At 42.2% G+C, this 72,089-nt stretch overlaps 4 protein-coding genes across 4 annotated transcripts; 1 reads left to right on the top strand and 3 right to left on the bottom strand.

Moving 5' to 3' along the window:
* Positions 1–12,830: 12,830 nt before the first annotated feature.
* LOC308085118 (dihydrolipoyllysine-residue acetyltransferase component of pyruvate dehydrogenase complex, mitochondrial-like) lies at positions 12,831–14,498 on the bottom strand (the record flags this gene model as incomplete). Its single annotated transcript, XM_080428200.1, has 1 exon — positions 12,831–14,498. The coding sequence occupies one exon, from the start codon at positions 14,496–14,498 to the stop codon at positions 12,831–12,833; it is 1,668 nt and encodes a 555-aa protein (XP_080284326.1).
* Positions 14,499–15,935: 1,437 nt separating this feature from the next.
* LOC308085179 (N-acetylglucosaminyl-phosphatidylinositol de-N-acetylase-like) lies at positions 15,936–16,673 on the bottom strand (the record flags this gene model as incomplete). Its single annotated transcript, XM_080428264.1, has 1 exon — positions 15,936–16,673. One exon carries the CDS (start codon positions 16,671–16,673, stop codon positions 15,936–15,938), a length of 738 nt encoding a protein of 245 aa, XP_080284390.1.
* A 10,169-nt stretch (positions 16,674–26,842) lies between these two features.
* LOC308085384 (protein O-mannose kinase-like) lies at positions 26,843–39,448 on the top strand. Its single transcript, XM_080428533.1, has 2 exons — positions 26,843–26,910; positions 37,106–39,448. Exon 2 carries the CDS (start codon positions 37,262–37,264, stop codon positions 38,255–38,257), a length of 996 nt encoding a protein of 331 aa, XP_080284659.1. The 5' UTR covers positions 26,843–26,910; positions 37,106–37,261; the 3' UTR covers positions 38,258–39,448.
* Positions 39,449–61,724: 22,276 nt separating this feature from the next.
* On the bottom strand, positions 61,725–62,882 carry LOC308085178 (KH domain-containing, RNA-binding, signal transduction-associated protein 1-like; the record flags this gene model as incomplete). Its single annotated transcript, XM_080428263.1, has 1 exon — positions 61,725–62,882. One exon carries the CDS (start codon positions 62,880–62,882, stop codon positions 61,725–61,727), a length of 1,158 nt encoding a protein of 385 aa, XP_080284389.1.
* Positions 62,883–72,089: the final 9,207 nt, after the last annotated feature.

Here is a 72,089-nt window from a genome sequence, read left to right as displayed (position 1 = left end):
AGCAACGTGTTTCTGAGCTTGTAGATCGGCTGCTTCACTGGTTCACTTTTATCTTCAACAGACAACCTCAGCCTGTACAAAGCTATAGCACTATAGGTAGTGTTGCAGCTTGTCAATCCGAAGGTTCAGGGTTCGATTCCTGTTAATGGCAATAGGTTGAGATGTCAATTCCGCTTCCATCTCTCTTCAATCTATTATGTTTCCAAGTCTCTCTCTCTCTCTTCAATCTATTCCGTTTCCATGTCTCTCTCGCTCTCTCCCTCTCTCCCTTCAATCTATTCCGTTTCCATGTCTCTCTCTCTCTTCAATCTATTCCGTTTCCATGTCTCTCTCTCTCTTCAATCTATTCCATTTCCATGTCTCTCTCTCTCCTCTCTCTCTCTCTCTCTCTCTCTCTCGTCTCTCTCTCTCTCTCTCTCTCTTCAATCTATTCCGTTTCCATGTCTCTTTCTCTCTCTCTCTCTTCAATCTATTCCGTTTCCATGTCTCTCTCTCTCTTCAATCTATTCCGTTTCCATGTCCTCTCTCTCTCTCTCTCTTTCTCTTCAATCTATTCCGTTTCTCTCTCTCTCTCTTTCTCTTCAATCTATTCCGTTTCTCTCTCTCTCTCTCTCTTCAATCTATTCCGTCTCTCTCTCTCTCTCTCTTCAATCTATTCCGTCTCTCTCTCTCTTCAATCTAATCCGTCTCTCTCTCTCTCTCTCTCTCTCTCTCTCTCTCTCGTCTCTCTCTCTATCTTCACTGGCCCCGTATTATCGCTGCTTGCAGCTATATTTTTTTTTTAATTTTGCTGTACTTTTACTTTTACTCCGTTGCATTTACAAGAATAAAATGGTACTTTTACTCCACTACAGCACATACACACGGCTCATCCCTCCTACCTGCACAATTAATTTTGCTCCAAATAAATTACTAGGCGCCATCTGAAAAGTCCTTAACACATTGACTGCCAGAATTTATTCATAATGTACTCACCCACTGCCAGCGTTTTTAATGATTTTTTATAGAAAAAATGTGAATTATTTGTCCGTTTATTTTCTAACATTGAAGTGAATAGTTTTTTTTTTGGAACTATTGAACTATGTCTTTAATACACCTTAGAGCTGTTGTGTGGAAATAAGAAAAAAGCCCCCCCCCCCCTTCTATGTTGCGGTGCCTAGAACTGGATAATTGATTGAGGTGTGATGTGATGTGATCAGTGACATACGCAGGGTGTACTTTTGGCTGAGGGGGCGGAGCCAAAAGTACACCCTGCGTATGTCACTGATCACATGACCTCAATCAATTATCCTTTTCTAGGCAACACAGAAGGGGGGGGACTTTTTATTTATGTATGTTATTTTTTTGTATCATCTGGAATAAAGCCAGTTTTGACAGAATGAAAATTGTTGGTCTTCATTTCTTTGTTGGCCTATTTTGAAAAGCATTTTGTACTTTTACTTGTACTTGTACTTTTAAGTACATTTTAACACCAGGTACTTTTGATACTTAAGTACATTTAATGTGAGCTTTTTTTTATACTTTTACTCAAGTGACTTCCTTATCGGTGACTTTTACGTTTACTTGAGTAACTTTCAAGTACAATATCTGTACTTTTACACTGTACAAATACAAATACACAGGCTTGCTTGAGTATTTGTGGCCGTTGGTTGCACTCGAGTAACAAGTGCTTGTTACTTTGATGTTAAACAAGTAAGACGCGCGAACGCTGGAAGCGAACGCAGCTCGAAAATATTGTGTATTTACAGACTTGTAATCTGTGTTATTTCACCGTGATGGGGAGAGAACATTGACATTGTGTGTGTGTGTGTGTGTGTGTGTGTGTGTGTGTGTGTGTGTGTGTGTGTGTGTGTGTGTGTATGTTTTGCAGGCTGTTGTGCATTTTAATCAGAGCATTGTCTACATTCCTGCACTCTGGCGCACTCTGGCGGCTGCAGACAGGCAGTGCACGCACACAGAGACACAGAGACACAGACACACACACACAACCCGAGCACGGTTTCATAGTAAGCTGCACTTGGGCGGAGGCGCGGCGAACTCCGCCGCGCCTCCGCCCAAGTGCAGCAATAATGAGGCAATATACACATACGTGTTGAAAATATATCCTCCGCAGTATCACTACTCTAAACTAATTTAAGATGTACAAGAAACCCTCTCTGACTGTATGAACTATGGACGTTAAGTTTGTTTGCTTTTTTGTGTTTGACTACTATATACACTTCTCTCCCTCTTCACCGAAGCACCCTGTTGCAGCCTGCTGCTCTCACTGACACAGAGAGTGCGTGTGAAGGAGGGGGGAGGGAGGGGCCACAGCTGACTGCTGAGACCAAGACAGAAAGGCAGACTGGCTGCTCTGCGAGTACAAAAGCCATTGACAGTTACATTATTATTCCGTTATGAATATCGGTGAAAATAATGAGGTTTATTTTGAGATCGGTTCGAAACCGATATGGCATTTTACGGCCGATATCGGCCAATTTCGATACGTTACCGATATAATCGTGCATCACTTGTTGCATGTGTTGCATGACACCTGTCAAGTGACATTTGAAAGGTACATACTAGATTCTGATAAATCAAAAGTGAAGGCCTTTAAGGTCATTTTTTCCAATCAAAGGTGTGAGGGCGAGTCATCAAAACTGCTACTTGAAACAGAAACACGAAACCAATTATTTCAGATCTCTCGAGGTTGGAGCAGCAGCTGTGTAATGAGTTTATGAAAATAGAAATTATGGGGAAGAGAAGAGGCGCAGGAAAGTGCCAGTTCTTCTGACTAAGAGCACGGTTTCATCATTGGATGCACTCAATGAGAAGAGGGCCCGAGTTACACAACACAGCCAGCTGGCAGCTCAGCTGACACCTAATTTCACATTAGGTGTCGTTCCAAAATGATTAGGTCAATCTACCTATTTATATCTCTGATTCTCTATACTTTTTTGGGGGGGGGCAAAGTTGTGCAGGATTTCATGTGAAGGTGTAAATTCTGGGAAAAGGAGCAGAAACAAACCAGACAAACAAGCTCCCCACACTAATATCAAAATATCACATAGGCCAGAGGTGAATGTTCTCCCAAATTTCCCAAGAGGTGAAGATGCTGCAAGCCATGAACGATTGAGAACCTTCCCCTGATTGGAAAGTTAATGCGACCAGCTTTTGCCCTGTAGAGCAAAGAGGTCATCAGTGATGACCGCAAGGGCGAAGCTAGAGGACAGAGCTACATGTCTGCAGCCACAAACATATTTTTTATCAAAATCCACACACATAAAGTTTTAATAAATAAACAATGGAATATGGGACAACGGGAGATGAGCATATTACAAAGTTGGATTTGTACCGCCTACTCCCAAAAAGGCTTCAACTTGTCCTGTCCCACGTTTTTTTTTACTGCCCACCACTGCCCATAGCAAAGTTTCATTACAGCCTGTTCCTGCAAAAATCTCATTGGGACCACAATACGAACAAAAAGACATCTTAAGAGTGAGGGGGCATAATTCGACCATTTCAGCATCACAGACAGACAGACACTGGGCTGGGCTAACTGCTGATTAGTATTAAACAGATGCTTTCAAAAGTATGTTCTCCTCCTCCGCAAGTCAAGACTGTCACTAAATGAGAACTGTAAGTGTCATTTATTGGGCCCGAAAAATGAGAGACAAACAAGCATGTGCGCACGCACACATGCACGCACGCATGCGCGTGCACACACACACACACACACACACACACACACACACACACACACACACACACACACACACACACACACACACACACACACACACACACACACACACACACACACACACACACACACACACACACACAGCTTTGTCTGGTCATACTATGTGTATGGTAAAATGTCACCCTATAAATAAAGTTGAGAATCTCTCTCTCTCTCTCTCTCTCTCTCTCTCTCTCTGTCTCTCTCTCTCTCTCTCTCTCTCTCTGTCTGTCCTTACTTGCCCTCATGACATTCCCTCCTGTCTGTGTTGTTACTGTCACTTTATCTCTACTGCATCAATCTCCCTTTCTCTCCATTGCTCTTCTCTCCCTTGCTCTCTCTCCGCAGTGAAAGAAGAATACACTCACTGAGCACGTTGGTCTGTCTGTCCGTCCATCCGTCTGTTTGTCCAGCCACCACTTTTGTCCCAAAACAAGACCAGGAGACCTGGTTCTGCCAGACCCAGACTTCACATGACGTGTCAGCCTGTGTCTATGCCCATGTATGGACGAAAGGGGGACAGACTTTTATGGCTGGGGCCTAAGGACAAAACCTGTTTTTTGCCCATGTATGGAGAAAACAGGTACAAAACATGCCCATGTATGGACGAAAGGGGGACAGACTTTTATGGCTGGGGCCTAAGGACAAAGTGACCAAAACCTGTTTTTTGCCCATGTATGGAGAAAACAGGTACAAAACATGCACTACGTCACGGCTAAGCCGGACTTCACGTGACGTGTCAGCCTGTGTATGCCCATGTATGGACGAAAGGGGGACAGACTTTTTTGGCTGGGGCCGGAGGACAAATGGACCATGCCCATGTATGGACGAAACAGGTACAAAGCCTCATGTAAGCCCGACCCCTTGGGTCTGGCAAAGATAGCTTGAAACTTGCAGATTGCAATCATTGCATAATAAAATGTTAAAGGGTCTACACCATGAATTTTAACTTTTCCTTATTTTTGGTGTGTTTTTGGTCTCCCCTACCTCTCTTCTATCCCAAAAAATACCCCAGTTTGAGCACTCAGGCTTTCACAGCATATCTGGGGTTTTATGTAAATTGGTCTCAAAACAGGCCAAACTGATTTGGCCCCGAAAGTGACGTCACAAGTGGTACAATCCTTCCCGTTTTTCAGTTCCAACTTCTTTTTTTTTACTTTTTCCACTCAGAACCAGGATATAACATGCATACAAACTGGCTCAATAGCGCCACGTGCAAATCAGGACAATGTGGTATTGCAGGTGAAAGTGCTTTATAAGCCAGAGAGAAGTTATTTGGAATGAGTATATCTGAGGCTTGATTTAGGCTCAAACCTTTTGAAAAACGTTTAAGTGACATAAACAATATATATTATTTATTTGTAATTCATGGTGCAGATCCTTTAACACTACTAGACAAGGAGGGCCGTGGACAGTTCAGAAACCTGCCTACCAGTGACATCATCCGTGAGGAATCTAAACTAATAGAAACTGCAGGCTTACTATTCATGGAAAGTTAGCATGCTATAATAGAAGCCATTGTTCTCGCAGCAATTAAAAAATCACACCCAGTGTGAAGTGGGCGGTGTGGTCATCACAGTGGTCATCACAGTGATGGAAGCTCACTTAAAAAAAAGTGATTTTTTTTTTTTAAGCGCATAGTCCTATTTATAGGTTATTGATTTTGTCATGTGTCTCGCTAGCCAATCACAGTGCTGAATAGAGTCAGCCAATAGAGTCAGCCAATCACAGTACAGCTAGGGGTGTACTAATGCTAGGGGTGTACTAATTATGAGCCAATCACAGTACAGCGAAGGGTGTACTAATGAGGTGTCCCAACCCCACTTATAGGGGCGGCTACACCGCCCAAAATAAAAATACATGTTCTTTGAAATGACCAAACCTGCCTACCGATGATGTCACTGGTGAAATCTGATCTGTCCACAGGCCTCCTCTGAGACTAAGTGAATGGGCAAAAATTGTACCATATTATAACTAGAAAAAGTGGTCCTCGGAGCACAGGTCTCCGCCAGGTCAGGTAGGTTATTGTGGCCTCCTGGTGGCGCTATAATAGGCCAATGTGAAAAGGGTGCCATTTGCTCCTCAACATAGTGTGAATGTGCGTGCAAAGTTTGACCGCAGTCGGATGCTGCATTCATGATTTGCGGCATTTTGTTCAAAACAAGCCACTACTGCAAACTTTAGATGTCAATCTTAGCCAATCAGGATGGAATGTGAAAAATCACATCCGTCTTGATCACATGACTATAGAGATCATGTGTATTTGTGTGAAATTTGGATCAAATCGGAAGGAGTAATATACAAAAATGTGTTTTACATAAGTCGGCCTCCTGGTGGCGCTCTAAAAGGCAGATGTGAAAAATGCAGGACAAGGGTTTTTCCTTGACCTCTAGGGAGTGCGCTTACAAAGTTTTACACAGATTGGTGCAGTTATAGGTAAAAACACAAATGGGCCTGTTATAGCGCCACCATAAGGCTGATTTGAACATTTTCAAGTGGCATTTCTTCCTCGGCATAGTGGGAATATGCATGCAAAATTTCAAGGAAATTGCATGCTGTGTTCATGATTTGAGGCATTTTGTTCAAAACGGAGCACTCCTGCAAACTTTGGAAGCCATTTTTAGCCAATCAGGATGGAATATGAAAAATCTGAAAGACCTGTTTCGTTTAATGACTATAGAGATACTGTGTACAGATTTACGGGATTTTTGGACAAAATCTGTAGGAGTACTGTCAAAAAATATGTTTTGCACAAATCGGCCTCCTGGTGTGTGAACAATTTGGGGCAGAGGTTCTGCTGTGGCATCCAGGAAGTGTGTGTGCACAGTTTCACTGCGAGCAAGCCAACGGTGCCAGAGATTAGCTGTCCACAGACAGAATGACGGACACACGGACGGACACACACACGGACGGACGGACAGGGGGCAAAACATACTCTCTCGCCATGCCTTTCGGCCTGGCGGAGACAATGAGCATTTAGTGAAGACCAATCATGAAGACAGGTTGCAAATGGGTGAAGTGGTCCTCTAAGCACTTTGTGCATGAATTGTGCTATACAAATAGACATGCCTTGCCTTCCTCACAGTTGTGCTGTTTTGTTTTGCTTGCCTTTTGCACATTTTTTTGTGTGTTCAGATGCAATTGTAAGTGTTGGAGTTCACTTCTCTAAAAGCCTGACATAGCCTTGATTGTTGTGACAGATAATGGAGAGCGGGGGAATGGCAGATGGCCATGGATGATTCAACTTACTAAATGCTAAGTAGCTTTTTAGAAATACCAAGATCATGCAGGTTAACCAGCAGGGAATGGATAACAGATGTGTAGGTGATATGAATGTATGACACTGTGCAAAACTGTGCCTTTCTTTCCTACTCTCTCTCTCTCTCTCTCTCTCTCTCTCTCTCTCTCTCTCTCTCTCTCTCTCTCTCTCTCTCTCTCTCTCTCTCTCTGCGTGTACTGTCATCCATTAGCTGAGGTCCATTCAGGACTCAGTACAGTACAGCAGCTTCCCTCTGCCAACAGCACTCTTCATATTCTCAACATAGTGGCTTAATTTACTTCATAGTTCACTCATTAACCATGTAATCACCAGTCTGTGATTGGATCTCCGGGCATGGACCTCTGTATGCCAGTCACCTTCCGGTCATTCTTCACTGTAAGTAGAACATGCCAATATACCGGGATGCATACTGTGCAGAATTCCCCCTTCCCACCAGTAGGTGGTGTTGTGTGATGCAATATATGTCTATCATGTTATTTCAGTCAGGCAGTGTGTAGGACACCTAAGGGGCCTTTGCCTTGTCTATAAGTATGTGCTGCACCCATGTACCTACCCTTTTGCATCAGACAGTCAAATGAGACAGTCATATGAGTGAATGCTCGTGTAAGTTTGTTGAGTTTACATGTATGCCTTTGGCACCATTGACTATTTCTTTCACACCTGTGGATGTTTATTGCATTCTACCAGCTACCTTTGTTGTCTCCGCCAGGCCGAAAGGCATGGCGAGAGAGTATGTTTTGCCCCCTGTCCGTCCGTCCGTCCGTGTGTGTGTGTCCGTCCGTGTGTCCGTCCGTGTGTCCGTCATTCTGTCATTTTGTGTACAGCTAATCTCCGGCACCGTTGGCTTGATCGCAACGAAACTGTGCACACACACTCCCTGGATGCCAGAGCAGAACCTCTGCCCCAAATTTTTCAAATTAGCCTTTTATAGCGCCACCAGGAGGCCGCTTTTTGCAAAACACATTTCTTGACAGTACTCCTACAGATTTTATCCAAACATCACGCAAATCAGTACACAGTATCTCTATAGTCATGTGATCAACACGGATCTGTCCAATTTTCCATATTTCATCCTGATTGGCTAAGGTTGGCTTCCAAAGTTTGCAGGATTGCTCCGTTTTCAACAAAATGCCTCAAATCATGAACGCAGCTTGCGATTTCCGTGAGATTTCACACGCACATTCCCACTAGGCCGAGGAAGAAATGCCACTTGAAAATGTTCAAATCAGCCTCATGGTGGCGCTATAAATGGACAATTTATGTTTTTAACTATAACTGCACCGATCTGCATGAAACTTTGCACGCACACTCCCTAGAGGCCAAGGAAAAACAACTGACCTGCATTTTTCACATTTGCCTTTCATAGCGCCACCAGGAGGCCGACTTATGTAAAACACATTCTTTGATATTAAGCCTTCAGAATTTATCCAAATTTCACACACATCGGTACACTTGATCTCTATAGTCATGTGATCACGATGATGTGATCACGATGGATCTTTTACAATTTTCATATTCCATCCTGATTGGCTAACATTGACATCTAAAGTTTGCAGGAGTGGCCCGTTTTGAACAAAATGCCACAAATCATGAATGCAGCGTCCGATTGCGACACTTTGCACGCACATTCGCACTACATTGAAGAACAAATGCCACCCTTTTAACATTGCCCTATTATAGCGCCACCATGAGGCCAATTTTGCAACACTTTTCTTTTTTATATTACTCCTACAAATTCAGACATCATGCAAATCGGTACACATATAGTCAAGTGATCAAGATGGTTCCATCCAATTTTTCATATTCCATCCTGATTGGCTAATTCCGAACATTGCTGCCCCACAATAACCTACCTGACCTGGCGGAGACCTGTGCTCCGAGGAGCACTTTTTCTAGTTTGCTAATTGATTCGTTTGTTTAGCACATGGTTGATGCTAGCTCATTTGTTTGTTTAGCACATGGTTGATGTTAGCTGAATTGTTTGTTTAGCACATGGTTGATCACTAAGCTAATGCAAGTATATACACTATACTGTATGATGTGCCTGTATGTTATTGCTTACAGTGAACAATTGTATTCTTGTTTATTATATCTACAGAAACCATACTACTACTATTCTGACCTGTACCTGAGTGTGCAAACCTATATAAAGAACCTGTGAATTGCCACCCTTGCTCTCTGTGAACTTTTTGACCGAAGTCCGCTGTGGATGAAGAGACTGGCCAGTCTATAGCTCTAAACAGCTTCATTATTTAACACATACTGTATGTATGTAAACATCAATACATGATGATATCCCACCGTTCCTTCGAGACCGACGATGATGTTGGAGATGCTCATGAAGTCAGTTGCTCCTCACCAACATACTGATGGTGGGAAGACATCAGTAAAGTCTGACAGCGACGCTGACTGTTGAGGTTACAGTACAGTAGTTCTACTTGGACACAGGGGTGCCGGATCAAGTTTTAAAGTGTATGATCTTACTAAAAAGTAACGAGTAGTGGTGGACACAGTACTCAACCCCAATACTTGTGTTAAATTTGCTCTGTCAAAATTGTACTTGAGTTAAAGTACTGGACTACTTGCTTTTAAACATACTTGATTGAGTATTCAAAAAGCACATGCATGATTAAGTATTCAAAAGTACTTTTTACTGTATTACATTTTTATCATTTTACAAAAAAATTTTCCAGATATCTTCGAAAATATCAATAGTGAAAATAGATCTCACAACAAGGATGCATTGTGAGCAGTGTTGTGCATAACGGCGTTTAAATAAACTGCGTTACCTAACGCCGTTATTTTTTCCAGTAACGAGTAATCTAATTAATTACAATTTCCATTTCCTGCAACGCCGTTACTGACAATGAAATGTGCTCAGTTACGATGTCAAGCGTCCCCAAGCTTTCTGTTACCACAGGCCGGCAGACAGTCTGTGTGTCTGTGTGTGTGCGCAGCGCTACTACAGGCTGGGGCCGCTGCTCCTCCTGCTGCAAAGATGATACGGTTAGAAAAAATACCAAGGATACGACAGTGATGTCTTTTACTTTTTGCTGTTACGCAACCAGGAAGTAACACAGACTCGACGCTGTTTAAGCAGTGACATGTGACATGACATCACTGACAAATCCTTGGTATTTATATCTATTTTTTACACACAAACCCAGCGCGGCACACACACACAAACAAACTAACTTTAACAACCAGACCAGTAAAGAGATGGCGAGTCACGAGCAATCCGACAAGATGGCTTTCACAAATTGGCCGTACAAGTACTTCTTCTTTATTGAAAGGAATGGAAAGAATGTACACGTGAAGTGCACGTTGTGTGCCGGGGGGGAAGCGTTTGTCCACGTCTGTCCAAAGCAACTCCAATTTAGTGTGTGTGTGTGTTCCTCTGCGCAGCGCGGAGTGAACAGTCTCATCTACGTGCAGACTACAGACTACTTACTATGCAGCTCCGTGATTACAGATAGCCCCTCGGGTTAAAAATGCAAGAGAAGCAACACTTAGCTTTATAAAATAAATGTCCGTTTATAAGTTGTTGTGTCACTGTAGCAGCATGCTGAGTGATAATGGCCCACAGCTGTTTGTTCTTCTTGCAGAGTCTCCGACGCAAGATCATTTTGTAATTAAAGAAAGCTTCTGTGCTGTATTAGCTACACACACGCATGAACAACAACGTCGCTGGGACCGGGTGTACTACTTGTGTTTAAAACAAAGTATTTTTCACAACTTTTCGCTATTGATGCCTTTTCTTTCTCTCTCTGCTGCTGCTGCTGCTGCTGTTCTCTCTGGGCTAGAGCCTAATTTACACTTCGCAGCACGACGGTGTCCCGTGCTTAAAATAGCTCATATACAATCTCACAACGCGATGCAACTCATTGTGAGCTTGTAGGTCTATTATTAAAACATTATGGCTACAAATGGCATAATCCTGGATTATATTCATATAGTATAATAACACAGGCCTGGGTATTCAACGTTTTTCAAGTCAAGGACCCCTTAGCTGAGAGAGAGACCCTTATTAATTATATATATATATATATATATATATATATATATATATATATATATATATATATATATATATATATATATATATATATATATATATATGTATGAACTAATTATGAACTGAACTAGTTCATTTTAAAATTTGTGAACTGAACTTTGAACTAGTTCATATTTTAAGTGAACTTTCCCAACACTGTCTATGCACCTGGCTTGTGAAATCTGCTCCCAAAAACAATCCAAATTATTTGACATATTACAACTTTTTCACGCAAATAGTTACTTTTCCTAGTAACTAGTTACTTTTACAATAGAGTAATTCAGTTACTAACTCAGTTACTTTTTTGGAGAAGTAATTAGTAACTATAACTAATTACTTTTTTAAAGTAACGCGCCCAACACTGATTGTGAGCTTGTAGATCAGCTATTTTCACTATTTAAAATAGGGCATATGTGGTTAAATCTTAATCTTATAATCTTAACCTTAACTATTTTACCTTTTACCTAAATTTAGTTGAGTGAATGCCATAAGTATCCAAAAATATGAATACTCAAGTAAATTACAGAATATCAAATTACAGTAGTTACGTATGTACAGTAAGTACTCTAGTAAATATAGTTAGTTACTGTCCACCACGGGTAACGAGTCATTTAAATTTCAATAACTAATGGCATTACTGATTTGGAAAGAGTAACTAGTTACACTAGTTAGTTAACTAGTTATACATATACTACTATACTAGCTATACAAGTTAACACAATACGTAGTTTACTTGCATCATTACAGTAACACATTACTTTATTTAAGCTATATTTACTTGACAACACAATTTCAGGGACAAACAATATCTTTGTTGACTACAAACCGTACACTATAGTATTTGCAAATATGATAATTAAACAATTTCAATCTTCCGTCCCTATTGTGTGCATAGGCCTACCTTTATTTACTTATATATTTAAGTATTTATAAATATCAAAAATAGGTGATCTACAAGCTCACAAATGCACAGGTCCCGCCAAATGTATTCAGCATGCTACCAGTAGGCCAAAGGAAGTAAACAATGTTTTCACATATTGCAAATATTATTGCTTAAGCATGTCTTTTTCACGTCCTACTATTGTCCATCTGTCCGTCCGTCTGTGGTTCACGTATCTAGACAGCCGATCGACTTTAAACACGGCGTGCACGTCGCCGACAAGGGACATCGGCAAGGGCCGAGGGAGTGCGGTACCCGGCGTCGACTCGGCCGGATACGCGCATGTACAGGAGCGCCAATCCGACGGAATGGCCCATACTGTATATAGGCTTATATGGAGATCCGGATGTCCAGAACCATAGATTTGACCGATATGCCCATATGGGCATATAGCCTACTGATGACATCAGGGATCTCCATATATGGGAATAAAAGGGACACAGCAGGCAGAAGACAAGACAGAGATATCCATAAAACCGTATGTGGACCCAGGCAGACAGACGGGTAAAATGGATACCATATTTGAGCATATACTGATGACGTCAGGGATCTCCATATATGGGCATGAAACGGCCATAGACGGACAGACTGACAGACAGATGCAATGGGTACTCTGACAACAGGTACTGGTATTGTATAACTAGGTGGGCCATGTGTTCCCAACTTGCATTGTTTCCGAGTGGGTAGTTTTGTGAGTTTCATAATCACAGATCCAATGTCCCACTGTCCCTCCCTATTTAGGCACAACCGACATCAGTATGATGTTATCAAAATGATCCACATGGAAGCCACGCCATTATTAGACCCCATCCTGTTTATTGACAGTGCTGTCCCATCACAACAGCATGGTGCCTGGTCTCTCTATGAACTTGCGGAACTCTGCCAACCACTGTGCGCCAACCGCTCCATCAATAACCCGGTGGTCACAACTCAGCGTGACAGACATCATGTTAGCGACGTCAAAGCCTTCCTCATTTTCCGCAGGAATCTGTTGTTTATTTGAGTATCCAACAGCCAGGATACAGGACTGAGGGGGGTTGATAATTGCTGAGAAGTTCTTGATGCCAAACATCCCCAAGTTAGAAATTGTAAAGGTACCGCCCTGAAACTCGTGTGGTTGTAGTTTCCCTTCTCTAGCCTTGGCTGCCAGTGTGGCCATATCAGAGGAGATGGCAGCCAGCCCTTTGGTGTGAGCATTGAACACTATGGGCGTCATGAGACCTTTGGCAGTGCTCACCGCTACACTTACATCTACCATGTGATTGTGGCGTATGACTGTGTCCATCCAGGATGAGTTTGCTTCAGGGACCTTGAGGCAGGCCAGTGCACTGGCTTTGATGATAAAATCATTCACACTCAGCTTGATATTCTGGGATTTCACATCATTGTTGATTTCCTTCCTAAGTTCCAGGACTTGATCCATGATGACATCTAAAGAAAGGTAGTAGTGAGGGATGGTCTGTTTGGACTGCATCAACCTCTGAGCAATAACCCTGCGGATGTCGCTGATGGGGGTGTCTGTGAAGGTCCCAACAAGACTAGCGGTGACTCGAGTTGCAACAACGGCTTCCGCGGGGGTGGCCTTGGTTGGGACAAAACTGTCAATGTCTTTTCTGGTGACTCGCCCATCAGGACCCGTGCCGCTAACCTGAGACAGGTCAATACCTTTCTCAGCAGCCAGTTTTTTTGCGAGGGGGCTGGCAAACACAAGTCCTTTCTTAGGAGCTGCAGCTGGAGCACAGGGGCGAGCTCCTACGGGCGGCACTGATGCAGCCATTGTGGGTGCTGGGGCCTGTTTGGGAGTGATTTCATCTAATCCGGTCTCCACATAGTCTTTGAAGGGTGCAATGTCGCTCTCCTTCACCACAATGATGCAGAGAGGAGTCCCCAGCGGAATGTCTCGGGTACCCTCTTCTATCAGGATTTTGGCCAAGTATCCTTCCTCATGCACCTCAAAATCAATGGTTGCCTTGTCTGTCTCAATCTCAGCCAGCAGATCTCCCTCGCTCAACTTCTCTCCAACCTTCTTATGCCATTGTTGCACTGCACCTGCTGTCATGGTGGGAGACAGGGCAGGCAGCAAGATCTTCCAGTGTGAGGGGTAGGAGCTGCCTGGGACTGTAGCAGGAGCAGCAGCACTAGAAGGAGGTTGAGGAACAGCAGAGGAAATTGATGAGGGCTTGTCACCGACAGCTTTTAGGGAGTCCAATGTGACGTCCTTAAAGGCCGCTACAAGGTCAGGATTGTCAACAGTGATGCAGATTACTGATCCTATGTTGATGCTGTCCCTGCCCTCTGGAACCAGGATCTTGGCCAGGTAGCATTCCTCAAACATCTCAAAGCCTACTGTGGCTTTATCTGTCTCCACCTCAGCTATCACTTCTCCCTCATTGATTTTTTCCCCCTCCTTCTTCAGCCAGCGAGCAATGGCTCCTGTCTCCATGGTGGGAGATAGAGCAGGCAATTCCACCTTCTGGTGAGGTGGCAGGCTGTAGAAACGCATGATCTGATAACGGAACGCAGGTTGAAGATATTGCAGCAAAGACATTCTGGGGGTGACTGAGTTGTTAATGCCAACCCTGGAGGAACGAGATTGAAACCTCCTCAGCCGACCAGCCCAATGACTGGAGTGAGGACTGTGCATGGGTCCTGAGGAGACGGCACGGGAGCATGGGAGGAGGCCAGTAGCCTTTCTGACCAGCGGGATTGAACGGAACATGTTAATCTGCATTACCTAGAGAAATGTAGATCTATACATGCAGTCAAAATCTTGAATCTCCCAAGACTCTCTTGGTTTATATCCTCAGTTTATGCCCAAATATGGAGATGACTTATGTCATAGCACCCAAATGATGTGGAAATGACTGTCAGCGTACTGACGTCATGGACTGGCCTCCAATAGGGCTGGATGAAATAAAATAAATAAATACCCCCCCTCATATTGATTGATCTATATGTATTATGATATACTGTATAATTTGATAATGCTGTTAGTTTAAAGAGTATCCTGATAATGACTAAAGCCTGAAGAGATCATAGCATTCATTAGTTATCTCTGTCAAGCCGTGGAGATAATTCTGAGGTCCCCAAACATTTGCCTGGTTTGCCTCTCCTGTCAGTGTGGCCCTGGAAGATAATAACAAAATAGATGTAGTACACAGGTCTTTAGTCTTCATGTGCAATGGACATATTCACACAGCAGCCATTTTGCTCTGCTACAGACAGTATGTCGGGCAAGCATTACAATGGAGAGCCTCCAGGCAATAGGGTTAATGTAAAACCACAGAATAAATGCTTGCTGTGTCTAGAAACGTGAGTCAGAGGGCTATAAAATAAAATGAGTAGTATCCATTAGCATTTCCTATCCAATCACTGGGAAAAAAAAGATAGCGTAAATCTCCGATTTAAAAAGCTATTGTCCAGATTTCATGTTTCAATCAAAATGTTACACTCTATTTTCAAAGTTTCAAAAGGTGTCAATCCAAAAATGGGTCTGTAGGTGTTGCCTATGTGAGTGAGAGAGATGCCTGTACCTGGTATGGTTTGATATGGTGCTCGACAGGTTCACCCAGGTGGCATCAACCTATGAGCAATCACCCTGCGGCTGTTGCTGACGGGAATGCCTGTGAAGGTCCCAGAAGGGCTAGTGATGTATAGGAAGGAGGGAAGCTTCATGGGGGCTATTATGGTCAAAGAGGGGGTTTATGGATGCGTTAAGAGAGGACATGCAAGTGGCTGGAGTGACCGGGGAGAGAACAGAGAACAGAAGCATATGGAAACGGAGGATCCACTGTGGAAAACCCTGATTGGAATAAGCAGAGAGAATATCTATTGTTTATGAGAATGCCAAAGGATAACATATAAGTACTTTTTCTTTTCATTTACAGTCATCTGTTACACTGCCTTTACTTTTGGTACAACCAGTGCATCCAAATGTGCTTCAAACTAACTCTAATATCTTTGGGTTCTTTGGTCCTTGTGAGATCATCTGGAATGTATTGACAAGCATGTAACGTGAAAAGAAGATGTAGAGACGACGAAACCACAAAAGTTGAGTGCGATGACAAAGCATGGCCTCCCTGGCCTGCCTGTAGCCCTTTACGCCTACAACACAGTAGAGACATGAGGGCAAGTGCCAGCTGAGGGGGAGCTCTAGATAGGAGAGATATTTCCTGAGGATGCCAACCGTGACCAAAGAGAGCAGACAGCAGTCATCGCATACTTGGCCAGTAGAAGCAAGGTGACTGACTGCTTTGTGGATGGCTATGTGATTGGCATGACCACTCACTCCTCTTCCATCAAAGGTCAGTACCATGTTGAATGAGTGAGCTCTGATGTGCTTGATGATTACAGAGGAGGCCACAGAGATGCTCCATTCTGCATTGGGGTCGTCAGGAAGTTTTTTATGGTCTGTTATGGTGACTCTGGATGCTGGTATCCCCAACACTGCACAGCTTTTCATGAGTTCCTTTTCACGCTGAGCTGCTTCATTGTAGAAATTCCCTCGAGATAAACACATCAAATTAACTTGGGCCTTGAGCTCGATGAGTCTTAGAATTGTTGGTGCGAAGAACATGCATTCATCATCTGGATGTGCAGTTACAATAAGTGCTCTAACATCAAGGTTGTTTGAAATGGATGAAGGAAACTGCTTGTCTCTATTTGACAGATTACTCATTAAACATTTTAAAGACATGGCACTATTTAGTCGATGTCGATAGCAAATCAATTGTATCCAAACAATGTAGGATATAATCAAGAGAACAAGGAAAACAACCATTGTTATTGACCATAGCCATAAACCTATTGATCTATATTGATGGCATTTCTCCATCTGCTTTATATCTTCCGTCATCAAATATGACGTCAGACTTGCCCAAATATGGAGTTCTGATCTACTATATGGCATAGCCAATATTTTATTCAAATTGTCAGTCTCTCCCCTGCAGCCTCCCACAGTCGGTTCCCCATGAATGTCCTTCATGCAGGACTGGCCTTTTTACCTGGATGGGGTGCCTCCGTCCACCCGTCGCTACCCGTCTGTGGTTGCTGACCGTCTCATGCCTACTCCCCTCTCTTCCTTATTTTCCTTTTTTTGGGCGGTGAAACCGCCCCTATAAGTGAGATTTGGAAAAATGTACATTTTCCTGCGCTGTGATCTGGGCCCAGGAAATTTGTACAATTATCCTGCGCTGTGATTGGCCAATCACAATCTATTCAGGACTGTGATTGGCCAGTGTCACATGACACATGTGCATAGCCCTATATAAGCAACCATAACTTGAAAAAAAACCAAAAATTTGTTTTTTTCAAGTTATGGTTTCGTCCATCATAAAGAGTGTTTCAATAAATGTATTTATCTTTTGTACATGATTGGTTGACTCCATTCAGTATTGTGATTAGCTAGCAAGACACCGCCCACTTCACACAGGGTGTGATTTTTTTTCTTTCTATCTATCTTCGTATAATTGGTCCTCACTAATGCTCATTATAATATTATGGCACCATTTTTGTTTACCCCGTCTGTGTCTCAGAGGAGGGCTGTGGACAGTTCAGAAACCCACCTACCAGTGACATCATGGATCGGGGATCCAAGCTAATAGAAACTGCAGGATTTCTGTTCCTGGAAAGTTATGCTATAATAGAAGCCATTCTTCTCACGTTAATACAAATCTAAATTTAAACCCCAAAATACATAATTTTAGAATAACCTATTTTCCACCAGCTGACACGCACACGCACACGCACACGCACACGCACACGCACACACACACACACACACACACACACACACACACACACATTACTGATTACTGATTAGATTGTACACATCTCATCACTAAGCACTGACATACATGACCAACATACCTGACTTTTTGATGATAAAGGCTGATAGAGTGTAAATAGACTTGTGTGATTCCTGACCAGATCCCTGTATCCTGTAAAATAGTATTGTTTTATTATTATTATTATTGTGTACTATGCACTTTATCACTTTATCTTTACTGTAACACTTGATTACATATTAATATACAAAAGTCTAATCTAAAACCATGTCACTCTTGATCCTACATACTGCATTTCTCTTGTACTGTCCACTAAAATAGGAACGCTTAAAATATCCGAAAACTGCTGGAGACAAAATGATGAAACTTCATGCTTGAATGGCTTGAAACAAACAAAACATGCACGCACACACGCACGCAAGCAAGCGCACAAGCACTTCAACTCTTTCTCCCTCTCCTGACTTGCACACAACATGCATGAACACTCACTCACACTTTCCCTGCAGCACTTTATAGGTAAATCATGACTGCAGACATATACAAAAGATATACAAACATTATTAGATATAGGCCTTAGTGCTTGCATTCAGTAGACTCATGAGAATACTCTACATTTCCCTACTAAATAAATGAACAAACATACACACTTTCACACTTGCACACGCACGCACGCACGCACGCACGCACGCACGCACACACACAAACACAGATTGTACACATCTCATAAGCACTGAAATTCATGACCAACATACCTGACTTTTTGATAATAAAGGCTGATAGAGTGTAAATAGACTTGTGTGATTCCTAACCAGATCCCTGTATCCTGTAAAATAGTATTGTTTAATTTTATTTCTTTGTTTCTGTACTATGCACTTTATCCACTTTTGAGTCATCTTTACTGTAACACTTGATTGCACAATGATATACAAAATCACTTTGAAAGAAGTGAAGTCTAACCTAAAACCAAGTCACTCTTGATCCTACAGTACATTACTGTATCTCTCTTGTACTGTCCACTAAAATATCGCCGGCTTAAAATATCTGAAAACTACTAGACAAAATGATGAAACCCACCAGGAGCAGGTGAAAAAAAGCACTAGTCTATATTTACATATAGACTAGTAGATATGTAGCTTCAATGTGTGTCTAAGATTACATGCAACCAAATGTGTGACCACTGGGGATGGTGGGCTGACGTTGATCATATGTAAGCTCATCTGATTTGGTATTACATCAAAATAAGTGTACATAACGTATGAGGCCTGATCCAAAGCTGACAGTCTGCACTTTTGCCTTTCCCTGTTCTTTGATGTGAAATCCTTAACTCTGTAAAGACATCGCTACAAGTAACGACCAGCTTAACCCACACTTGAGAGAGAGATGTACTGTGTGTGTGTGTGTGTGTGTGTGTGTGTGTGTGTGTGTGTGTGTGTGTGTGTGTGTGTATATGTATATATATATATATATATATATATATATATATATATATATACCTTTTATTATACTCACCACACGAAGCCTTGAATTCCTGGAGATTGTGTTTGTTTCTGTTGCACTCCTGATCCAATATTCCAATATTTGATGAATTTAGTCACGATCAGAGTCAAGGGCACCTAAGTGCAGAACAAAGGCAGAGGACAAGGCAGACACAGGGCAGGTTGATTACAAGGGGGTTTATTAACTAAAACAGAGGACCAGGAACGAACACAGGTACACGAGGAAACTAGGAATATACAAGGAATCACAAGGAGCCAACAAAACACTGTGACTTACATCTACAAACGAACCAAGGAAGCTTTTGAAAGGAAGAGATGTGCTGGACACTGGGGATGCGCCATGACACTCATGGGTGGCAAACCTCGCACCAGAAGTTCGATGAAATATATTGCAGTGAATGGAGCCGGCTGGACCAGTACCTCTAGTCGTCCAGTTGATCTGCATTGTTCACAGTGAGCCACTAAGGCAACACTTTATGCTTAAATGGCTTGAAACAAGCATGCACACACGCACACACACACACACACACACACACACACACACACACACACACACACACACACACACACACACACACACACACACACACACACACACTTCAACTCTTTCTCCCTCCCTGGCTTGCACACAATGCATGCAGGAACACACACGCACACTTTCTCTGCAGCACTTTATAGGTAAATCATGATTGCAAACATATACAAAAGATATACAAACGTTATTAGATATAGGCTATAGTGCTTGCATTCAGTAGACTCAAGAGAATACTCTACTAAATAAATGAACAAACATACGCACTTGCACGCGCTCGCTCACGCACGCACGCACACAAACGTACTCCCTGTCTTGGAAACTGCGCATGCATGAATACATACACCTACAGTACATTCAAATGCACAGAAGCTCAGTAAATAAATCCATTAAGGCTGTTGCATAGTTGAAAATGCCAGCGCTTGTTTGTCTGTCTGTGTGTGCATGCGTGTGTTCTTGTGTTTGTGTGTGTGTTTATGGATGGTTTGATGTGTAGAAATATTAACTTCTCAACCCTGAGTAATGCATCACACACACCTGAAGGAGCAAGGAATGTGTGCTGCTTTTGACAAATATATATATATATATATATATATATATATATATATATATATATATATATATATATATAGTGTGCGTGCGTGCGTGTGCGTGCGTGCGTGCGTTGTGTTGTTATTACATATATTCAAGGTTAAAAGTATCCATAATTCTGTATCTTTAAGTCCATGTTCTAGTCAGTGGGCCTCATTCAGGAAGAGTGGGTACGCTTAGATTTCATACTAAAGCACAAATACATTGGGCCTCATTCAGCAACGGTACTTAAGAGGAAATTTCTTCTTAAACCCACTTAAGAAGTTTTTAAGAAGATTTTGGTATATTCCAATGTTTTCTTAGCTGTGATCTGTTCTTAGGTAAGAACAAAATCTACGCACACTTTCTTAAGAGGTTTTTTTTTCTTAGACCCATTTACGAGGTTTTTAAGAAGATTTTGGTATACTCCAATGTTTTCTTAGCTGTGATCTGTTCTCAGGTAAGAACAGAATCTACACACACTGATGAGCACTCTTAGGCTGGCCTTTGAGTTCTTAAGTGTGACATGTTTGTGCAAAAATAATTAATTCTCTAAGTTTCTTCAATTCTACAGTTGTATAATATGAAATTCATAATGCTTATCATGTGTACTTTTTTTTTCATTTAAAAAAGTTTGTATAGTGACCTATATATATAGACAGTAATTCTATATAGACAGTAATTCCTATATATATATATATATATATATATATATATATATAGAGAGAGAGAGAGAGAGAGAGAGAGAGAGAGAGAGAGAGAGAGAGAGAGAGAGAGACATACATACATACACACACTGTATATTAACATATATATACATACCAATCCCACCGCATATAATAACACTTATATCTACATCAATTATGTAAATGGTTCCAAGCTGATGGGTTAATTAGTGATTGATAATTCTATTTATAGGACCAAAGGCCTCTATCTGCACCCTTCACCAACTCACACAATGGCAATTTTGTTGCTGCTGCAAGATGCTGCCGATCGTGCCCTGGGGAGGGAACGCATTTTTCAGGACCATGTAGACCCATTTGCCCGAAGCGACCAGTATTTATTTTCACGGTTTAGACTACCAAGAGCAGTTTTGATTGAACTGTGTAACAGTTTGGAGCCAGCACTGCGGAGCCGTACCAGACGTTCCAATCCAGTACCACCACATGTGATGGTACTTTCTACCTTGGGCTTTTTAGCCACTGGTACATTCCAAACCGTATGTGGAGACAGGGTGGGTGTCTCTCAGCCAACCATCAGCCGCATTCTGCCACCAGTCCTGGATGGATTAATTAAACTGGCCCCACTGTATATAAAGTTCCCCTATACAGCAGCGGAACAGATACCCATAAAGAGAGGATTTCATTCTATTGCTGGTCTACCCAACACCATCGGCGCAATAGACTGCACGCACGTGCGCATTAAGGCACCCTCTCCAGACCCGTTCCCATACCTTAACCGCAAGCGCTACCATTCCATCAACGTACAACTCATCTGTGACTCTGAGAACAACCTTTTGAATGTGGTCGCCAGGTACCCCGGAGGTGCACATGACTCATTTATTTTTCATAACAGTTCTGTGGGTATGCGCCTTGAACAAGGAGCTGCTGGAGACGGATGGCTCATTGGTATGTATTTTATGTATATCTGTAGCCAACTCTATAGGCTAGGCCTACAAATTGAGCTTTAATTAAGTAATTATAAATGACTGCACCCGTGGCCTTATATTCTTATACATTGTTTTATTAGGAGATCGTGGATATGCCCTGGCCCCCTGGTTAATGACACCAGTCACCGGACCCCAGACTGCCCAGGAGGTGTCCTATAATGACAGTCACGCACGCACCCGCTCCACCATCGAGCGCACAATTGGCATACTGAAAGTACGCTGGTTGTGTTTGGACACAGCAGGAGGCAAACTGCTTTACAAACCGGAGAAGGTGCGTTTAAATAGAACAGCTCCAGCACCGGAGTGCACTGGCATATTAGTTTGTATTGGCCAGTGCGCTCAGTGCTGTATTTCCGAACGCACCAGTCTGATAATTAAATGAACACTCTAGATTTTTATACCTCAGCCAAAATGTTAAAGGGATACTTCACTTTCGGCGGGGGGAAACATTTAAAAAATATATTAAAAATAAATGAAAAAAGTAATGGAAAATTCATGGCCCCCTCACGCATTAGAGTGTCCTACTAATGTGTGAGGGGGCCTTTATTTTGCCATAACTTCTTTCATTTTTTTTTAATATATATTTTTAATGTTTATTTTATGTGAAAGTGAAGTATCCCTTTAAATCTGTCCTTTTCTAACTTTCAAATCTTTCCATCATTTTAGGTTTGTAAGATGATCATGGCATGCTGTGTCTTACACAACATAGCCATGAAACGTGGTGTACCTCTTCCCCCACTGCCACAAGAAGCTGCGCGTCCTGACGACGCACCGGTACCACACATTGGGCCAGATGACAGACCTGCTCACGACGTTCTGCAACAATTAATTGCTCGTTTCTAAATTATAATTATGTTCAGTTTCATTATTATTTCCCACATATCGATCGAACCCATATATCGAGGTTCAGTTTCATTATTATTTCCCACTATTAAAAGAAAGTACACAAAACAAACCAAGTGTCACTTGTTTGTTTTTGTTTTTTTTGTTTGTTTGTTTGTTTTTTTTATTACCTGAAATTTTCGTTTATGTCTGATAATTCATTCATAATGCGGGCCTGCGTTGCAGACATCTCTCGTAGGACCTCTAAGATCTGAATTAAACTGTGCGCAATACTTTCATTCGCTGTGGCGAGCCTCTCCTGTGTGTCCAACACCGCATCAGTTATTAAACGGGGACGTGGGGGGGCATTGGCAGGCTGGGCACGGGACCTGGGTCCACGCGAAGTGGAGGTACCGCTGCAGGAAGGTGTTTGTGATGATGATGGTGGTGGCTGTGCCTGTGATGATGATGATGATGATGATGGTGGTGGTGGTGGCGGCACTGACTCGTCATCGTATTCGGAGTCGGACTCGGAGAGGAGCAGCAGCGACGGTGGTTCTGAAATTAAAATTAAGCCATTAGTGACCGTTATTTGCGGGGGTTCAATTACGCACGCTTTATCTATGCCTACAGCAAAAGCAGATGTTTAACCTACAAACAGTAACACTTTAACACACGTAGCCTACATGACATGTTGAAGGGAAAACTGATTCACAAATATAATCACTTTACACACGGGGTGGCACAAACTGCTCTCCATATCATGCACACTATTGTAAGCATGCGGTCAAATACCTGACAAAAAAAAAGCTCACCTTCGGGTTCTGAGATGGTAAATGACGGCACTGTCACGGTGGTCAGATCAGAGTCCAGATTTTCGGTGGATGGCACACCGGACAGTGCCGTCTCGCCAATTATTGCCCCAATCCTCTCATCCTGTGGGGATATCTCCAGTGGGGGGCCCTGCCCACCCCCAGTAAGCAGCATCTCCCTTCTGTAGGCGGCAATTTTTTTTTTGGCCTCAGATTTTATATCGAACCATTTTTTCTTAACATCACCTGGAGAACGCTCCTCACCCCCTGACACTATATTTACCGCTACAGTTATTTCAACCCAACACTGGGTTTTGTGGGTGCCTTTAAAGCCCGAGCTGACACTACTGAAAAGAATCGCCTTGTTCTTTTCCACTTCCTGCAGCAGTACCTCCACTTCTGAACTTGACCAGTTTATTTTTCTTTTTACATCAAGGCCGTCAAGGCCTTTTGATTTAAGCTTGCGCTTAGCCTTTGACATGACTAGGTAATAGTATAGATAAGTACGCGTACGCTAGAATTATATTCGCTGTCTTGTCTCTCTCTGTGTGTGGGTGTGTTGCCTCTTCCGCATTCTGCCTTATATGGGGATTTAAGGGCGTTTCCGGGCGTTTCCTCTACTAATTCTGATAGACGGGCACGCGCTTACCATTTTAAATTCATCAACATAAGAACAACAGGTGCGAACAATTTGGCAGTTTAAGAACACGTCATGAATGAGACTTGACTTCTCTTAGGAATTCACTTAGGAAGAAATGTAAGAGGAAACTTTAGGAACTTATTGCTGCATAAGGCCCATTGTTTCCATGAGCATAGTCTGATTCATCATCAGTCTTTACGTACATTTAGTGTCAAGCACACTGAAACTCACGTCTGCTCATGGGTTAACCCTAACTTGCTGTTATTACAATGCCTTATTCTTCATGCAAAATTTAATACAGTAGTGTCAATTACTAAATGTTTGTGTCCATTTGTCAACACATATTTCCGAAAAGGAAATACATGTATTTAATTATTCTGACCAGACGCAGGGATAAATCATATCCCCACCGGTAATAAAAATGAATGGCCATAACATAAGAAGAGGCATGGATTTGAGGCCATTCGAGGTAAAACTCTACTGTAAACTACTATAGACTAATCTTGGAGTCCGAACATATAGTATAGTACTATTATAGTACTATTATAGTACTCAGCATCTGTTCGGACTCCAAGATCACAGGATGAGAGACAGATATCAGTGTGATATCCGCTGTGATTCATCACTGTCTCTTTTGGGCCTCTGGCTCCCTAGGCGGGCTCACTAACCACTCAGCTATGGCCGCCCCTAATGATTGTGGCGATTGTGGACCGCAGGCTGTGGATCAAGGGTTTCCACTGCTTATGATTGTGGAGTGTTATTATAGTTAAATATTGTTATTTTTGGACACTTTGAAACACTTTCTCTCAATGGTGAAAATCTTTTTCAACAAGCTTTACTTGTCCAGTTCTGCCCTCCTTTGCTTTTGTGCAAATGGATCCTTCTGAACAGATCTATTTTTGATCTTTTCATAGTTTAATTGTCTGACCACACCACATATGAATTAATCCATTGTCTTAAAAGGATTAAACACACATTTTGCTATTTTCAGGTTGCTATTAGCTATTATCAAACATTACTGACAAGACAGTAAGACAGCTAGACTGTCTTGTCCTCACCTGATGCAATCATGTACAGTACCTTGTACAATACCACAAATCTCCTGCAACATATTAATGAGCATGTCATCATTATTCAAACCAATTTGAATTCAAAGATTAGAGTGTGAATATTTTGTATGTTTTTACATTGTCATGAAAAAATTATATATAGACTATAATTTGTATTTATGTTGATGACCCCTGGTTAGGGTAGTTACACATTCAGATACATTAAATATTTTAATAATAAACGGGCCCCTTTTGATACGAAAATAACCCACTGGAAAAGTGAAGGTAGGCTATGCCACTGCACCTATGCAGACACCAGATGCAGTGTTGTCCTCGCGATTTCAGAATGTTGTTTTATGCCTATGACAACAACTTGTAAATCAACACAATTAGTTGATAGTAAGGCTAGTAAGACTGTCAAATTATCAGATTTTCAATAATAACAGACCAGGATTGAAAAATATGTGATTTGACCAATTACAACTATTTCATTATGAGTAGTTTTCAGTGGCAAAGTATTCTGTCTGTGGGATTTATATTAGTTGAAATAAGGTTATATTCTGGGCCAGATCTGACTAGTTATGACTTGATCTGGCCTCGATCGGACTCTCTCTGATTCATCCAGGATGTCCATTTTCGTGGTCAGGAATTATTTTGGTTGAAATCAGGTGATATTCTGTATGGAATGCCAAACTAAATAAATACATAAATATATAAATAAATAAATAAATACATAAATGGTCACATAAATGAATACATTTCAATATTTAATTATATATTTCTTTGCACAATTATTTATTTATTTTAGCATTTATTGCTTTATAAATTCATTTATTTATTTATGTATTTATATCTAGATACGGCAGCTTTGGCATTCCATAATTCTGGGCCAGATCTGACTAGTCTTGGTTTGACTGGATCTAGCCCCTATCGTCATTAGTATACAGAATGTTGGCTTTGCAGAGGACACAGGGTTACTTGGGGACAAGAGTGAGATCAAGTTGTGTAGGTTTCTGTGCGTCAATAAGCTTCAATAATTATGTTGATTATAAGGTCTCTGAACATTGGTATGATTCCATGCGTAGGTGTGTTGTAATGTAAGTTGAAATGTGAATGGGACAATAGCGAGAGAAAACACGCAAGTCAAACAGGTTGAGTGATAATTAAGGATATGGCAGCATTTAAGTAAGGGCATTTCTTATTGGTTAGTGGGCGGCACCTCATTGAGTAACACAGGTGTCCATGTTAGAGGGGTACCAGTCTTGATTAGATTTGCTCAAGGTAAGATGTGTTCCTCAGCACACTATATTTTCAATAAGAGTTTACTGTGATACTGTGATGAATACTGGTTATTCTATACATGCTAAATGTACCTACATGAAGTAGTGATGCTTTGTACATGTTTTCAGTTAGTCAATTTGACATACCAAACAGTATATTGTTTACAACACACTGCTGTTAATTCTGTTGTAGACTGCTGCTGAGGCGTGTTATACCAAAAGAGGTTTCTGACCAGAGAATTGTGTCTATTCTTACCAGGTACATATTGTTTTGTTTTATTTCATTGTATTGTATTGTGTTGTATGTTTATTGATTGTTAGGGACCAGTCGAAATTTACAGAAGAGGGTCCCTGGAGGAAAATAGGGGAGGGTCATGCCTTTCTAATTTTAGTCCAAGGGAGGGTCAGCTAATTTTACTTTAAATCCAAGGGAGGGTCATGCAATTTTGAATTGATGAAATAGTCTGTTTTTATATACCTTTTTAGGGACAGGTCGATTTTTAAAGAAGGGTACCCCTGGAGAAAATGTATGTAACTTGATCTAAAATGCCATGACCCTCCCTTAGACTAAAAGAAAAAAATCAATGGCCCCGATTCATAACGAGGGTCGTAAATATGGGGTAAATAAAGTTCGTAAAGGAGTTCGTATTTTGGTAGTCACAAACGGACGTGCAATTCCCAAAGGGGTTCGTATATCACAGAGACGTGCGTATGACCAGGTGTAGGAGCTGATTAATCTCGAAGTCTGCATCCAACAGCATCCAACTTTAACGTCACTTTACGGCACAGTGTTGCCATGTCCGCTTATTATAAGCGAATTTGCGCTTATTTTTCTGTAAAGTTGCTTTTAAATATTGGTAACAGAGTGGGTGCGGTTTGCTTGCTTCTAAAGTGTAGTTGGTTATTTGGGCTTGCTTCACAATTGTTCAATTGTTTTAACCTGTGGTTCTCAAATATTTTTATGTCATGGACCCCCAAGTTAATATGTAAGCTAATTTATCCCTATAAGCCCCATCTGAAAATGTTTTGTGCCAGCTGGAGGCAGATTTGTGTTGTTAGAATGTTTAAAAAATCTTCCAAATATTCCACATTTTATTACAAGATTTTTTTTTTAATATAGCAGATCTACAAGCTCACAACGGTTTAATTAAAGTGCTTAAATGGCCTAAGTGCCAGTTGCTTCTTTTGGGCTAATTTTCATAGACCTGGTTGCTTATTTCTCTCACAAAATCTGGCAACACCAGAGTTGCAGAAGTTTAACTTCTCGTCCAAACTTACAGCTGTCGGCCGCATTGCCTTGACACTGACAGAGAACTTGAACATCATTCTGATCTGTCTGGAAGCGAGTCCCACTATTGCACGATGGATCAGCTGAACGTAATGTGTAATGTTTACAAGGTTTAACCCCGCCAGCAAATAATAGACTAATAACCTGGAAAGGATATAACATTGCTCACGTTTACCAGGTAAAAAGATGATGTTGAAAATAAATCCAGGGCTATTCGATTATGGACCAGAGCTTATTGATTACTTATTGATTAAATTAGTTAATTTTTGATTAATATATCACTGTCCTACGTCTGAATGGGGAATGGATCTTCTGGACACAGCTTTCATCACTATAGTTTCCTCATCAGATGGTAACATTTATTAGGCTGTTGTGTGTGGCGTTCATGTGATCAATATACAGTAGAGTAGCCTACAGTAGGCTATTAGCCTACAAATTAATACCGCGGCACGGACACTGGTGCGTCAGTCCCTCCGCAGTTTCATTAAGGCATGATAGCCTATTTTCATTATTACGTGACACTTTGGCTCAGATGGCCCGCTGGCAAACACACTGAGGGACCTATATAATTCAGCTCTAAATGGAACTGATAGCCTAGAAAATAAATAAAAAGCGGTGGAATCTACATCATGTCTATATTATGCATAGGCTACAAGCAATACATCGTTTGACATTTATTTTTTATTTTTTATATATATGTTGACAAATGTTGGTCACATATATATTTTATTTGAGGTTTGCCACTGTTGTAATTGATTTTGGCATGAAGAATAAAGCATTCTAAAGACATACGCACATTTCAGCCCTGGTAAGACAGCCTCAGTGCTGACCTGAGAACGTGCGCACCTGACGCACCAAACACAGACCAAAAAACGTTTATGAATCCGACTGCAGGTGTAGGATTTGTCCTAGATGCCAGTACGTACAAAATATGGTCGTAAATCCCTTTATGAATCGGGGCCAATGACCCTCCCCAAGTGATAACATTTTTTTTTTAACCCTCCCCGCCTAGGAGTGAGTGTCACGACATATTGTCCCACGATATAGCCTATTGTGGTATTAAAATATGACGATATATTAGAGGTATTGTCATGATGTCATACTGTATCGTAATATTTTTTTAATTAAAAGAAAACACTTTTTTTTGCCGGTGAAAGTTATAGGAGTTCTTACTGTATGGTGTATGATATGAAGTGTAAATCTTATCGGAATCACAGTAATTATTAATCATGTCTTCCATCATATTCAAGGTATTTTGGAGAGAAATGAAACAGACTCCAGTCACTTTCAGTTTAAAGCACTGTTTGCCTCAAATTGCCCTTTTCCCAAAAGACCCATTTGAAAAATATATATATATATATATATTTTTTTTATGGCCTGCCAAACATCTGTGGCCCTTATCAAGACAAACATTTGACAAATAATTATAATTTCAACAATCTTAATTATTATTTATAATTAAAATTTAAATGAGCTGGCTGCCATCAGTCAGTTTTAGTCTCAGGCCAGGGGTCATCAACATGTCCGTACAGTCGTACACGGACAAACATGTCCGTGGTAAGACATGTCTTTGTCCGAGGCACATTTTTTATTTTGAAAATAAATTCTAGATATATATTTTCTTCATTATAATGTAGAACCGTATAAAAATGCGTTTGAATAACTTGGACTAAAATCACATAGGCCTAGTACACGATGACTGATTCATGAAGGGCATGGCAGGATTGAAAGGAATGCAGTGTCACAATAGCTTGATGCAAAGGTGCCTAACTTTGATCAGAGGTGAGTGGGAGGTCTGATGGTGAGGCTGTGGATCAAGGGTTTCCATGGATTATGATTGAGTGTTACTATGGTTATTATTAGCATTATTGGACACTTTGAAACGCTTTCTCTCAACTGACATAAATCAACTTTACTTTACTCCAGTTCTGCCCTCCTTTGCCTCGGTGCTCCTTCTCAACAGATGACATGCCTTTTTTTTTTGCTCTTTTCCCGCACCATTTCCACTGTGGTCACTCACATTACTGTTGACTTTAATTGTTTCATTGTCTGACACACCTCATACTCCATTAATCCATTGTCTTAAAAAATTAAAAAATACTAGTATCCCACAAAGGATTGAACGGATGTTTTGACATTTTCAGGTAATCTTGTTGTCTTGTTGTCCTCATATGATCAATCATGTACAGGTAAAACATACAATACCACAAATCTCCTGCATCATATTAATGAGAATGTCATCCTGACACTTTATGAGTCACCAAAATTATTCAAACACTTTTTTTTAAGATTCAATTGTGTATTTTAGAATATGTTTTTACATTATAATGAAAAATATGTAGGCTAAATATATTTTTCTTTAAAAACTAAAAGGAAAAAAAGAGTGCCACGGACATAGACAAGTCTTGCCACGGACATGTTTGTCCATGTACGGACATGTTGATGACCCCTGAAGGAGCTATTTGCTACCAAGGCAAAGGAGGGCAGAACTGGACAAGTAAAGCTGGTTGTCGTTAGTTGAGAGACAGTGTTTCAAAGTGTCCAATAATAACAATTATAACAACTATAATAACTATAATAACACTCCACAATCACGTCTTGGATCTAAATTTACTTTTTCAATGCATTTTGAAACAATGACAATACCCTTGTTTACTTTGGGTTAAAAGGTCTCCGCACAATATCCTGCAGTATTTCTCAAATGTCATAAATACATATACCTAACATCTGAAACAAGTATTGGTGCATTAGTATACTCATATTTGAATTTAGATCATGAAATGTAGCAAATTTGTTAAAGAAAACACTTCTACGGAAGTGATTGGCACCCAGCAAAATGAAACATAATAAACATAGTACATTTAGCTAAAAGCTTATGTTTCATACATTTAAAAAATCACAACCTACTGTGTAATGAAAGGTAGAAAAAAAAAAGCAGCACACCTTGGCCCAAAATGGCTGAAAATCAATCAAAATGCTACCACCAAATTATGAAAGTGCAGACTGCATCTCCTTTGGCTGACTGATCACACCATTGATGGATGCTGGGGCACCAACTTCAGACTCAATAAGTATGTCTTGCAGCCCTGCATCACCAAACCTTTTTCCTAAAATACCTAGGAAGGACATGTATGAAACCCTATGTCCGTGGCACTTTTTTCTTTTTCTTTCTATAATTATTTTTTTTGAGAGAAAGTGTTTCAAAGTGTCCAATAATAACAATAACAACTCAATTATAATAACACTCAACAAGCATAATCCATGGAAACCCTTGATCCACAGCCTCACCATGAGACCTCCTCCTCAACTCTCATCAAAGTTAGGCACCATTGAATCAAACTATTGTGACATTGCATTCCTTTAGATCATGCCGTGCCCTTCATGAATTACTCATCATGTCATCATGTTCTTTTTTGTACACTTTTGTTTTGACACTCAAGTATTTTTCCTTTGTCCCATCGGCATGCTTTTCCATCAACATGGATTCGGTCTACCGTACCTGTTCACCTTCTTTTCTGTTCTTTGAGAAAGTGCACAACGGACCTGTTGCGATCAGTGTTGCCATATTTTGCGAGAGAAATAAGCAAATAGGTCTATGAAAACAAGCCCAAAAGAAGTGGCTTAGTGACATCGGCTACTTGAAAATAGCCGATCTACAAGCTCACGTGAGCTTGTACATTGGCTATTAAGAAAAACTCTTGCAATAAAATAAAGAATATTTGGAATATTTTTTAAAACATTCTAACAACACAAATGCTCCCTGGCACAAAACATTTTCATGAAAAGATTTGAGAACCACTGGTTTAATTATTATTTTTTTAAGCCTAAATAAGCAAGTACCTAAATAAGCCTAAATAAGCAAGTACACTTTATAAATAAGCCACACAAAGCTACTAATTTTACAAGCAACTTAACAGAAAAAGAAGCCCAAAGTCGCTTATAATAAGGCGACATGGCAACGCTGATGCTCGCCTCGCCCTCACATTTTTGATTGTGTGAGTGCTGTCATGCTCGTTTGAGCTTATATGTGTTTGGGAATGTTGTTGAAGGTTATGTTATTTCGTCAGCTGACACCCAAGCCATACTACATTTATTTGATATCTCCGACGTCTGAACACATGCTGACAGACAGACAAGAGTCCCTGGCTGTTTACTCAGCCACCGTGACTGTGAGACAACGTTAGACAACGTTTCTCAGACTGGACACATAGAGAAACACAATTTAGCTGTTTGCTCAATCTCATTGTATTTAAGATACCCAAGCCAAGCCATACGACGTTTCTTTGATATCTCCGACATCTGATCTCCAAAGCTTTTCTTCCAGGTTGGAAATGTATGCAATTTAACTTTTTTAATTTAACGTCTGAAACCTTGGCATTGCATCCGATAATGCAGCACTGTCCTACCATTGCTAAATTAGAGCAACAGACAAGTTGGAGATAGATAAAAATGTACACCGTCTACTTGCTGGACAACAAACACAGGACTACAGACTACACTACACTACTCTACACTTGTGGCAGCTGTCAATCTACTCACTCACTATGGCGGCGAAAGTGGGCTGATTTAACGGCATCTCGACCCTGCGACGTCGCTATGCCCGGCCCCTATACACACACACACACACACACACACACACACACACACACACACACACACACACACACACATACATACATACATACATACATACATACATACATACATACATACATATACTATTATATATATATATATATATATATATATATATATATATATATATATATATATATAGGAAGGAAATCGTTGAGATGCATTGTGAGCTTGTAGATCTGCTATTTTCAATCGATTTTTTTAATGTGATAACATAATACATATGTGTGTGTGTGTGTGTGTGTGTGTGTGTGTGTGTGTGTGTGTGTGTGTGTGTGTGTGTGTGTGTGTGTGTGTGTGTGTGTGTGTGTGTGTGTGTGTGTGTGTGTGTGTGTGTGTGTGTGTGTGTGTGTGTGTGTGTGTGTGTGTGTGTGTGTGTGTGTGTGTGTGGCTTACCTGCTGACGTTTCTGCTTGAGGGAGTTGATCCTTCTGCTGTTTTCCTCTCACATTAATGTCAATAAAACGCCGGTAGAATTATACAAAATATTTTTGCTTTGTTTTGGTCAGAGTGGAAGTGTTTTTTTTTTGCGGCCATCCTATTGGCCGACAACTTGCATGTGACCGAAAACCGCACCACCCCTATTGAAACTAGAATATTCGCAATTCTGGGAAATTGCAAGTGTGGTTGCGCCAACGCGAGTCGCGGGTTGCGGTCGCTGGGACACGAGGAATACACCGGGAGGAATACCATTGGAGGCCATACACGTGCGATCCAAATTCGGTGCAGATCGGATCCTGCGTTCCTGATACATGGCGTTTTGATTTTAAGAAGTAGGCCTCTCCCACTATAGAAAATGGCCCCTCCCACAAATGTTGTAAGCCAATTATATTGTCACGTCACTCCTGAGATCACTTGCATTTCATTTTGAGAGGATTGAAAAATCATGTTTTTGCATCAAACGGCTACATTTTGCGCATTTGTGGCACCCCCTATGTATCAAAGTGAAAATGCTTTTGGGGAGTTGTTGAGTAAACCACCGTTGACAAATTTGGGGTTGACTGGAAGTTTTGTTCATAATTTTTGGCATCATTTGTAAAACAAGCCCCTCCCCTTTGGAAGCCTATTACAGACGAACGGTATGGTTTCCGCTTTGATATGTTTATCGCATGGGTTCAGCGATTATGTGTACCAATTGTGAGATTTGGACAAAATCTGTAGGAGAAGGTGCAAAAACTGTGTTTTGAAGATCTAAAAATTTTAAAATCTATCCAGACACAAACGGGCGTGGCCTATATGGGGAGTTGCGTCATGCCCCAAGGAATCCAGGTTTTTTGATTCTACGACCTACGGTTCAAGAGTTATAGGCTGAAACGTAAAGTGGGCTGTTATAGCGCCATCATGAGGTCAACTTGTGTAATTTTTTTTTAAATAATTTGGCACTGGACTCTTAACCTCCCCTCCGAGTCTTGTAACTGTAGCCCTTACGGTTTCGGAGAGAAACAAATTTGTTTTCGCATTTTCTCATGCAAGTCAATGGGGAAAATGAATTCACTAATAAATTAATATCAATTAAATCATACAACTTCTCTCTCTTAGCAAAATACAGTGTGTGGCGCAAAAACTGTGGGAGGAGTAGCGGGACAAAATAGTCTGGTTGCCCTGTTAGGGCAACCACACTAAATATTACTACGCCTAGTAAGAAATAGTACCGACTTTAAACACTCATTGTAAAAATACTGCAGGAAAGCAGATGGAGAACTTTTTGTTTCTTATTTACTACCAATAGATCTTTTTTAAGAAGCAGAGATTATTTAGATCCACCTGATGGGAACGAATCTGAACGAAAAGGGCCTTGACCAGACGGCCTACTTAATGGAATGCACTACTGTACCTTGCCAAACCAAATGGTTTAGCTGGTAGAACTTGATATCTTTCTGTCCTCAAGTAACACAGTCTTTTGAAAAGCCAGCAATCTCTATATTAGCCATATGATGTATAATACCCACCCACTCACCTTTGCAGCTAAGTGGCCCTTTTGAGGTTGAAGCACTGTCTGTACTGATGAGACTCAACTATTATAATCCAAAATAATTAGGATTTAATTTGTTGGTCGCTCAGTAGTTAAAGCAGACATACTGTACTATTGTTTTAAAATGTGCAGCACATTGGAATAGACCCTATGACACATTAGGAGTCCATTAGTATACATTTAGGGCTAGGCCACTGTGTTTTTGGTACAATGATTATTTTGCATGTCCGTGGCGAAAATGAAATATTAAGGAAAATATCCATCACAAGCTGCCATGGTGATGACCCCTGCTCCCACCTCATTATCCTTAGAGCTGCAAACAACTTGATTTGATACAGGCAGCAAGCATGTTAAGTTCACTCCCCCATCAATAAATTGTTGCTTTAAGTTTTACACTTCACGTTCTGTGCAGATTAGCTAGCTTTTGTTAGCTTAGTTTGTACAGAGTCAGGTTCATTGTTTCTCCCTATTTCCAATCTACAGTATGTGATAATTAAGTAAACTGGCTCCTGGCTGTAGCTAGAGAATTATTTTTCCCTGGTCTGCTACTGCTGAAGCATGCATGTTACTGCATGCTGCATTAGTTTCTCACCTCAAATGTTTTGCAGGTACATATTTTAGTACATTTTGATCTTCACCTGCCTTATCTGTTTTATTTGATCATTAGTATTGAAGAATGAAAATGGGAATGATGGCCAATAGGCTACATAGAGAAATGTTAATTATTTAAATTTGTACATGGTAATGAGAACGTAATGCTTATTTTACTGAAATTTGCACTGATGAAAGTCCCACATGGACTGAAGCTGTCAAATGAAATTGTAGTTACTTTGCCCTCATCTTAAAGTTAACGTGTTAGGCTGTTTGTGGTATGATGCAGGGATAACGGGATAGCTGGGCACTAGGGACATCTGGGCACCTCGATGTAAAATTGGCTATTCTGTCCAACATGTTAATACATTGGGTGCCAGAGGTTTATTAAAATATTATACGTTGAGTGCCTGCATTTCTTCCATCCACTTGCGTTATACGTTTCGTGGTGTAGAAGCCCCGACGAGGAAGTGCATGTAAACAAAGCGTGCGTGCGAGACGGCGGAGGGTCCCGACTAACGCCTGGAACAATAATATTTCTAACGCGATCCTCCATTGCAGCGTGATCGCCGATCGAAAACGGCTCGTTTTCACCACATTAAAAAGAAATGGAGATATTAAGCTTTTAGTCAAGGAGATAACATTGAAAACGCCGACCGGAAGGATTTTTGACATGGAGCCAGATCCAGCTTCTTCTTCTCAGAAACTCCTTGGGTGATGTCAAAGTTTCGTTTTAGCGCCCCACGTGGCCCTCATGTATAAAAATAGAATTGGGTCAAAAACGGTCCGGACCGTTTTCGGCACTTCTCGTTTGGATCCTCAAAAACGGTCCGGACCGTTTTTGGCATTCAATGTGTTAAACAAATAAAATATTTGGAAAATGTTTTAAAGTAAAGTTTACATGATTAGAATATGCTTAAACATTCGGCAATTAAGGTCTAACATTTCTACAATTGCTACAAATTTCTACAAAACAGATGCAGTCATTTTGGGGCATAAACAAGAAGTTGAAGGATAATCTGATAATGATGTACTTTACATTACTTTCAAATATATAAACTTTTACAATTTTGGTCAAAATAACATGGCCCATGTCATTACTGCCATTACCCTCAATGAGGCAGAGGAGAGGGTACTGGCAGTAATGACATGGGCCATGTTATTGTGGAACATCTTGCTCCAATAGCTACCATTACTTAGTGCAATAGATTCAACATTAGCTTGCATCTGATATAAAATCAAGGATCAGTCTCTCAACAAAGCCACATTCTTTAGCTTAAAGCCATTACAATTGCGTTGATGGCTTGTTAATGACCGTCATTGATTCTAAATAGAGTAGACCAAGGTGTTACTTGATTTGAATCCTTTGTATCCTTTGAAATAGAGAGGGGTCATTGACCACTGTTCTGCTGTACTTGGGACCAGTACAAATACTGAAATATGGCCTTTGAATGTATTTCATTGTGATGTGATGACTAAGAGGTTTAATGGGAATATTGAAGCCTAATGGTTATATTGTAAAAGTGAAAATATGCAAATGTATTTAAGGGACAGCAGCTCATACACACAACAGATATACAGATACTCACCTGTAAAACACCAACTCATATTCAACACATTCACCCACACACATACATGCTATACCTACCTGGAACACACACGCATGCATGCACGCACGCACGCACACGCACACGCACACACACACACACACACACACACACACACACACACACACACACACACGTATACTTACAGTACCTGGAAGGGAATAACTGTACACACACATATGCTCACCTTGAAGGTGCTATGGGCTTTCTTAAAAAGAGAGACATTGTTGCAGAACAGGGAAATGTTGATTTATTGTGATATTTGTGATTGTATTATTGTGAATAAATGAGAGGAAAATTAGGAACGCAAGTGAACGGGTTCATGTCTTCATTCCTGTGCCTGTTTACATTGTTTTTCAGAGACTGAGGCAGTGAACCAAAAATCAATCCTGTCAATCCTCAATCCTGTTATGTGGTACCCGACCTAACCTGGGACCCATCCATCCCATTGGCTTCACGGATAGGCTGAGCTTCGCGTCACCTTTGTGCTCCTGAAAAACTCATTATTTTACAAGGTCATGCACAAAATGTCTGTGTTTCGGTGGTCTTTGTGTCTCTGTGTGCTGTTCGCCAACATGTTGTTGATCTACATATACCTGTACCTGTACCTGAGACATGTATCAGAGATGCCTCCTCAGGTCTGTCCTCCCGGTCACTTCAAAATAGACGCCATGAAGAACTGCTCGTCCTGGCTGCAGTGTCCGCAAATCATCGCGGAAGTGCGCACGTTGAAACTGATCGGCGAGTCTCTCGTAAAGAAGGTGTTCCTGTCAGAGTGGAGAGGTCAGAAGGTGGCGTTGTCCAAAGCGAAAAACTCTCCGTTAAAGAAGCTATTTGTCCACGATGTCTCCATGCTGCAAGCCCTGCAAGGCCCCCACGTGGTGCAGCTGGTGGGTGCGTGCCTAGAGGAGCACATGATAGTCACTGAGTACCACCCACTGGGCTCCCTGTTAAACCTGGACGCTGTGCTGAAACAGGAGAGACACCGGCATCACGACACCTGGCAGATACGCCTGAGGTTGGCCGTGGACTACGTGTCTGTCCTCAGCTACCTCCACGACAGCCCTGTGGGCTGCCGTGTTATGTGTGACACAGAATGGTTAATCCACACCTTGACCCAGTTCCTGCTGAGCAGCGACTTCCGTCTGGTGGTCAACGACCTGGACATGCTGCCGGAGGTGGACGCTGCCAGGGGCCTGCTGGTCAAATGCTTCGACAGGAAGCTGACCGGGGACTTTGTGGCGCCGGAGCAGCTCTGGCCGTACAAGGGCCTGGCCTTTTCAGACAAGCTCATGCCCGGCTACGACGAGAAGTCGGATATCTGGAAGATCCCGGAGGTGACGCGCCACCTGATGGGGAGCGTGGCCGGGGGCGACGTGGCCCTCTCCCACCTGTCACAGGTCCACGCGAAGTGTAAGAGGACAGACCCCGTGCTGCGGCCCGCCGCTCAGGAGGTGCTGCAGGTCTACAAGCTGGTCTACAACATGTTGCTGGAGAACAGAAAGTACAACTAACTACCAATTACAATGTCCCATATTTGAATACTGGGCCATGTTTGGTCACCCCAGACTTCAGGAGCAGGAAATGGATTCACAATAGAGCAGTGCCAAACCCAAATCGCCGAGGGCAATTTATTTTTGCACTTTCTTTTTTTGAAAAAAAAATGTTCAGAACCCAAGATATCATGATTTGAAGATTTTCTGCTCAATTCACATCTTGTTTAACTTCTTACTGAAAAAGGCTGTATCTCGGCTCCAGAGCACTTTTTTTTTTACAATGTATTTTTGGCCTTGGCACAGGGATGATAAAGCCAGAAATAAGTTTGGCACTGAGGGCTCTATTCAGAGCCAGATTTGAACAAACCACTAATTAGGGATTTCGGACTAGGCAAGAGGCGTTTCCCCGCAAAATTCGGTATTCTATGGCACCCCCCTCACCCGCCAAACACCTGAGCTACCCGTTACATTATGCATAGGTGTGGTTTGGGCGTTACAATGATAAAACCAATCACCGTGCCAGAAGCCATTGCCTTTAAGAGAAGACTGCGCTAGCCGTCATCCCGATCCAATATATGCTCTAGCCTATCTACCTGTCTGCACTGTTGCCTGGTCTGATTATTATAAGCCACATTGGGCTTGTTTTCCTTCTTTTATTTTTTTTTATCCAAATACATTTTTATATTAATTTGTAGCCTATTGTGTTCACAATAAGCTTGTCATATTAGTCAGATCCGGAATAGTATATGAAAGCCATTTAAAATATGTATACTATTGGTACACACTGGCTGCTCCCAAATAATTAATTACATCATGTTGCGACAACGCTCCTACGTGGTACACAGACAAACAGTAGCACATGGGTATAATAAATTGGACAGTTTTAGGAAAGGTCTAGAGCCTATGTACTCACGTTGGCTGTTATCGTTCTATTTCCACCGTTCTAATGGATTCCAGGGGTGTGTAAACATCTCTGAAGTTGCTCCATAGTTTCCTCTGAAGTGACGCAAAGTTAACTTACATCCATATTGTCCCCGTTATCTTTCATCATCCACCTTTGTTCAGTAATCCCGAACAGAGCTAAACTTTAAGTTTACATCAATCAAAGCCTCTCAAACCCAGACACATTGCTGCGATGCGTATGTGCGTCGCCTACCCAAAATAACAGACATACAAGCTATCAACGGCGCTGCGTCATGTCGTGTCGACAGTTACAGATCTGTTATTTTGGGCAGCATACAATGAGGCGCGCGCGCGCCACGGAGTAGCCTATCACTAAACCAAAAACATTACATTACGTGGTCAACAACATACTAGACATGTAACTTGCTTGGAGCTTTTAATGCAGTGGTTCTCAACCTGTGGGTCGAGACCACAATGGAGCACCCAACGCCTGGCGAGCTTGTAGATCTGCTATTTTCACAATATTTATCTGTGGAACCGAGTCAAACAAAATGGGGGGGTCCCCAGTTCAAATATGGTTATTTTGGGGGGTCATGAACGTAGCGTTTGCATGGGAGGCGTTGTGAGCTTGTAGATCTGCTATTTTCAAATAGCTGATGTATATGTTAGAGTGCTCATGTGGCCCATAGTCGCTTGACTCGCTTCTTTTGGGCTGGTTTTCCTAGACCTGGTTGCTTGTTAGTTGTTTTTCCTCACAACACTGGCACTGATGATAACTAGACGGCAGCCGTCATAGAATCAAAATGACCCCGCTGGGAGTGGTGGTGGCGTTTGTGGTAGAGTGACCATGGGTTTGTATGAAGAGAGATAGCGCATTTGCGGTAGAGTGAGCATCGGTTTATATGAAGAGAGAGAGCACATTTGCGGTAGAGTGAGCATGGGGTTGTATAGAGAGAGATAGCGCATATGCGGTAGAGTGAGCATCGGTTTATATGAAGAGAGAGAGCACATTTGCGGTAGAGTGAGCATGGGGTTGTATAGAGAGAGATAGCGCATATGCGGTAGAGTGAGCATCGGTTTATATGAAGAGAGAGAGGCATTTGCGGTAGAGTGAGCGAGCATGGGTTTGTATAAAGAAAGAGCGCATTTCACACACAGATCATTCATATATTACCAAGATTTAATGAGAAATAAGGCTTCTTTAGAAAAATGACTGACGGGCTGGGCTGGGTCTAATTTGTCAATTATTAGTCGAGCCGGGCTGAAATATTTAGGGGATATGAAAGCTCTAGTTAGTAGTTTGAAGTGCTCATGTGGCCTTAGAGTTGCTTCTTTTTGTTTTCATAGACCTGCGGACTGCGGTTGCTTATTTCTCTCCAAGGCTGGCAACACGGCTCATGGTCCAACGCACAAAGCCATTGTAGTGTCTGTGTGCACTTGACGGGTGATTTTATAAACCAGCGGGTGCTTCTAGAATCCACTATCCCCCGTCCCCAAGCCGTACCCATGTGTGTCTGTAGAATTGCAATGTGGGGGATATAGCAACAACACGCCCACGGGCACACCTCCACGCGCAAATAACGGCGTCGGCATAATAGTGACGGGTAGAGCAGGTGCTAGAATAACCTATTGGGGCGGCGCAGGTCCATTATCCCGATTTAACGGGGAATTTTTGGCCTGAGAATGGGGCCCTGAGGGCCCTTATCTGGGCCGCCTTACCCTTTATCCCCATTTTTTACTATTTTGAAAAACATTTTCAAATAGTTCAAAAAGCCGATCTACAAGCTCAAGAAGTTTAGGGATAATGGGTAAGGCGGCGCCCAGAATAGGGCCGTATATGAGTTAATCCAGCCCTGGTTTGAAGATTTGGTTTTGTGTTTTTAAAGGTTTGAGGAAAACGGGTTAAGGTTTCAAGAAATGTGTTTTAGCAATTATTGTGGAAAAGACTGTAATCTCTGTTGAATTTAACACAATTTAACACACACACACACACACACACACACACACACACACACACACACACACACACACACACACACACACACACACACACACACACACACACAGAGAGAGAGCGAGAGCCTCCTCCGTAATCTACGTCTCTGGGGCCAAATTTGGGCCCCCCTTCATCCCTAGACATAGACATAGACCCCTGGGGGGACTCCCGGTCAACTAGGTACATGTCTATATTTGACGCGTTGTGAGCTTGTAGATCTGCTATTTTCAAATATTGTAGTACTTTTACTTTTGGTACTTTAAGTACATTTTGATACCAATACTTTTGTACTTTTACTCAAGTATTTTTATTCTGTACATTTAACTTGTAATGGAGTACTTCTACATTGCAGTATTGATACTTTTACTTAAGTAAAACATTTGAGTACTTTTTCCACCACTGCTCTCAGTCTTGTCTGGGACAGACAGTCTGCCTTCTGTCCCCAGGATCAGAAGTTAAAGTTTGTAGAATTGATTGATTGATGTACTTTATTTAGTAAGACATGAGAATAACAGTACATGGAAGTACAAATTCACAATACAAGGTCTACTAAACTGGAAGACTCATTAAGCACTGAGCTTGTTTAAGATGAGATCCCCATGCACACAAATCATGATGACATATAAGAGACAGACAGATATACACACTACTATACAGAATGTCATACAATCAGCTTACAGGTTACTGGTATGAAGAGTGAAAACAAGACCAGGAGACCTGGTTCTGCCAGACCCAGAATGAAGTCCTAGTATGTAACACACCTACAAACCACTTTATAACTGAGGTTCATGATGTCATGAATAGTTCGTGACGAAAGGGGACTTCACGAACTCCCTTTGTTGAGCCAAATCTGGGTTGAACATGATTCGTGGAGCTGCCTCTGGTGTTATGATCGTGGACTTCATTAACGTTTTGGAAGTATTTTGACAAATATAGGGGGATCCCAATGTTGTGGTGTATCTTAAGACCAGGCCCATTGCAAGTTGCTGTACTCTGTCCTCAACCCTGAGCCATCCTGAGGCCAAGAAGTAGCCTTACTAGTTTGTTTTGGGATAACTTTTTTTCAGGCCAAGGACCCCTTAGTTGAGAGAGAGATGAAGCAGGGACCCCCACACCTTTTTCATAGATTCCATATAGTTTCATTGCTTGATATCACGATCATCAGTGTATTTTGGATTCATGTTAATGTGTATTTTCAAACATTTAACCACTTAAACCGTCAATACTTAATAAACTTTACCTTTCACTCTTGGCCTTTGGCTCTGTACTTAGTCTGCTCTTTTTTCCGTCTACACCAAAACGCTTTGCCGAAAATAGCCGATCTGTGAGGCGTTGTGAGCTTGTAGATCAGCTATTTTTGGCTAAAATTCCTCAGAATTTGGATGCTATAGGGTTCAAGTGTTTAATGTAAAAAAGAAAAAAAGTTCGTATCACACAAAGATTTGGCGGCCCCCCTGTTGTAACTCTGAGGACCCCCTCAGGGGTCGCAGACCCCCTGTTGAAGACCCCTGCTGTACATGATATGGACGTTAGTTAAGGTGCAAGAATAATAAATATCAGCTCATCGTACATGGGATTAAAGGAGTACTTCATCCAAGTACTGACTATTTCTATCATTTACCTACTAGGTGATGTCTTTAAGTCACAGAGAATTTTTGTTTGTAAAACATTCCTCCAAAATGAAGAATAAATGTCAGGAAAAAAATTGTCAGGATCAACTTGGTTTGCATTTGTTTACGGGCCAAAAGAGCTTCTCCTGAGCCTCTTCACAATGAAAGTCAATGAAGAGCCTGTATTGGATTATCAATTTCTAATAAATGGAGCAATTACTTTTGATTCCTTGCCCACCTTTGGAGTTACATCATGGCAAGGTAACTACACAACCCAAACCTTTACCAAAGTGGTCTAGCCCTTTAACCCATTGACCTGAAGCCGATTCTACAAATGTCTTCTAAATCACAACAGTTTTCTAAAAAACAAAATATTGCTATATCAGTGGTTCTCAAACTTTTTCATAATTGTCAAGGACCCAATAATCAAAATAATATCTACTAATATCAATGTTCAAACAGTACAAATAGTAAATAGTAAAAATAATACTAACAGTCAATTTAATATGCCAATACAATATTCAATGCAACAACCCAGTACAAATAGATTGATTACCACAGAGCTGAGAGCTTCTAAATGATGAACTATTAATCATTTAACTGTTCTCAAGCACATCTGGGGATCCCCTGACACCATGTTGACAAGATGTTTGGTAACTTGGTGACAGCAGCATCATGTTAACCCTAACCCTATAGCCAAGTCAAATCAGCCAAGGTTAAAAAAAAAAGAAACGTGGGAGTTTACAAAGCAATAATACAATGAGAGTTTATGAAAGTCTATTATTGTCTTCTATAGTGATGTCATGTCCTGGACTTGTGTTGCTGTATGAGAGGAGTCTTTTCTCTCTTTCCATCTTGCTGTACCTCTACCTCCCTCTGCACTGTTGCCTGCCTTCCTCTACAGTATCTACCCTCTCCCTATCTGCTTCTCACTCTCTTGCCCTCGGCCTCCCCTCTTCCCCTTGTGTTCCCTATTTTTTCCCAGTACACTCTCTCAATGTCTTTCAGTCTATTTACCTCCTTTCCTATCTTTTTTCCGTCTGCTTCACCATTTCTCTGAACCATTCTCTTTCACAGCAACGTCAAAAGACAGTAAGACACACACACACGCACGCATGCACGCTGAAAGGATTCTCCAGTACCTTCACACCATAAAGATAAGGTTTAAGTAAATCAGTGGTGCAAGGTTCAAGATTCTGTAGAATGGGAAGGCGTTAATACCCTTGAATAAAAGTCACTACACAGGTGATTTACAATTGTTTGAATCCAATTATGTTATTACCCTTTAATCTAAGTTTACAATTATTAATGAACCTAAGAAATAATCAGAATGAATTATCAAAAACAGGATGATACAATAACAACAATTCAGTTCAGAGCTCTGAGATACAAAGTTCTCTCCATGTCACATAGTAAATCCAGCCAGACACAGGGCGAAAAGTCTGCAATGCTGGAATCTTTCCCTAGCAGAGCCTTATAAAACAAATAGATTATAATAAAACATTATCAATAGATGTCGCTGTTGGTCCAACGAAGGGGATCAGGCTTCCCGCTGTCTTACGCTTCACAGTGACCTTGGCTCCCATGCATCCCATCCAAGGCATCTGGACTGTCTTCCTCCCTAATTTTGGGTGCTGATAATTCTCTATTGGGTTATTGTCTAAATGAGTTGGCCAGGGCATTTGGGAGTATCTTGTTGAGTTTCTGTTTACTGGGAACTAGCACACTGAATTCTGCTGTGCAGTTTTATGGCAATTGATATCCATTTAAAGCTTTAGTTATTACCAGTTAGTATTACAATAAGAGTATACGATCGTTTAGACCAAAAAACATTACTATTTTTATGAACTAACATTAACTTTAAGGCAAAAAATAGTTTGCCTGTATTTTCAGTGAAACACTCCCTAAAAAGGAGAGAAGAGAGAGAGGAGAGAGAGAGAGGAGCGAGAGAGAGAGAGGAGAGAGAGATGAGAGAGAGAGAGGAGAGAGAGAGAGAGAGAGAGATGAGAGAGAGAGAGGAGAGAGGAGAGAGAGAGAGAGAGAGGAGAGAGAGAGAGAGAGAGAGAGAGAGAGAGAGAGAGAGAGAAGAGAGAGAGAGAGAGAGAGAGAGAGAGAGAGAGAGAGAGAGAGAGAGAGAGGAGAGAGAGAGAGAGAGAGAGAGAGAGAGAGAGAGAGAGAGAGAGAGAGAGAGAGAGAGAGAGAGAGAGAGAGAGCCTCTAACTATGATCTCATCTCATGCTTGATAAACACAGTTTCTGGAATATAAGAAATTATAGTTATATTGACACAGTTATACTAAAACTCAACACTTTTAGTCATACAAATGATTAAAATATACGCACAGTATAAAAGTCTATATATCAATATGTGGCTTAAGTGATCAGAATAGCTGAACTTAGAGCAGTTATATGTAATAGCAGGATATAAAAATGAGCAACTATAAAAATGTCAAAACATCATATGACCAGGCCGTAGCTGTAAATCAAAGGTCCTCTATTCTAGATGTATGTATTGGTTGCCTTTTTTTACTCTTCTAATCTCCTACATATATGCAGTTTTCTACAGACAAATGTATTATACTTCTAAGACTTTTATTCTAAAAGCACTATAATTTCCTTCCAACGCACACAAACCACACACACAGAAAAGGTGAACAACCTCCCCACATCACGTATACCACACCTCTACATCTGTTCATATCTATTTGAAGCCCTGCACTTCCCCGACTCAGCATTTGTCGTGTCAGACATCTGGGGATCCAACAGGGATCATTAAAATTATTTATTCCCTCCACAGAGCCGAGCAAATTATTTGCTTAATTTTGATAGGGGATAATAAAACACGTTACATACTTTTGATGTGTCCATAAAATATCTTCTTCAACAGCTATTAGCTGTCCCAGAGAGAGGAGGAAAATGGGTCCTCTTTAATCCATGAGCTCTATGCTGAAATATACTGAAATATGTTAAATAAAACAAGCACATAAAAGTGGCAGGATCATGATCAGGTTAAACTGTTAATTTGGCTGAGTGCTGAGGAACGGAATCGTCACTCACAACTGCTATGTTGCACGCTTGCTATCTTGGACCTTACCCCTTATGCCTGAACTTTTTAGGCTTTTTTTTTTTTCTATTTTGAACAACATTTAAAAATTGAGAAAATAGCCGATCTACATCACACTGTGAGCTTGTAGATAGGTTATTGTCTCCGCCAGGCCGAAAGGCATGGCGAGAGAGTATGTTTTGCCCCCTGTCCGTCCGTCCGTCCGTCCGTGTGTCGTTCTGTCTGTGTACAGCTAATCTCCGGCACCGTTGGCTTGCTCGCAGTGAAACTGTGCACACACACTCCCTGGATGCCACAGAAGAACCTCTGCCAAAATGTTTTCACATGGGTCTTTTATAGCGCCACCAGGAGGCCGATTTGTGCAAAACATATTTTTTGACAGTACTCCTACAGATTTTGTCCAAAAATCCCGCAAATCGGTACACAGTATCTAGTCATTAAACGAAACGTGTGTGTGTGTGTGTGTGTGTTCGCGACGGGTCACGCACGCACACGCGGGTGTGTGTGTGTGTGTGTGTGTGTGTGTGTGTGTGTGTGTGTTGGAACTGTTTATGAGCGGGTGTTTGTGTGTGTTCTCTGTGGTTCGGCGCCACAGCGACAGGACGCACACGCGTGCGTGTGTGTTGGAAGTGTTGCAGGTACCAAGTACAAAGTCACTTTCCATCCCTGATATACTGTCTGTGCACAGTGCATAACCCAAACTGCACATACTTTGGGTGCTCATATCCCCCGACGGGTATGGTCTAGTAAGAATAATTACACTGAACTCTCTAGGGAGATAAAATGGATGGCACATTATCATCAAATACTCCAGGTCTGGAGAACAAAGATAATTCCTAGTTTGCACATTCCTCAGCAGGAATCATTTATCATAACACATGCCCCTTTGTTTATCAGTAGGCCAATTAGCACCTCTACTACACCTTTTATTTTATGGGGTAGATCTGAAAGTATAAGACGGACGGACGGACGGACGGGCGGACTATCTGTCTGTCTGTCTGGAACTAATTGTGAAAACCGCTAGCCTGATCAATGCCAAAGTTCATGTGCACCCTGCCATTTGGCTGATGTAGAACACCACTAACGTGTTCTAAACTTTTAGAAATATTGAAATGTTGTTATATTATAATTGAAGTCAATGGGGCTCGGTTTGTCCAAATTTGAGCAAGGATATATAGATATATATAGCAAATATATGATGATGTCATTCATTCTGAACGTATACTTGTTTGACCATGTACCACAACGTTGCTGTCGGGTAGAGACCTAGTAACTACATATTTCAGTTTTTTATGTTTATACCATACAATATCATACAAGAGTGCCACACAAATGTAGCGAGGATAGCAGATCTAAGTAGTGAAAATAGCAGATCTACAAGCTCACTGTTCTACACCAGTGGTTCCCCCAGGGAGGTCCCCAGATGACAGTAAAGTGACAATATAAAATTTAAATAATAAATGGAAAAAAATTTAAACAAAATAAAAAGACCATTACTGCATCAAAATTAATCAATAAACTATACAGTATAAAAACTGGTCAAACATTGGACAAATTATCAAATAATATAAGAGGCACAAATTCAGATCAGCTATTTTCACAATATTTATCTGTGGAACCGAGTCAAACTAAATGTAAAGTCTCAACTCCTACAATTCTAAGTGCTTGTCAGGGTGGGGGGTCCCCAGTTCAAATATGATTATTTTGGGGGGTCGCGGCCTGAAAAGGTTGAGAACCACTGTCTACACGACGCATAGATCAGCTATTTTCAGTATTTTAAAATATTTTTAAAGTTTTAAAGGAACAATTAGACAGTTGGTTTCCACCCAACAGCAACAAAATGTAGCTAGTCTCTTTCAGAGCCAAGCCTATAAGAGGAACTGAACATCGGTCAAACTGAGCTGAAAGCTTGTCCAAATATGGAGTCATACTGTACAGATACATCATAGATGACTGGTTTCATAGACTGGCAACATGAAGTCAGAGATCCACAAGAGGCCATGCCGTTATTAGACAACATCTTGTTTTTCCCGTGCTTCATTATTGTCTCTGCCAGGCCGGGTGGCCGAAGGCTGGAGACTTATGTTTTCGCTCCTGTCCGTCCGTCCGTACGTGTGTCTGCGAACAGCTAATCTCGATCACCGCTGTACGAATCTGTGTAAAACTTTGCACGCACACTCCCAGTAGGCCAAGGAAATACCTCATTGTGGCGTCTTGTGATCAAAACGTATCAGCCAAATATTTCAGATTCCATTCCATGACTGCTTTTATTTTTATTTTTTTTATGTTTTCGGCTGCTTCCTTACTTCCGTGGTGTTACCAATTATACTAATTAAGGCTTTGTTTCATTTAGTGTAGCAGAATGTTTTTCCAGTGAGCCATCATGCACAATAGCAGCACCCTGACTGTTTGACCAGAATGTAACAGAGCGTTAATCAGTATCATTTGTAGCACCTGAGAAGTAGGGAATCAGCCCATTTTCATGCCAATATGGCTGCTGTGCAGAGCCTATTACAGTAGGCTATATGCCTTTAGTTATCCTAAAACCTTTAACTGTTATAATTAGTACAAAAAAAGAAGGAAAAAAAAGAAGAAAATATTTTCCTTGATTTATAGACAAATCAGCGTTATGTTGCAAAAGGGTGACACACGAGGTGCGTGGCAGGAGTTAAGAGAGATCCCGTATTACAAGGGGGTGAGTGCTGATGCAGCACTGGCGAATGATCTGAATGAATTCCACACACGGTTCAAGGCTAACAATGCGAGCAGTAGCATGGCAGCTTGTATGGTTGGCCCAGCGGCATTATGGATGCCGGGTGTTCCTCTCATGCACCAGTAAAGCACACTCATCCCCTTCAAGCTGAATCTGAGGAGGGTGCTAAAAATTGTGAATATCAGGAAAACAGTCGGTCCAGACGTCATCAAGACCTGCGCTGACCTCCTGGTACCAGTGTTCACCATCATACTGTAATTCAACCTCTCCCACTTGCTTCAAGAGGTCCACCATTGTCCGCAATCAAAAGCTCCCCAGCCATCCTAAATGACTGATCTCTGGTGAAGAAGTGCTTTGAGAAGTTCATAAAAGACCTCATAATAGGCTCCTCTCTCCCCAGCACCTACATTTTGCCTCCAGGTTCTGCATACCACCCTCTCCCACCTTGACAACAAGAAAGTGGGATACGTTAAGCTGTTATTTATTGATTACAGCTCTGCCTATAGCACCATAGAACACCACCTGGCTGGCTAGCAAACTGTCTGACCTGGGACTGCTGTCAGTGTGTCACTGGGTCCTGGAATTATTGGGGTGCACATCACACAGAGTGACCTGACTTGGAATATGCACACAGTGACTGTGGCAAAGACAATATCATGCCTGCACCACCTCAGGCAGCTGAGGAAATCAAGGTAGGGTTGTATTTCTTAAATATATATTTCAGATTCAGAGCACAGTCTTGAGGAACATGCCACGCCAACATGAATGAGTGACAAATAGACCCCCTCTTGATGTCTGGTGATCTTGAAACCCACTGGGCCAAAAAGTGCCATATTTCTTGTGCATGCTGTTGTAGGCCAATGAAGTAAGTCCTCGAATATTGTTACCCTGCATGGCTCTGTAGGAGGCGATCCGTGAAGAAATGGGTCTGTGAGTCTGTCTAATCTCACAAAATATTTGATCTGGAGTTTTGCTTTGTTTCTGTTGACACGTGGTCCAGCTTTGCTCATTCTGGCGGGTTCTTCTTGTCCTCGAGATTTTTCTTGATGTCCTCTATTGTCTTGGTCATGTTGGGGACATCATAGTTTTGAGCCACATAGATCCCCACGGGGATCCCCATAGTGAAACCTACCACCACTTTTAGCATGATGGAATAATATAAGTCTGTCAAACAGGTGGTTGATGTAGCCCTCTCACTATAGCTGATAATGGGATTCAGACACGCTTGGGATTGTCTAGTGCGAGACGGATATCGAAGCTGAGAACTTTAATGAGACTACGTACCACTGCGTACATCAAACGTGAATTTGGATGAAGGCAAGCCTGCACTGTTAAGGTTATGTTCAATAGCCACAAATAAATGATTTATATCTGTGTTCTCTTATAATCCTCACACAAATCTCATGTCATCATATGATGTCAGCCTTGCCCAAATACGGAGTTCCACAAGGTTCCAGACTGGCCTCCCAGGTTGGAAATATAATAGGTAAGCATAGCAACCTGATATCAACACACAAGGATGGTGTCAACTGGACAATGCGACTGAACAGAAAATATAACAAATCTCTCAAGCTATACCTTGTAGCACACCTCTGCTGGTGACTGCTGCTATGGGCAGCTTTGTTATCTTGCTCTGGGTTGCGCCAAATAGGTCCTCATCAGAAGCTTGCAGGTCTATGACAGCATCCATGAGGTTGATGAGAGTTATTAATATAACTCAGGGTCAATGAGCCTGAGCCTGTCCCGTGCTCCTTTTGTCTTGCTGTTTTTATTGGAGTTCAGAGTAATGCACACGTAATGTCACTTCCTCCTCTTCTCAGTAATGTCACTGCAGAGAGAAGGCATTAATTGAATTGAATAGCAGTTGCTAGTTGAAAAAAGAAGAAAAACACAATTGCCCGAGCGATCTGGCACACTGGACGGGTTTCTCAAGTCCATCCTGGAGCCGATGCCAGGAACAGAAATGTAGAAGTTCAAGTAGGTGACCAATGCTGACCCTGTGTGCCCGGATCACTGAACTTCCAGCACTGATTTACTAGTATACCAGCATTCAGGCTAATATTTTTTTTATAAAACCATTTCTGTGAAATATGTGGGTGGCTGTTAAAAAGGCTTTCACAGTCTCCAGGTTTGTTAATATCACGTTACCAAGTGCTGTTGCTGATTGGATTACTTGGAGGCCAGTTTGACATCATAGACCCCAGATGTGAGTACATCTGACTCACAATCCCATATTTGGGCATGGCTTAAATACTGTTACCACATGGTGAATTGACCCCATATTGTGACCCCATCGTGACCTCATCATGCTCACAAGAGCAAACAACGCCAGACAGAGAGATGCGGTTACAAGGGACATGCAGTATGATTTATGCTCTCCACGAACTGACTACACAGACCCCGACCTCCAAGACTCTTTGAGCAGCATATTCTACACTCTGGCTGGTAGCCATTCGAAGCCAATCCCTAGATCCAATGAGCAGACAATTACTGGTTAGGTTCTGATCGAGCATCACTGTGGCAGGTCCTAATCCCAGTCAGACATTTGTACAAAACAGATTGTACAGTTGTATGAATAGTGCGGCTAGTTTATCGAGGACATGGTCCTTAGGTCGTTTTCAAACTCTGATCCGGCATTTGCACAAATCCATAGGTCTAAACAACAGTGAGCGCAATGTGGACAATCTAGAAAATGTGGTAAATGTGGTGTATATCGATCGGTCTGGGAAGAGGATCCCAGTGAAAGCCAAAGTAGGAGACAACGTGCTCTACCTGGCACGCAGGCATGGCATTGAATTAGAGGGAGCCTGTGAGGCATCACTTGCCTGCTCTACATGTCATGTCTACGTGAGCAGAGAACATTTTGGCAAATTGCCGGAACCCGAAGAAGGGGAAGATGACATGTTGGATATGGCACCGATGCTTCAGGAGAACTCCAGGCTGGGATGTCAGATAATTATTGCCCCAGAGCTGGAAGGAATGGAGCTAACCCTCCCTAAGGTCTCAAGGAACTTTTATGTGGACGGCCATGTTCCCAAACCACACTGAGCAGCAGAAACAGCTGGTTGATAGCCGGCCTGAAAAGGTCAGGCCTGGGTTCATCCAACACCCTCAGAGAGGCTATTTAAAGGAACTGCAAGGCATGCCCTTGACAGTTTGAAGTCTCCCCCTAGACTGTTTCGAGGGTGGGACATCACACCACCTTTTTCAGCTAAAACCAGCACATGTAATAGATTGTCATGTGCTCAACCCCCAGAACTGGCCATTTCTAAAATCTATGAAGTATTTAATGAGGAGAGCAATGTGACAAGAAATGAGTTCAGAGCATTTATCTCGCTAGTTCTACGCAAACTCCAGCTCTGTGAACCCCTCTTTGCAAATGTTATTGTAATATTTAAAGTCCTGTTTATTATTGCAGGCCTATATAATAAGTTTCATGAAGCATCAGGGCATTAATTCACATGTTGTGATGCATTGTGAGCTTGGAGATCCATTGTTAGCTTTTAGGAATTTAACCCCATTTGAAACCTCTCCCTAAGCAGCGATTGGAGCCATTGTCAGCTGTTCGGACGCCTAACTCCACTTGCAATGGATTTGTGTTTGGACAAAACTCCTAACTCCACTTGAGCTGGATTTGGGTAAAGTGGTGATAATATAATGACACATGCAAGTATCTGACAATATATAAAGTCACTATACCAACTTTGATGAGGCTGCACTGCTTTTTTGTTTTAAATATAAGGTTTTCTTCATTTCCTGAAAAACGTATATTTTGTTGTTTCATTTCCTGAAAAATGAGCGTTTTGGAGGTAGCTGGTTGCTGCTGGACAGCAGAGATATATTAAATTAATTATTGTAATTATAAATATATTATTGTAATTAATTGTATCTCTAATATATCTCTGCTGGACAGCAGAGATATATTAAATTAATTATTGTGATTATAAATATATTATTGTAATAATTTTTTTTAATATATATATATATATATATATATATATATATATATCATTTTATATGTTATAATAATAGGTATTATAATGTATGATATATTATAATATAATAAATATTGTATTAATGATGTAATCAATTATATCATATTTATATAATATAAAAATAAATAATGTTATGAGATATAAATATAAGAAATATTTATATATATTTATATGCATTTATATATGTTTTTTAAATATATAAATATACAAATGAGCCATAAATGAGCCAGTCTTTTGAACGGCTCTGTGAAAGGAACGGATCGCCAAGATCCGGCTCCCTTAAAAGAGCCATACATCCCATCTCTATTGCGTTGGTGATGTACGTGGAATGTGAATATTGATTAAGTGTGACTATCTATTTATTGGTAAATGGACGTGTGAACTACTTCGAAACTTCCATATGCTGTGATTAGCATATACCACTTGGTGGAGTATCGCTGGGAAATCACCTGACAGGTAGGCACCTCACCATGGAGAGACAGTGGGAGGCTCTACAGACAGCGCAGCAGCCTCGGCTACGTTATAGAGGGGCGTTACCTACCAATCGCCCTCATGAATCAACCCCAACTGAGTGCACCTGCGAGGACCGGCTAGGTGTGGCACCAACCCTCAAAAGCGGCCACTCTCTCTCAGTCTAGCACTGGCTCTCCTGGTGAACAGACGGGTGCTCAGGCGGTAAGCGATCACTCCACTATTTCCCTCACAATGTTAATTGCTGGTGAAATGTAAAACTAAGAGACTTGTTTCTTTTACCTCGTAGGCAACCTATGGAGAGATGTAAAGAATGCTGATATTATGATGCATGGATGCCCCGAACCCCGGAAGACTTTGTGTTGAACATTATTATTTACCCTTTATAAAAAAACGTAACAACAATGCTCTCTGAGCCTGGCTGCCAATAAATGCCCTTTATTGGGTTTGTACCCTGCCTTCTGTGTCTTGGCCTTGATCAGTAGGCCTATCCCACACACTTCAATAGCAGGAAGGCATCAACTTGAAGCACCATTATTACCTGAAAAGCCATTTGAACAGCTATTATAGTTTACTATATAGGCGATATATTTTGGCAGTGGTGGAAAAAGTACTCAAAGTCGTTACTTACCAATATTACAATATAGACATACTCTGTTACAAGTTTAAATCCATACAACTTAGCAATACACATTTTTGAAGAAAATAAATGCCTCAAATCATGAATGAAGTATCCGTTTGCCGTTAAAGGCCTAAGAAGAAATGCCACCCTTTTCACATTGGCCTATTATAGCGCCACCAGGAGGCCACAATAACCTACCTGACCTGGCGGAGACCTATGCACCGAGGAGCACTTTTTCTAGTTATTATTAATATTATTACTAGTGGTGGTGGTGGTAGTAGAAAATAGCAGATCTAAAAGCTAGCAACAAATAACTCATGCCAAATATCAACGTTTTAGAAACGGGCAAAGCCCAACCACCAGTCTACAAGTACAGTACCTTCACAGAAAAACAAGGGCAATGTCGCTTATAATTAGAGGACATGGCAACACTGAGCGTGGTGAGAGCTCTATATCAAAGAAATCTGTCATTTACTCCTAAATGTATTCAAATGCTGTATTGGGCCCTAAATGTACTGTAATTGAGGGGGGGAGTATGTATTTAGCCCCTCATTTGTAATGGAAATGTATGCTGTTAGGGACTGTTCGTTATGTAGTTACCAGGGGGGTGGTCCAGATGTAATTTATTTATTTTTATTTCCTTGACCCCCCCCCCCCCCCCCCCCCCCCGACCTCCAAATATTTGTCTGTGCCCCCCCCTGAGTGACTGGAGGAGAATGCATGCCCCCCCCTACCAATAAACCATATTTTTTTTATATTGACACCAACACTAGGAGTAGAACATAAAATGAATGCTGATCTTTTCTGAAGTTTATTATAGGCGAATTTAGCGCCCTATTTCACGTCAGGGTCCATTTGGTGGGGGGGGGTAATAAAGCGCACAGGTTTTCTTTACGCTGCAAGAACAAACAGCTGTGGCTCGTTATCACTCAGCCTGCTACAGTGACAGACACAGTGGACACTCGGACAGGGTTTTTATAAATAAAAGTTAAGTGGTGCTTCTCTAACTCTTGCATTTTTAATCTATCTGCAGTAGTGGGTGCTTCATAGTTAGTCAGAAGTCTGCACGTAATTCACTCGCTGCGCTGCTACAGAGATTAATATCAGACAGCAGGCTTGGTTACGATACCAGAACGCTCGCCCCAAAACACAGTCGAGGCTTCCGTTTACCACGACAGTGCGGCCAGAAGACTGAACATAATGGCGCTGGAGCCGAGGTCCAACCTGGGTCCTACGACAAACTTTCTGGCCTGCTCCTTGAGTTGTGTGTTGTTCATTAGGCCTGTTAAATTCAGTGTTGATGAGCAGGGGGGGATGTTTATGAAAATACGGAACAAATTGCGTGTCTCGCTCTGTCTCTCTGCTGGGGCAGAGAAGCATGCGACTGCCTGTCTCTCTCCCTGTAGTTGAATGAAAACGCATCGCATCATATCACTCTGATCTAATCCAAGGAAGTTGGAGCAACTCTCTAAAATCGTGAATTTTAGTTTGGCTGGTCAATTTCACATTAGTAGACCTATATTTGAGATGTATGATGATCAGTTATTATTCCAGTCCTCTATAAGATGTGTTACAACGTTGATGGCCAGTGTTACTTCTGTGTGTGTGTGTGTGTGTGTGTGTGTGTGTGTGTGTGTGTGTGTGTGTGTGTGTGTGTGTGTGTGTGTGTGTGTGTGTGTGTGTGTGTGTGTGTGTGTGTGTGTGCGCGCGAGTGAGTGTGGAGGGGGGAGAAGGGGAGGGGTGGGTATTTAGGCGCTGCAGCCTTGGGAGCGAAGAGCACACAACCGACTGTCTCGCCGTCTCTGCCTCAAATGGGGCTGTGACGTTGAGTTGTGGGCGTTCACTCCCGTTCATTAATATAGGGGGGCGGGGCTAAGGTCGCATTTTTGGAATTCTTTTGGAACTCTCTGTAGGAACAGATTCTCTGTTCAAAAAAAAATTTGCACTCAAGTCCCTGTGACCAGGGTATCGATCAGACTGGACAATGGCATGGATGTCTGCATAATTTTATTATGCCTGTCACAATGCATATTGTGACAGTATTGGGGGACTTTTTGTTAGCCCATGGAGACCTTTTTCTTTCTTACCTGACGTGGCACTCCACCATGCTGACATGCTGACGTTGCTTGGACAAGGTATAGTTTCTAATCCTGAACAAAAACAACACAAAACACACTGGTTTTAGACTGGTTTGCCGCTCTAGCTAGCTAAAGGCTATCCAGGGGTAGCAAACACAGACAGCTACCTTAGAAAAATGCATTTCAGAGTGGTTTCCTCTGCTGTAGAAATATGTGATGCCTTGACAATGCCCTGAAAAAGTTAATAATGACCACACTGTCACATCTGTCCTAGTCTACTAAACTCCAATAATAAGTAAGTATTAACATCACACCTAACATCCACGTGGTTTGATACTATGTGATTAGTATGTCAGAAATGAAAGATATCGTTGTGTATGAGTCCTCAAAGAGTACATTAGTAGGCTACTGTACTCATGTACCATTGTGATTACGTATGCACTGTGTCTCTATCCATGCCTCCATAGGTCTCTCTCTCTCTCTCTCTCTCTCTCTCTCTCTCTCTCTCTCTCATGCTGTCTTTCTGTTTGTATTTTGGTCCCAATGACAATATTGCAGAAGCAGACAGTGCATAAGAATTGTTGTGGGCAGAACCAGGTGGTCAAAAATAAACTGCAGGCGGAATAAGTTGAAACCATTGTGGGAGTGGGCGGTAGAAATCCAGTGGGAGCAGTTAGGCACAGGCTTAAGAAGCAGGACCCTGCTTCAAAGCTATAGCTACTGTATGCTTACTGTAAAAGTAACGCGTAACAACAACCTTACTGGAAATGTAGTGGAGTGAAAAGAAAAATATTTTAATTTGAAATGTAGTGGCGCAAAAGTCATGTTTTAAAAATAAATACTCAAGTAAAAAAGGGGAAAAAAAGGAAAAAATAAAAACTTTTACTTAAGTACAGTATCCGAGTAAAGGTACTTTCATACTGTCTTTAAGCTCTACAACAAATAGCACATCTACCAGCTCACAAACCGTCACGACACCCACAATATGCACTCCGGGGTTAATGTGGTTAACGTACATTTTGTATTAAATTGTTGAATTGAGATATGAATATGATCAAACATAAATAAGGAAATGCATGTATGTAATGTAGTCTGACCAGAAGCAGATATGAAACGTATCTCCCACCAGCCTTAAAAAGTAATGACTAGGGGGGGGTATATTGAAAGCTGAGGCATGCATGGATATCCCCCCAACCCCAACCCCAAATGTAACCATATCGTATATGTTTTCATTCTTCTTGTCTATGCCTGTGCAGGTTTGTGGATGCCTCTGTTGGTGTGATGGCCTGTGCAGGTTTGTGGATGCCAGTAACCTTTATTCCTCCTGTGTTTTGATTAGGTGTTAGTTTAGTGATTTGTCTTTTGGTTTCTTTTGATTAGGTAAGACATTTAGGTTGTTCATGTTTAGCTTCCTTTTGTTCGTTGTTTTGGCTGTTAGCCCACCCTGAAGATGCATGATTTGAATAAAACCCTTAAAAAGGATGCCAATTATTTGTTGCTGGGGGGTTTTGGGAGCCCCACTTATCATGTCACGCCATGGTTTCCCCTAGAATCAGTCATAACATGAATTGAGGGCACGTCTAAACGTTTTCGGTCAGGTAAGTTAAATATAACCTATCACTGGTATAGGCATATTAAATTGTTTCTTTAACCTGTTTAATAAAACAAAAGAACAAGAAAGAGGAGTTAGGATATCTCTCTGGGTTGAGAAGCAGGGGGAGAAGGATTTGTTTCTGAGTCTGTTTACTGCTGTGGAGGCAGGTAAAGCTGGACTTTGTGCCAGTCCTGGTACCTATGCTGCCTATCATGTCCACTCCCACAGATCCTCCCATTACGCTGAGGAATGTCTACTGGGGAGCTTTGGCTGACAGTCCATGATTAAAAAAATTTAAAAAATAAAAACATTGATTAAAAAAAGGTATTGAAAAAAAGTTAAAGAGGTGGTGCCATGGTTTTGCACTTTTTCTGTTTTTCATGTGTCTATGAGGTTGATAGAACTTCATTAAGCCCCCTGGTGGTGTTTTTATGGTGTTTTATGTCTTCTCTGACTATTTTGAGTTTCTACCTGGAGGCTGAAACCTTGAGGGTCAAACGCATAGATAAAGAAACCTAGAATCCTCATTGGCCTCTGCAGTTCGTTGGAGCAACTCGTATCGCGGCCGCCATTTTCGCGTAGGCAAACGGACACTCAAAATGACTACTGGCCAATCACAGCGCTCACAGCGCGTTGACTACTGGCCAATCACAGTGCGTCTTTTCTAAGACTTGTCAGAATCTAGTTGTCCCGCCCCCACCTGCAACTGATTAGCCTACCGAACGCCCCCTTCTGTGACACACGCGGAAGCTTCCCTACAGCTTTCCTACGCTAAAATGGCGCCCGACATACCAATGCCTCAGAGCCGAAGGAGGCGTCTATCTTTATATGTCTATGGTCAAACGTGCCAATAGAAAAACAGCGCTTTAGGGACAGGTAAAAACATACCCTCCCCCTCATTATCATAACACAACAGGTGTGGGCATGAGGAGGAGGAGGGACTAGGACAGGTGGGTGGTGCTAAGGTGGTGGAGGAGGTGCTAAGGTGAGAACCAGGTATACTTAATGAATTGGAGGCGTGTCCACATAAAAACATAATTTTAACTATTTCTGTACACTTTTTTGAAAAAAATCTTCCTCCTAGTATAACCATAATACCTGATGATTATGTTTTAGGGGGGGAAACCATCACTGAAAATCACGGCACCCCGTCTTTAAGAAGTAATAGGTAAGAACAACAGGTATGATAAACCCTCATTAAGGCAGGTATGGTAAAATCCCTTTAGCAGCAATAAGGGTTGTGCAGAATGGGGACTGTGTGTTTGCGAGTGATTGATTGTGCAGGTTATTCCAGGGGGCTGATTGGGTCCAGACTCCAGACTTCCAGCGGGGAGTTTAAAAGGCCGGTATTTCCCCATCACCTGCAGGCTTTCCTCTCTCCACTCACTCCCAGCTAAACTACCAGCTACCCTGTCACTCTTTGTGTAATGTTTGATAGCGTATTCACTGATTCTAACAACGTGGGTTGGTAGGGGTGGGGTTTATATTGATCTTGATGTATCCTGTGTTTTAATTGGGTGTTAGATAAAGATAGATAAAAGATAAAATATTTGAATAAAACCCTTACAAAGGACGCCAATTATTTGTTGCTAGTGGTATTTCCGAGCCCCACCTATCATGTACCGCCATGGCCCATATACTGGGTTTGTAACCTGGATTAGGGGCTTGTCTAAACCTTTTTCGGCAGGTTTGTTCAATATTCCATATTTCTGATGGGCAATTGTTTCTTTAACCTGTTTAATGTGCAAGTGCCATTGACAACAAAATAACAAGAGGAGTTAGGATATGTCTTGGTTGAGAAGCAGGGGGAGAGGGGTTTGTTTCCTTCCTGATTTAACACTGGGGAGGCAGGGAAAGCTGAGGTGGACCTTGTACCAGCCCTGAGCCCTGGTGCCCTTTGCTGCTCATCATGTCCGCTCCCACAGATTCTCCCATTACACAGGAGCCCAGGAGCTCTGCCTGACAGCCCGTGTCAAGGACAAGGTGAATATAAAACTAAATAAAAAATTATTAATAAAAAAATTATTAAAAAATATCTTAAATAAAGTTTAAAACGTATAGGTAAGACATGTTTACCCCTCTTTAAGGCGGTACAGTAAACTCTCATCAGCAGCAACGGTGGAATTTCAGAATATAGGGGGAGGATCATTTAGAATCAAGATTTACTGAATGTGCAGAAGGCATACATACTGTGTTTATGCATCAATTCTACTTATCTATCTATATTATCTTAGGTGTTTTTAATATTCTGTGCCATGTGTAGGTTTAAACAAGTGATTGATTGGTGCAGGTTATTCCAGGGGGCTGATTGGGTCTAGACTTCCAGCAAGAAGTTTAAAAGGCTGGTGTATCCTCATCTCCTGCAGGCTTTCCTCTCTCCACTCACTCCCAGTCAGACTGCCAGCTACCCTGCGTTAATTGATTTTAACAGCATAAGTTGGTAGCGGTGGGGTTTATGTTGACCTTGTTTTCTCCTGTGTTTTGATTTCCTTTTGACAATCGATTTAGCTGTTAGCCCACCATGAAGATACGTAGTTTAAAAAAACGCTAAAAAAATGATGTTGTTGGTGGTATTTGAGATTCCCACTTATTATGTTGAGCCGTGATTTACCCTTGACTGGGTTGTAAACATGAATTGGGGGCTTGACTACACTTTATTTAGGGTAAGTACAATATTCTACTTTCTAATGTTTAATGTGACATTTGAAAAAAGAAAAAGAACAGTTAGGATATTTCTTGGTTGAGAAGTAGAGAGGGGTTTGTTTCCTACCTTGTTTAATGCTGGGGAGGCAGGGAAACCTAAGGTGGATCTTGTGCCAGCCCTGGTGCCTATGCTAGCTACCCATCATGTCCGCTCCCCAGACCATCCCATTACACAGAGGGATGTCTGCTGAGGAGCTCTGACTGACAGTTTGTGTAAAGGAAATGCTAAAAAATAAATAAATATATATATATAAATAAAAAATATAAATAAAAATGTATCAAACAACAATTAAAAAGTCTAGGTAAGAACAACAGGTATATGATAAACCCTCATTAAGCGGGCATGGTGAAATCTCTTTGAAGCAATGGTGAATGTACGGAATTATGGGATAGGATCATTAAAAATCACGATCTATTGAATTGCAGAAGGCATTAATGTGTACGTACATCAATTCCACTTATGTGTTATGTGTTTTTAATCTTCTCTGCCTGTGTAGGTTTGTGGGTGTCTCTTTCTGTTGGTCTCTATGTGTGGGTTGATGGTGTGTTTGGCTGATTGAATGAGTGATTCTCCTGCGGGCTTTCCTCTCTCCACTCACTTCCAGCCAGACTACCAACTACCCTGTCACTCTTTGTGTAATGTTTGATAGCGTGTTCATTGATTTTACAGCAAGGGTTGGTAGGAGTGGGGTGTATTTTTCTCCTGTGTTTTGATTAGGTGTTAGGTTACTAATTTGTCTATTGGTTTCTTCACATATGATTTGGTACGTGTAAGATTGTTCACGTTTAGTTTCCTTTTGTTTATTGTTTTGGCTAATAGCCCACCCTGAAGATACAAGATTTGAATAAAACCCTAAGCAGATTCTTTGTTCTTTGGGAGCTGGGAAGGGGAGAGCTGGACTATAATTTGCCATGGTTTCTCCCAAAGCTGGTTTGAATGATGATCATTGAGAAAGGCCCATTAAACAAAGTAAAGAAATAACCACGGTGGCAAATATGGGATGTGCAAAGCAGTTTCAGATCATTTGAATGAGATTTTACAAGATGGTCAGACATGTCTACATTTGAAAACGATGGTGAATGTCTCTCTCTGTTGGTGTCTGCTGGGAAAACAGCTCACGGGCTTGCATTTGCCAATAATATCATTGGTAATAATATGTATTTGTCCTGTTCTTTGTCCTGCTCTTAAAGACATTTAAAATGCAACATAAGTGAGAAAACAAATCGCCATCTCATTACATTAATTGAAATATGAATCAGTAAATAAACTAAAGTAACTAAATATATAAGATTTTGTAGTTATAAAAACAGCAGCAGAGAGAAAGTCAGCTAACAAACCTACACCCACTGCTTTGAAAAACAATCACTGTCCCAATATGAAGGACCCCCCACCTAAAGACATTGGCTTGGTCTTATTGTTTCCAACTTCTAGCAACATAAGCTGGGAGATTATCATCGGTCTCTAGCTAAATGATTTTAGAGACGATTTTTGAGTGTAAGCACTCGCCTTTGGACCACAAGATTCTGGGTTTGATCCTGGGCACTGCCAACTCAGCGTATGAGTAGCACAGCTTGGGTAACTAAGACGTGTAGCACTGGGAACCGATAGTGGGTGTTGCAATCCATCCCCCAGGGGTCTAGCACACTGAAAAGGGGATAGATACCCTCATTCTTGGCAAATACCGATAATCCAAGCCACTCTGACTGACTTACTTACTTACTTACCTACTTGTGAGGCTAAGAAGCAGGTGCTTTGCCTCCGGTACCATTGATGGAACCTGAGCCCTCTTCCCAATCATCTTGAGCATATTGTTCATATGTTGCCTCCTGAGCCTCTCCTTGTCCGTAATCATAGTATTCAGTATCTGCAGGCGCAGGTTGTTGACTGTAATATTCATATGGCTCATAGGCATTCTCATAGGACTCTTCATATGCAGGATATTCATCATAGGCATCTGCCTTTAACTGTGATGTTGGAGGTTGAGGATGCTGGTGCTGCTGGTGGGAGAGGGCAGTGGCGGGGAGCATCCTCTGTGACCCCAGTGCAGGTGGTCTAGAGCGGGGAGCTGTGCCCCCTCTGGGAGGTGCAGAAGGCATGCCACCTCGGCCAGCTGGTGTCCCTCTGGACGCTCCACCCCTACCCAGTCCTCCCCTTGGAGCACCACCATGTGGCACACCTCCATGAGGAGAACCACGTGGCATCCCTCGCCCCCTTGGCCCTCCAGGATTGTTGTTGGGGTTACTGTGTTGTCCTCTGCCCCTGCCGGGGTGACCACCCCGCACCCTACCTGAACAATCCTGGGCTCCATTCAGGTAGTGGGGATCCATGTACTGTTCCTGTTCACCAGGCTCCGGGGTCAGGAACTGCTTCACCTCCTCCATGGCGCGCACCATGCGCATGTAGGCTTCCGGAATGGGGGCCATCACCTCGATTAACACGTGCAACTCCATGGACAGGTGAGAGTATTTAGCATCACCTCCCTTTCTGTACTCTTCCTCCTTATTTTTGTCTCTCATAGAACCTTTCCCTAGAACGGAAATCTTGGCTCCAGTGTCTTCCTGGAGCCTCTTGATGGTGTTACCTTGAGGTCCCAGAATCTTACCAACAAAGTTGACCCTTGGGTATTGCTTGGTGGGGATGAGGACCCGCTCTTTCAGCTTGAGGTTCTTTGTAGTGAACAGGTCCACATACATTTCTTTCTCTGCTTCTTTCTTCTCTCCTTTCTGAATCCTTTCAATTTCTGCCGAAATTAGTTTTGTTGCATGCATGAAGGATGAATCCAGACTGTCTTTCTCTGCCTGTAGTTCCTGCAGATATTTGTCATCCATTTTGTTTTTCTTATGCACAGGTCCTGATTCTACCAGAGAATCAGATTTCCTCTTCATTTGGTTCATAATGCGTTCAGCCTCGTTAAAATTTGATTGACCTTAAGATAGACGAAATAGCTAACAAAATCACCTCACTGCGTCCTTGTAGAACTTGTTTTGTTGCACGTTGTCCATATTGAATTTAAGAACTTGACTAAGGCTTCTTAACCACTGCACACATCTTGCATCATCAGATATGATGTCATCCTTGCTCAAATATGGAGTTCCACACAGCTCCAGACTGAACAGTACTCTCTGGTCGAAAGTATTGGGTAACCACGGCAACCTGATATCAAGTTGTTTGGTGGTGTGTGTACCCCGGAGCCTTGTGCCCCGGCCCCCGGGCTGCAGCCCCATGTGCCCATGTGTTTATCCTGTCATTCATAAACCTGATTGTTAGGGGAAGTATAGCAATCTACTGTCTCTGTGGCTACGAAGCCACTTGCCACTTGACACAATCTGAAACAGTCCGTGGTTGGAAGGGTATTTTATAAGCCTGCAAGCTTTCCTGATAAATGTCGATGTCCATTATAAATGTTGTAAAAACTCACATTAACTGATGCAGTTAGCTGTCCACGTGACCCTCCCTTCTGCAATGCTTTGCAGTTGAGGTTAGTACAGTTCAAATACCAGGCATTCATACAACCAGTCCGGATGCTAAAAGTTTACTCTTTTGTGTTTACACACTGTTTCAGTATAGCAAACCAAATCAATGAACATTAATCCAAAGTGTCTTCTGAGCATTGTGAGTGTTGAAGATTATGTCAGACTTGTCACATTACTCTACTAAACAGCACACGACACTTTAGGCATATGTTTGGTTTGGCAAGATAGGCTCATTATAACTTTATTTGTAGCAACTCATTATGTAATATTGGTTCATAATGGAGCACAGGTCTCCGCCAGGTCACGTAGGTTATTGTGGGCCAGCAATGTTCGGAATTCGCCAATCAGGATGGAATATGAAAAATTGGACGGAACCATCTTGATCACTTGACTATAGGGATAATGTGTACCGATTTGCATGATGTTTGGACAAAATTTGTATGAGTAATTTCCGTATAAATAAAGGCTATATCTTCTAAATGTAACCTAAAAAATAATGGATTTGGCCTCTTACAAAACAGATACACAAAATGAAATAATAACATCACAATTGTGCACATACACTTGTGGGTGTCACATAAACAAACACACAATGTCATCTACAACGAAACGTTGCTCTCAAGAATGTTTTTGAAAACATTTGAAGTGAGAAATAGACGATGCAATAACCAAAATTTTATTCTATTTGATCAACACTTGTTATCCGGGGCGCCGGGCGGACGGCGAGCACGATACTCATGGAATACTTTCATTACTGTAAGCAAGGAAATTCTTTGTTTTGTTGTTACTTTTGGGCCAATTTATTTATTAAGTAGCCATGTGATAAGCAGGATAATTGTCGCAGTGCCGGTAGTTGTTGAGATTGTTTTTGCCAAAGTTGTTTTAAAGTCTTTGTCAAAAAAGTGATCTTTTAACTTAAAGAACTTTTTAAACACACTGAAGACAGCAAAGAAATAATAAACTTATAAAAGAGAATCATGCTTGTGTGTCCTGTAAGACATTAATGATTTTAAGTCTGAAGGAAGTTGGAAGTTTGGAAGTTTGGAACTTCCAAAACCAAAGTCAGAAGTACTTAAAAAAACAGTTATTTATAGAGCCACCCAACAATGGAACTCATTATCCACAAATATTAAACAAATTAAGAGCAAATATATATTCAAAAAATCTATTAAACAGATATTAATGAGAGAGATCACACAATTAGAATGATCAATATGTTTTTGTACATGATGTTTAACCAATGTTCCTGTAGTGTCTATATCATTGGCATTTTAATGTAGCTTAGTTTTGGACTGACGAGTGTCAGTTGTTGTTTGTATGTATATTGTATGTTGTTTTATGTTGTGATGTTTTATGTGGACCCCAGGAAGACTAGCGACCGCGGCAGCGGAAGCTAATGGGGATCCGAATAAAGAAAGAAAGAAAGAAAGAAAGAAAGTCCACTGAAATAATGAATTTAAGGGGTAAGAATAATTTTATATTTAATTCCTAGTATAATTATCGGTGAAATATGAATAGATACATAAATATACAAATAAAGAAAGAAACAAACAAACAAGAACATGAATAAATATATAAGCTGTTTATTTCAAGTTCATGATACCCCTGAACTAATCAGAGGCACTGGACTTGTTTGAAGATGGGGATGGGAAGTCAGGGGGAGTAAATAATTAACTGTGAAATCAGAGCAGGTAGGGCAACAGGGCCACTTTGGCCTCTGGACAAAGAGGGGCATAAGGCCACACTGAAGGGCAATGACAGTCATAGCCTTCATGGCCTCCATGACATTCCTGGTCCAATATTAAATGTGTTTTGTGAGGTCACAGTGATGTGATCTTCACCTTTGACATTTGATCACCAAATTCTAATACCTTCATCCTTGAGACCAAGTTGACATTTGTGCAATATTTGAAGAAATTGCCTCAAGGCATTCCTGAGATTCATGACCATGGGACAAAAGTACATAGGCCTATAGACGTACGGACAGACGGACAGACCAAAGACATATCTTTGTTTTCAAAGGCGGGGGAGAAGTTTTGTACTGGCCTACATGGTAAGGCCCCGCCACGTGCTGAATAAGCATGACAAGTAGACACATATACATATACTGTATGGACACATATCCATATTATCTGTAGACCGGATCAGTAACAGCCCTCCCCACCCAGAGTTTCAGCGGCCCATATCTCAGTTCATATCGTTAACAGTCTGTGGGACAGACAACCCGAAAACATAATGCCTCCAGCCACGGCTGTCACCAGTGGAGGCATAACAAATTACCATTTACCATGATTAACTTAGATTCATTTCGTTATTCAATTGATATTGCACAAATAAGAACATTCCCACAAAGCAGTATTTTTTTTAAGGTTAAATAAGGAAGTATATTATGCTGTTTGTTTAATAGTACCTGGCAAGCTGTTTATTCATGTTTACTGTCAAACCAGAAAATATATTTTCACATGGAAAAGCATTTTCCATGTGAAAATAACAGTAATAGCTGTAAGTGGGCACTAGGGACATCTGGGCACATCGATGTAAAATTGGCTATTTTGTCCAAAATGTAAAAAAATTTAATATTAGGAAAATGTTTTTAAGTAAAGTAATGTATACATGATTAAAACATGCTTAAACATTTGACAATTAAGGTCTAATATTTTGACAATTTCTACACATTGCTACAAAACCTGTATATCCAGTCATTTTAGGGCATAAACAAGAAGTTGAAGGATAAAAGTAAGTCTGATAAAGATGTACCGTGCATGTTCACATCATGTATACTTTACATTACTTTCAAATATATATATTTTTAATATTTTGGACAAAATAGCCAATTTTACATCGAGGTGCCCAGATGTCCCTAGAGCCCACCTATCCTGTTACCGTTGAAAATGGGTGAAGTTGTCCTTTAACTGATAACTTATAGTTGTACACAGTTGTTCTTGATTACCCTGGTGTAAAAAAAAAAAAAAGACTTATCTAGAATTGTTGATTATTTAATGATTGATCTAGAATTCTTCTAATTGGATATTGTGGCTGTTGCCGCCCTGCCATCCATCCTGTTTGTGACACCATCTGTGCTCTCTGGAACGTGCCTGCAGTAAAAACTAAGATTAATGACCCTAACCTCAAGTATAATGATCCTAACCTCAAGCTCATACTCATCTTCCCGTTTGTTTTTATACAACAAAATAAATTGAAAAACACATAAGCTCTGATTGTGCTGCACAACTTCAACCAACTCTGTAGATTTGTTTTCGTCTTTTAATATATTGTCATTTGCCTCAGATGATAGGCTTATCATCTGACGTTCAATTCAGGATCCTATGGCCCTCATTTAAAAATGGTGTACAAACCAGCTTATATTTGACCCCAGGAATTAGCTTATGCCCACTTCCAAGTGAGATTTATCAAGCAATCCTATACAGCCAATCCTAGCGTACATATCGTCTGACCTTTGATAAATGTGGCCATTAATGGGCCAAGGATAGAGCCCTGGGGACCCCGGACAAGGAAGTACATATCATAAAGGTTTTAACATCATGCATCCACAAGCAAAAATGTGGCAGTACAGGGATAGGAAGATAGACACAATAGCAATTGAAGGAAGAATTCTTTACTTTTGCAGAATAACTTTAGCATCTATGTATAGTTTGGCATTGATAATCGAGGAACTAACTTTCTTGTGAGTAATAATTAACTATAATTAACATGTTTAATAGCCTATCCCCCTAATCTTCTCCAATCCTCCTGCTGTTCTTGTGGCTAAAGGAAGCACAAAATAACTGATGGGTCTGATGGGGGGGGGGGGGGGGGTTAAAAAAGGATTTGAAAAGGATTGGTCTGTACTTTGCACCATCCTTGGTGATTAACCATCTACTTTACAGTCTATTGAAGCCTACTTGCTCAGCAGGAGTCCACCTCGATGACAGTAATTTGTCAGAGTGTTTGACGCTGTTTGGCTGACTGTGCATTTCGAAGAGAAGAGGAAGGGAAATAGTGCAGCGGCTAAAAGCAATATTTTGGGAGAATCGTTCACTTGGTGATACAAGCGTGAAACTTGGTACAGATCATCTTTAGAGGTCATTTATCGATTTTTTTTATCGAGCCACTTGAAAATCAAAGATGGCGGCCATTTATTTAAAGATAGCTGCCAAAATGTGTCTGATTTAGCTTTTCAGCATATTTTTGCCTATGCTTTTGTGATGTCAATCACCAAAACACCAAATAGAGCTCCCCTAGTATACTTCTGAACATTTGCAACATTATTCTTTAGTTTTTTCTAAACTGTTTTTAATGTTTTACAATTAAAAAAACAAGATATAGGCTAAATCGGGGATTAAACCAATAGAAATTAAAAAGAAAATCTCTAGATTTCTGAACATGTAGTTATTTTTAACTGCTGTGGGTGGAGGAGGGATTTGTGAGGGTTAAGCAGGTGTTTCCAACTATCTAATTAAGCTCTCCTCTATATAGGTGCAGGCTGTGACTGCCTGAAGGACTGAACAGGTGGATCAGTGGCCAAAGTGGCCAGTTTTGTCTGTAGGCCTCCTGTTCCGCCGCGGACGTCGCGCCCAGCTGAGGCGCGCGCCGTGGGGTTGCCGGTCCGCGGAGACCGCCCAGGCCCCCCGCGAGGAGGGCGGCGGTGTCTCCCGGAGGCGCGCGCTGCGTCGGCACCACTTCTTCCGTTGCCCCTCAGCCGGTCGAAAGCATGTTACAGGGGATGGGTGCCAGTGGCCCGTTACGCAGCTGTTTAGTCGGTCGCCGGAGTACGCGACGCAGGCAGGGTTTGAGAAACGGAGTCTCCGGAGCGCGCCTGTGCGCCCCAGCTGCGTGCGGATCTCCTCGCCGAGCCCCGCGATGGGGCTCGAGGCGAGGCCGGCAGCCGGGGCCCTCAGGCGGTCCGTGGCAAGGCAACTAGGGCAGACGGTGCGTCTCGGTCTCGCTAGGCCGGGGTCGGCCGCGGAGGAGTGCGGAGGACAGGCCACCGGGGCCTCTCCGCACGTGGTCCCTCCGCGCCTGGTCGGGCCCGCAGGCTGCAAGCAGCGTCCACCGAAGCACACGAGGTGCCGGCGGGGCCCTTGCAAGAGGCGGGCTACGAGTGCCATTCTATCAGGGAAAAGTAGCGGCCACGGCCCTTGCGGGCGGCATGGTTCCCGTGGAACACAGTGCATGACTAGAGTGGCCACCGTGGCCGACGGCGGGGCCCTGCGTTTGGGCAGGCCTGCCGTCCGTGTCCCCAGCGTCCGCACGCTGGTCCATATATCCGGGCTGGGAAAAGTTGGCGAAACTCCCGGGAGAGAATTTCAAAGGAGGGGGCCATGGCAGAGCCCAGGTCCTCGTGGGCTTCACGAGGACTTCCAGGGTGCCAGGCCGCCCGACCGCGTCCGACCGGAGGCCTCTCTTGGGCCTGCCGTCGTCCCGTCCGTCGGCGTCCGCACGCCGGTTCCATACAACCGGGATGGGAAAAGTTGGCGAAACTCCCGGGAGAGAATTTCAAAGGAGGGGGCCATGGCAGAGCCCAGGTCCTCGTGGGCTTCACGAGGACCTCCAGGGCGCCCGTCCGCCCGGCCGTCCCCGAGCGGAGGCCTCTCTCTTCCCATAAGCCCGCTGGGAAGAGGCCTCCAATTTCATGGTTCTCTCCCCCCTCGCGGGGAGGGGGGAGAGAACCACACGGCCACCACCACCGGGCGCCCCGCTCGGGCACCCGGGGCCGCCCCGAGACGGAGCCTCGCCCCGGGCTTCGCGACGGCCAGGCTCCATAGGTACGTTCTGGAACGAGTCGGCGCCTCGCCCGGGAGACTTTTTCACAGGAGGGAGGCAGGCGTGAGCCCTACGCCTCCTGGGCCACGGGGAGGGGACAGGGAGGTACAACGCGGAGATCCAGGAGGAGCGGGCCCGCGCCGCCACCCGAGACGGAGCCTCGCGCTGGGCATCGCGACGGCCAAGCTCCATAGGTACGGTCTGGAGCGAGTCGGCGTCTCGCCCGGGAGACTTTTTCAAAGGAGGGAGGCAGGCGTGAGCCAGAGGCCTCCTGGGCTACGGGCAGGTGACGGGGAGGTACGACGCGGAGATCCAGGACAGGGGACCCCTCGCGGCCCCGACACTGCCCCAGGAACGTGCCCCGGTTCCGGGCATGCTCCATAGCTACCCGCTGGCACCAGTGGCCACTTTCCGACCGCGCGAAATTTCACGCAGGGGAGAGGCCAGAGCCCCCGACCCCGTGGGGCCTGCAAACACAGTGCGATTTTCACACTTTTTCCCGGGTTTTTCGGCCGCAGTTTGCCCGGGCAGCCACCCAGGGACCCGGGGGGGGCACCGACGCGTGCGCACCCCCGGCCCGGATCCAACGAGCCCTCCGCCGGCGCCGGGCGACCCTCGGACAGGGAGGTACCGCCCGTTTTGGCCACTTGGCCACTTTTGTCTTCGGCGATATAGATATTAAAAACTGAAAAAAAAGAAAAAACACAAAAAAAAAAGAAAAACAAAAAAAAGACACCCCCCCCAAAAAAAAGAAAACAAAAAACAAAACAAAAAAACAAACAAAAAAAACAGGGTGCAACAGATATCGTGATAGCGGCCATTATGGGAAAAAATGGACGCCATATTGGATTTTTGAGTGGCTCGATTAAAAAAGTCAAAGAGTTGACCTAAAGGAATGTTCATGCCAATTTTCACGCTTGTATCACAAAGTGAACGATTGTTCCTACTATCTGCTCTACTAAAAGGAGGCGGTGGGAGTGAGGGAGAGGAGAGTATGGGAAAGGGTGGTGTTGTAGGGTATAGGGTAGCATGATTATGATGACAAAATTGAGAGGAGGAGAGTGGAGGAAGGCGAGGTGTGTTGAGGAGAAAGGAGGAGAACAGATGAGAGGTGAATCCGAGAGAGGAGAGGGGAAGAGAGGCAAGGAATGACAGGAGAGTATGAAAAGAAAGCAAGATGAGAGGGATACAGATGGGCAGAGTGAACGCATTGCCTAGAACGGAACGGAAGGGAGAAGAGGGGAAGGAACAGAAGACCGGACAGGAGACAAGACAAGGGTGATCAGGGGAGATCAGGGGAGAATAAAAGCAAATAAAGAGAAGCGTGCAGCTTTCTTTGAAACCGCGTGGGAGCCAAGGCCCTCTCTCAGAGGAAACAAGGCCATTATCTGTGGAGAGATGGGACAGCATGGGTTGATGTTCAGCTGCTTGACTAACACTTAAACTGTCAGCATTCCCTACAGAAGACACACATTCAATGACAGCACAGCCCACCGCTAACAACATAATCAAGCTTTTCAGATAGACAAAGCCATGGAAACAGCATAGTGGTGGGTTACTACTGTGTTGAAACATACAATATACTCTCTTTGGCTGTCTGGCTCTCTCTGGTTTGTTGTCACTAGCTGTACAGGAAGTACCTCAACACGCATGCATGTCTTGCATCATTTTGGATAAGAGGATAAAACATTATTATTATTATTTTTTCCCAAAGTTTTTATCCCACGATTTTGTGACCCATTTTTTCACCCAGTGCCAATTGCCTATGTAATCCTTGGCGCTACTCTCTCTCTGCCAGCCTGGGGAGAGCCCAGAACTGAGCTCATGCCTCCTTCAATGCAGGAGGAGCTAGCAAGCCGCTTCTTATCACCTGACAGGGGGGAGTTTCCCCGGTTGGACGTAACGCGTGGAAGGAGCACGTTATTCTAACCAGTTCCTTTCCCCTCCATCAGGCACCCCGGCTGACTAGGGGGAGGCAGTATAGAGACCAGGATTACTGCATGTTTTTTGTGAGGGTACCTACCCTAAGGGACACAGGGAGAACATGCAAACTCCACACAAAGATAAAACATTATTAACAGTCATACTATCATTCTGATCTACAAGCCTACTGTACATGACCAATGACCCCAGTCATTCATTGTTATTGCTGGTGGGAATATGTTTTATCCCTGACTTCTAGTCAGACTATATATATATATAGCCTATAGTTATTAACAACAGCTCGAACAAAATATCTATAATACCAGAAAGGGTCGCTTGTAAACAATCTTTGGCTTTGATGCTATCTTAGACATGCTATTTGACAGTGCAGAAACAATATTGCCTTGATGCATGTAACATTAACGAGCGTCAATGAGTGTCAGCTGGACAAAGACACACACCTCCCCTCTGCGGTGGTCTAAACTAAAAGTGAGTATGTTAATTTCTCTCCAAAAGCCCTTGAACATGATGGAAGACATGAATAATGAACACTCATTCACTCACTCACTCACTCACTCACTCACTCACTCACTCACTCACTCAGTCACCCACATCCATGGCGCTGAAGGCAACACTGTGGCACCTTGAGGCTTGTCACTGCCAGATGTACTGTCACAGAGGTTGGCATGGTGTGTCTTTTGGCTGGGTATCCTTGCCAGTATCGCAGCTTTGCTCCTAATGCTGATGATCACAGATTTTAAGCGTAATGTGCTATTTTAATTTGAAAGTCACTCAGTGAAACTGTTCTCGTCAACACGCTGTGCTAACATACTGACAACGGTAACTTTTGCTAATGCTAACAAGTAAAACAACATTAATTGGGCAAAAGTTAGTGCTGATGTTGCTGAACAGTAGTAATTCATGCTGATGCGCATTACACCA

The sequence above is a fragment of the Gymnoscopelus braueri genome (genome assembly GCF_963280865.1).
Source record: "Gymnoscopelus braueri genome assembly, chromosome: 5".
Taxonomy (NCBI): Eukaryota; Metazoa; Chordata; class Actinopteri; order Myctophiformes; family Myctophidae; genus Gymnoscopelus; species Gymnoscopelus braueri.
The sequence above is the reverse complement of the archived record's forward strand: the minus strand, read 5'-3'. Positions and strand labels throughout refer to the sequence as shown.

What these genes read in the sequence shown, in the direction of transcription:
- LOC308085384 (XM_080428533.1), top strand. Translation starts at nt 37,262, where the DNA reads ATGCACAAAATGTCTGTGTTTCGGTGGTCTTTGTGTCTCTGTGTGCTG.